The sequence below is a fragment of the Aulonocara stuartgranti genome (genome assembly GCF_965226115.1).
Source record: "Aulonocara stuartgranti genome assembly, chromosome: 8".
NCBI lineage: Eukaryota > Metazoa > Chordata > Actinopteri > Cichliformes > Cichlidae > Aulonocara > Aulonocara stuartgranti.
In genome coordinates, this window is record NC_138959.1 from 29,045,933 (window position 1) to 29,118,021 (window position 72,089).

The 72,089-nt window shown below is 44.2% G+C and overlaps 3 protein-coding genes across 3 annotated transcripts in view; 1 reads left to right on the forward strand and 2 right to left on the reverse strand.

The window, feature by feature from the left end:
- Positions 1 to 3,490: 3,490 nt before the first annotated feature.
- LOC309712886 (zinc finger protein 518A) lies at positions 3,491 to 24,065 on the reverse strand. Its single transcript, XM_082544052.1, has 3 exons — positions 23,710 to 24,065; positions 11,917 to 11,984; positions 3,491 to 8,040 (listed from the first exon to the last, which is right to left on the reverse strand). Exon 3 carries the CDS (start codon positions 8,018 to 8,020, stop codon positions 3,977 to 3,979), a length of 4,044 nt encoding a protein of 1,347 aa, XP_082400178.1. The 5' UTR covers positions 8,021 to 8,040; positions 11,917 to 11,984; positions 23,710 to 24,065; the 3' UTR covers positions 3,491 to 3,976.
- Positions 24,066 to 42,822: 18,757 nt separating this feature from the next.
- LOC309713201 (uncharacterized protein) lies at positions 42,823 to 47,542 on the forward strand (the record flags this gene model as incomplete). Its single annotated transcript, XM_082544607.1, has 4 exons — positions 42,823 to 42,920; positions 43,860 to 43,927; positions 46,652 to 47,296; positions 47,357 to 47,542. The coding sequence occupies 3 exons, from the start codon at positions 42,823 to 42,825 to the stop codon at positions 47,209 to 47,211; spliced, it is 726 nt and encodes a 241-aa protein (XP_082400733.1). The 3' UTR covers positions 47,212 to 47,296; positions 47,357 to 47,542.
- Positions 47,543 to 62,984: 15,442 nt separating this feature from the next.
- fmn2b (formin 2b) overlaps positions 62,985 to 72,089 on the reverse strand; it is a 62,533-nt gene continuing 53,428 nt past the window's right edge. The window contains exons 17-19 of the mRNA XM_082545343.1: positions 67,398 to 67,547; positions 67,205 to 67,286; positions 62,985 to 66,762 (exon numbers count right to left, since the gene is read on the reverse strand). Coding sequence (XP_082401469.1) covers positions 66,736 to 66,762; positions 67,205 to 67,286; positions 67,398 to 67,547 — 259 coding nt within the window. The 3' untranslated portion in view covers positions 62,985 to 66,735. The remainder of the gene's footprint in view (positions 66,763 to 67,204; positions 67,287 to 67,397; positions 67,548 to 72,089) is intronic.

A 72,089-nucleotide genomic window follows, 5' to 3' on the forward strand; every position in this document is an offset into this window, starting at 1 on the left:
CTGTTTGCCTGTCGGTGACCTAAAGTAACATAGTCAATTCTGATAGTTGAGAAGGAGACTGACCATCACTCAGCTCGCTGCAAAACATTCCCATCAGTAGCCAGCAAGCTGCAATATATGGATATCAAGAAATGTTGAAATTAAATGGTCCAGAAATGAGCCACCCCACATCCTAGATGCTATCTAGAATGCGGATACGCCCCTCCTCCTTTCTTCACTTCCCCTTAGTGCTGCCCAATTCTTGGCCTCTAGTCTCCTTTTTCATGGAGGGTACTGCTCCTTGTGGCTGCTCATCTTGTAGCCAAGCATCTCAGGGATCACTGCTGCCATGGTGTAAATCAGCTCCGGGGTTTTGGTGACGATCGCAGCAGTATCAACTCAATTTATTTTGAGTTGTTGCCCATCTTAAGGGCGATCATACCAAAGCCAGTTACTGCGGTCACAAACATGACCTTTGTTCAAAATCTCGTCAGAACAGTGCATGAGACCAGGGGATTTGCTAGGAAGCCCTGAAAACCCTTATAGATATACAAACAAAATGCATGGTATTTGATAGGTGCGGGCAGTATGACAGATGTTCTGATAGTTAAACATAATTCACATGCTAGAGAGAGTTCATTAAAAGTGAAGCATAATACTGAGTTCTGGTTATACCTTGGGGGTATTAATTTAGAGTCATTTAGATTAATGTAGTTAATCCACCACAGGTAGCATAAATAGAGCTAATTAGCCTGGAGGTTGTTATCATGTAATCTTTATTTTGTACTTATTTGATATTAATTCAAGGTATCTGTGTACTTTTGCATGGGCATATTTTAGGTCATCGCATATGTAGTTGAGGAATTTAGGATTAATAGTTGCAGAGTAAGGTGAAAGGACTAAGACAAAATAGTGAAAAACACAAACAAGGGGGAACTGTTGGGGTTATTGTTCTTTACCTTTTATTCTAGATAAACAAACACACACATACACACCTAAACACAAATATAACCTCATATAGGCACGAGCACACAGACAGAGATATGCACCCCCACCTATACACACTGCCACACATCACCTCATATCAGCATAGAACACACAGGATTGACACAGGCGTCAACATACTGTTAGACATATAAAGAACTTTCATCTTTGGGCATGTTTGAGGTTCAATGTAGAGTTTCTGTAATCATAAAGTTGTTATAAGAGGTGAGCATACATCATATTACATGTGGACTTGCAATGTCTCTGTAATGGCACCAGCAGGTCAGGTCAGGAAGCACCCACCAAAGAGTAGTGATGCCCTATCTTAGAGATAACTTGATGTGTTATCAGATGTATGGAGGTATAAATGTGCAGAGGCTTTTTTAATTAATAAATAAATTTTTTAATCAGTGGTGCCATAAGGGTTAGGATGCGTGTTTTAGGGTTAGCACCTTGTATCTTTTTTTATGTACCATGTGGACACTCCAGAATGTTATATTCAGATTGGACAATCTGCAAAGTGCCTGAAAATAGGTGGATGGATCTTTGTTGGGAAAAAAAATCAAAGTATTTGATATATGAAGCTAAAATTCCAAAGCAATCATGCATGTTCAAGAATCAAGCTAGTTTAGAAAACATTCTAAAAACATGATGATTTGAAATGGTGATCCAGATGTTGAAAATGAAAAATATGCACATTTTTTACAAAAAAAAATTTCTGAGTTATCAGTACTATCTCGAATCCTCTGATATTTGTTCCATTTGCCAAAAAAATTTAAGTGGGTTGAAAATCATTTCTTGAAAAGTTGATATTTGAAGCTTTAGAAAACTTTTTTTTTTTGCAAATCTGAGACCGTCAAACAGAAGGCCCATGCTGATTTGATATTGACCCTGCTGTCATTTTCTATTTTTATCTATTTTAGTCTGATGTTACTTACAGTAAAAGTAGGTTTTAGGCATACATTTGTACAACCTTTTCTTTCACGAAATGCTTTTCATGTGATATCAGCCCAGGGTGTTAACTTAAAGAAGCTTATCATGAATGAGGAAAAACCCCCAAATAAAATAAGGATAAGTAAGAAGGATCAGAGCTTTATTCCATTACTATTTGAAGCTTATTTTATTCCAATTTGCCACTTTAAAGTAATACGTAAACCATCCATATAAAACACTATTTTTAAATTCCTTGAAATTTTATGTGGAAAGATTACTGAACTAGATCTAAAACAACCGGGGGTATAATTGATAAAATGTTTTAAAAAAACCCTCCTGAAAAAACACAAACAGGGCGAACAACGACATGAATAAAACAGGTTTTGGTCTGCATCTTGGACCCATTACCTCCATCACTAATGAACTAACAGACTATATTAAAGAGGCCAGTCATTTTGGAATTTTTGGAAGTGAATGTCAAACTTGACTGTCAAACCACGCAACACTTGACTGACATTTTTAGCTTTTTTGGTAGCAACATAGTGCACCAAAAGCTTCATTGGCTACGTTCACACTGCAGGTCTTAATGCTCAATTCCGATTTTTTGATCAAATCCGATTTTGTCGTCTGCTTGTTCACACTACAAATAAAATGTGACAGCAAACGCGCTCTAGTGTGAACCCTCAAAGCGGCCACATGCGCAAAAGAAGACGTCACACACAATGCGCTCTGTTTAGACCCAGACCAATAAGTATTATTTGACTGATGGACCTTAATATAAAGACTTGTTTCGGACTTTACGTTTCCCAATTTTGCTTTACGTTATAAAGTTATTTTGTTATTTACATATGGCCTAATAATTACACTTATTGCTGTTTTAGAGAGGAGCGGTGGTTCTAGCTGCAGATTTCTGTCAGAATCTGCAGATTATACAGTACAAATAAAATGTTCACATTTCTCCAACGTTGTCTTCCCAACAATTTCACTAACATCTACACAGGATGGCCAGGAAGCGTTCACAATGTCTTCTCGGGTGCTTCTCCAGCGCTGATAATTGGCGTCTTGTCTTGTGTCAGTGACGTAAAAGACGGATTTAATGCGACGTGACCATCAAACAGCAGTCGCTTTCTAAAACATCAGATATGTATCGGATTCAGTACCATATACGAAAGTGACCCAGGTTGGATTTGAAAATATCGGATTTGCACTGTTCACACTGTCATACCATGATCGGATATGGGTCGCATAGGCTCAAAAAAGTCAGATTTGATGCGCTTTCGCCCGCAGTGTGAACGTAGCCTTTGAAAGACCGAAGAAATAAATGCATAGGCTGAAAGAAAAATCATCCTAATGATTTGTCATTAAATTTAGACTCAAACAATGACTCACAACAATTTATTCTCTTGGGTGTTTTAGACAGGTAACTATGAAAAGGTGCAGCTCATGTTATGGTACAGGGAAATCCTGATAAAACTGTAAACATTGTAGTATAGAATGATACACTTTTCAATTATAACTATATTTTTTGGGCGGGGGGGGAATCATTCAGACCAAGATCTTTTTCCCCTTCCTTCACAAACATAAAATAATGTAGGTCGTTTATAAGGTTTATTGTTAACTATACAAATAACAGCTTCATGTCCTTGAGTACAGAATAATAAAAAATACAAAAGTCCCTTAAACTAGAACTATGATTTACAAAAATGACACATGACAAGCCAAATGAATTCTAAAATTACCTGAGGAATTCAATCCAACTCGACATACAACCTTTGCTTATGTTTTTTTTGTTCAGCCAGTGCTCTTAACACAACCCTAATTACAGTGTACCATTTTCACAGTTCAATTAGACATCTGCATGTATGACAAATCATGCATGCAGTGCATCATTTACCAGAATATGCACCTATTAAAAGAAACTATGACTCAAGAATATATATTTAAATTTACAGAGAACATACAGAGAACAAACTAATAGTGGAAGGCTGTTAATGCACAAATATACAATATACAACCAGCAGCAGAACAACAGTTCCACTCAGGAGAACATGTCCACCCATCTTAATGTGGTAGAAAAATTTCAGAATAGTTTATTCCAGTCTCTAGTTGCCTCCATGAGATGCCTCTGACCGTGGCCAATCCAATCCTCTTGACTGCTGAAGAGCCGACCACAAAACCAGCAGTCAAACATTACTTGCTCTTCTCTACAACCTGATAACGTTTTTACAACCTCATACTTCTTTTTGCTTTTTTTTTTGAGTTTCAATTTAAGGAGGAATCGCTCCCGGACAGAACTTTGAACCGGTCGAGATTTTGGATTGTCGAAATGAGATGCGTCTTTGGTTGAGGAATTCTTCCCTTGGGTGCCAAGCTCTAAGAGTGCTTGGACTGTTTTTTGAGACAGAGAGACCTTCGTGACAGCACCTTTGTACCTATTTACTACCTTCATGATGTTGGCCACTTCAGGAATGTCAGCATCTGGATGATTGAGCACCACTACAGGCTGGTTTCTACTAGGGCATTTGATCTGCTGTAGAGAATTCAATGGGGCAAGTCTAAGTGTCCGTTCTACCTCTTTGGCTACAGGTTTCCATAACAGAGTCTCTTTCTCAGTTGGTGGTTTACTCAGGAATCTTCTTGCCTTGTGCACTGCTCCTGGAAGTTCGTCAAATAATGCTTTCCTGCGCCTTTTCCTTTGGCTTGGAGGCCGAATTGGCCTTGGGGCGAGGACAGGTTTCTCTGAGTCACACAGTTGTTGTGCCTTTATAGTTGTCTGAGAAGGTGCACTGCAGGAATCAATGACATCTTTTTGTTTGGTATTGTGAATGGTGATCAACTTTTTTATTCCAGTGGAAGCAGCTGCATTAGTTTTGTTTGTCGACACCAGGAAACACTGAGTCTGGGGTCTGGTGGCCAAAAACAAAGGTTGATTATTTGAGGTGGGAGTGCCATTTGTAAGAAGGCTACTAGTGGGTGTGACAATTTTAAATATAACTTTGTTTCCAGAGCCCTCATTCGTCTGGCTGCAATGAGTTCCATTGTTTGGCTCTTGGTTGTTCAAAAGTAGGCTTGATTTGGGTTGAGAAATGTACCGCAGCAAGAAGGCTTGCCGACCAGTCTGCAGTGCGCTGGGTTTGTCTGCACTACTCACTGGCATCGCTAGCACTGGCCGTGAGTTAAGTGGGAGCTGGGCACTTGCCAGTCTGAGGGCAGGAGTATTAGCGGCCTGGACAAAAGGAACAGACCTTTGTACTAAGTAGCACGTTGACTGAGACTTTGCAGTTTTGTCTGAAGTTGTATTTTGTGATGTGCTTGAAAAGAGTACAGGGCATTTTAAACCTGCACTGTTAATAAGGTAGTGATTTAAACCAGTACCAAAACCTGGTTGAACACCAGAAAGAAGAGCGGTCCCTTTTTCAGCAGTTCCAGGTTTTATTGCTTGTACACCTATCCTTTTGCTGTCTGGATTTAGACCTGTGGTTTTACTTGAACTTTCAACGTAAGACACATTGATTTGAGGCTTTGCAGAATTTGCTATTAGTTTAAAGCCTGGGGTAGCCTTGACCTGCACTGGCATTGCAAATTGGTTCTCACTAGCCCTAGTCAGGAGTACTGGCTGATTAGCCTCTGGTAGCTGAAGAATTCGCACAGTTCTTTTTGTTGGTTTTAAAGAATCATTGTTTGCACTTGAAGAACCCGTTCTTTCCTTGTTAAGCTGTTGAGTAATGATTGCATCAGAATGTTCTTCCACAAAATTGCCAAGGGATGTTAAACTACCCGTAGGCTGTCTTTTAGATATCGGAATGGTCTCTTCCTCAATTTTGACAATATTGAAGTCTTGGAGCACTACATCGGGATTTTCTTCTGTCAGAGGACCATCAACATTAGATATACACTCATCAACTTCAGTGTCACTATTTGCACTTTCTGTGCATTGTTCTGGTAATCCTGCTGATGTCAAGTTGAAGTGTGATGATTTAGAGGTATGTCTTTTATTTGCAGAGTTATCATCCGAATTATTCTCCAAGTTTGGGGTGATGTTTGATGAAATGTTGAAAGCATCCTTCGAATAATTGTGAAAAGTAAATACTTCTTGGTTTGGTGAGTCCTGAATACATTTCTCCGAGCCAATGGCATTTTCTCTGCAGCTAACTGAATTTGGTGGAGACAGCTGTGATGGGCAACACGATGTATGTTTTGCATTTTCCTGTCTGTTTTTATGTACAATCTCAGTTCTAAACCTATCATTTTTATCTGATGAAATGTGGAATGACTGATGTCCATTTTCCATAGTGTTAAAAGCAGAATTCCCTTTGTGCTCATCAGTTAGGCTGCAAATGCTGTCAGGTGTGGATAGCTCATTTACTGCTTTAGGCTCCTCGTCGATTTTTCTAAAGATGGGTTTGGGAAGCAGTGTATCTTGAGCAAACTTTGAAGGTGAAGATAAACCACTGACCTTAACAGAACACACTGTTGCAGGGTGGCTGGAAACACCATGGCAGTTACAAGGACTGGGAGTTTGGGTAACTGACTTACTTTTCAAGTTCATTTCTTCCATAGAGCTTGTTTCATTTGGATGATGTGCCTGATCCAACTCATTTCTTGTGGGACATGAGACATCTGCACAATTTAATGATGTATCTAATATAGCATTTGTTTGTTCTCCAACACTTTCAATATGTGGAGTTGAACTTAGGGCCCCAACTGATGTTTCCTCCTCCTCAATTTTTACTTTAACTGCCAAAATATCCTCTTGATCTATCTGTATGCAAGATCCACTTCTTGGTGAAACAGCTAAGCACTGTGATGTTAAGCTCCTGCTATCAGAGCAAAGCTCATTCTCAGAGTTTTTACTTTTATCAAACACAGAATTTAGTGTGGAGAACCCCCCTTCAGCAACGGAATGATTCTGATCTTGCTTTGTTGTTGGGATTACTTTGAGAACTAAATGTTTTTTTCCATCGACCATCTTGAATCCCATAACTTTAGTTGTACAGTTAGGGGGGAGGGAGATTTTGTTCTTAACCATTAGAACAGTCAGTCCGTTAGCATTGTTGTGACTTCCACTATCAGAGGCTGGACAATTGTCACATTCCTCCAACGTGATTGGTGTTGACTGTTCTGTATTATGGGAAACTTTGCTCAAAGTTTTGTCCTTTTTTGCTACAGTCCCATCAACAAAGTGCTGGGTGTCCTCTAAGGATTTGTCTGGCTTAATTAGTTTGCCACTTTGATATTGTTTCGATATCCTTTGAGTCTCCTGTGACTCACTATTCTTTTTAAGCATCAATTTCAAGTTCACAGATGAATTTGCTGGTGAGCCATTGTCTTCTATCGCCTTCCATGCATTTTTTCTTTCTGTCACCTCTTTGTGAACAGCTGCCATGTGTTTTTTAAGGTACTCACTTCTTGCTGCACCATATCCACAGACTTGACATGTGAAAGGAAATGTACCTGTGTGAGCTTTCATGTGCTTCTGGTGATCCTCTTCATTCAAGCTAATATGTTTGCATTTCAAACACTTCCAATGACTTTCATTATGATGATGGATATGCTGGACAAATGTCCCTGCATCCACAGTTGTAAACTCACACCAGTCACAGCTGAACTGTCCATTTACACTGTGGCACATGATGTAGTGTCTAGTAAGCAAAAGAAGAGAGTACTGCACATCATCATTACAAAGTTCACATGTAACCAAAGTATTTCTGTGCTCAATCCGATGGCGCTGAAGAGCAGGAAACTCATTTGTGACAAAATCACATAAATCACAAGGGTATGTAGGAAGGGTTCCTCTGTGAACTGCTCTAAAATGTTTGAGAAGGTCATTGGGGCTAAAAGTACAGTTATCTTTACAAACTGAGCATCCAAAACTCAAAATTTTGCCAGAGAATACAGCCCCTTGTTGAATTTTACAATGGGCTTTGTTAAGAGGGTTTTTATCTTTCCTAGTGGAAGTCCCATTATCCTTAATGGCAGATTCTTCTGAATTGCTGAAGAGCGACCCATCTGTTACATCTCTGAAATGTTTATACAGAAAGTCTTTTACTTTTTCCTTTTCATCCTCTATTACAGATCTGTTGCAGTTTTTTGGAGAGTCATATGGTAATCCATCTTCTTCCATTGTTGCAAGTATGAAGGTTTCTGTAAGACATCAAATATATTCTTGATTAATACAAGTGGAGAGATGCACCAACACACACACATACACACACGCTAATCTGGGACTGGGTAATGGCAGCTTTGCTAACTGCTGCAACCACATTTAAAAGAAACTTTGAACTTTATATTTATACCTGCTGTTATGGCAGAGGAAGCCAGAAGTCGTCAAAAACCATAAGCCAAGACTTGATTTTTTCCACAAACAGTTTTCAAAGTGTTCCAAAGTCTCCCCCTGTATATCTGTATGTCTTTGAGGTCCTGAGGTGGAATATCATTTAAATCCCAGTATGAAATCAACATCATCATACACATGTCTTCAATCCACATGCAGTAGATCTGGTGTGACATGCCAAGTTACAAAAATTGAGAGGTGCACGACTGGCTGACACACCACAAAGTGTTGTGTGTTCTATGCCCGCTGAGATATATGTAATCTCTCCACTGTGTCCTAGGCCAACCCCAGGGCCTCTAGAACACCTCACCCAGAGGAGTACCGGTTCTACTCTGAGGTCCTCACCCTTTCTCTAAGAGCGTGAGGAGCTCAGCCAACCGAAAGAGCCCAGCGAACCTTCAGAGAAAGCCAATTTCTGCTGCTTGTAACCAGTAAATTCACAGCTTCACTTTCACACTAAGCTCTCTTTTCACCACGACAGACTGGTGCCATGACCACATCACTGCAGCTGCAGCCCCAATTCGTAATCTCCTGTTACCCTCTTCCCTCACTTGTGAACAAGATCCCAAGATACTTCTCCTCCACTTGGGGGCAGGAACTTGTCCCTGACCAGGAGTGGGCACTCCACCCTAATCCAGCTGAGGACCATGGCCTCAGACTTGGAGGTCTTTCACATTTACCTGTAAACCACTCTAGTGTGATCTGGAGGCCAGTACCAAACTATATCATCCACAAAAAGTAAAGATGAGGTTCGGAGGTTACCAAGGCGGAAGCCTGCCACCACTTGGCTATGCTTAGATATTCTATCCAAACAATTTATAAACAAACTAATGACAAAGGGCAGCCCTGGAGGAGTTCAGCACCCACTGGAAATGAGTCAGACTTTTTGCAGTCAATGTGGACCGAGCTCTAGCTGTGGTTGTACAGAGATTGAATGGCTTGTAACAATCAGCCAGACACCTCATACTCCCATAAAACTCCCCACAGGATACCCTGAGGGATGCAGTTGAATCCAAATCTAAAAAACAAAACAAAAAAAACAAACACATGTAGACTGGCTGGACAGACTCCCAAGAAAAGCCCAGCCACTCGCCTAAATGACTAGACCAGTTGCACCCACTCCAATCATTACAAAGTGCTTCGAGAGAGTGGTGCTGGCCTACATCCAGAGCAACATCCCAGACACTCTCCCCTGCAGTATGCCCACTGGCCCAATAGGTCCACGTCAGACACCATTGCTGCTGCCCTTCACTATTCCCTCACCCACCTGGAAAACAAAGGCTCATACCATCAAGGTACTTTTTGTTGATTACAGCTCTGCCTTCAATACTGTCATTCCACACAAACTCACTCACAATCTGGCAACACTCGGCCTACACCCCACCCCTATGTGACTGGCTACAGGACTTTTTGACTGGCAGGCCCCAGTCCATCAGGATTGGCAACAGGACTTCAGCCAGCATTATTACTAACACTGGAGTTCCACAGGGTTGCGTCCTCAGTCCCATCCTCTACACCCTGTACACCCACGACTGTGTCGCCTCCAATAGGGATAACACCATACTGAAGTTGGCGGATGACACTGCAGTGATTGGTCGCATCACTGGAGGAGACGAAGTGCCTTATAGGAGAAAGGTGGCCGATATGGTGTCATGGTGTGAGGACAACAACCTCACCCTCAAAACTGATAAGAGTGAAGTGGAGAGGGTGAGCAGCTTTAGATACCTAGGCATCTACATCACTGAGGACCTCACCTGGACACTGAACACCACACAGCTGGTCAAGAAGGCTCAGCAGTGGCTGTATTTCCTGAGGAGGGTGAGGAAATTTGGTATGTCAGCCAAGATCCTCAGCAGGTTCTAAGGCTGCACTGTGGAGAGCACACTGACCAGCTGCATCACTGCATGGTACAGCAGCACTGCTGCCATGGACTGCAAATGCCTGCAGAGAGTGATATCAACTGCGGGGAGAAGATCATCAGGACCCCGCTGCCGTCTCTGCAGAGCATCTACCATCGCAGAGTCCAGAGGAGACCTACCTCCATCCTCAAAGACCCCACACACCCTCAGCACGGACTGTTCACACTTCTGCCCTCGGGACGAAGGTTTAGAAGTGTGAAATCTACAACATCCCGACTCAACAACTCCTTCTTCCCCACTGCTATCAGAGTCTTGAACAGCTGACCTATTTTAACAGTAATAATTATTTTTGCACATCAGGTCATCTCACATAACCAGCATATTAAGCTCTTTTGCACATAAATCTATTTGACACTTATTTTTTGTCTCCACTTATTTATTCCTGGTATTTGTATTTAATCTATGTGTACATATTAACCGGCATCTGCATATGGACAGCAGAGAAAGAATTTCACTGTACAGAGAAATGCTTTTTCTTTGCACACATGACAATAAACCCTTTCAATCTTGATCACTCGAATATCCTCAAGAGGATAAAGAGTGTTGTCATTAGTGTTGGGCAATATGAGGAAAATCCAATATTGCAATATTTTGGGATATATCGCGATACACAATTAATATTGTGATGTGTCTTGAGCCCCAGCACCCTCGGATCATGAATATTTGAATCTCTTAATTTTTAGTCTTCTCCCCACACAGTTATATCCTCGAATTTTATACTCTTAGTGTGGTTATATTTATTTCAGGATGGCATCAAATAGCAGTTTTTTTAAAGTACTGGTATACAAAGAGCAAATAAATCCAATACTGTGACATCACTGTGACATCACTGTGACCGGGGCAACCGTGGCTCAGGGAATTGGGAAGCTCATCTGTAACCGGAAGGTTGCCGGTTCGATCCCCCTGCTGTCCTGGTCGTTGTGTCCTTGGACAAGACACTTTACCCTACCGCCTACTGGTGTTGGCCAGAGGGGCCGATGGCGCGATACGGCAGCCTCGCTTCTGTCAGTCTGCCCCAGGGCAGCCGTGGCTACACCTGTAGCTGCCTCCACCAGTGTGTGAATGTGAGAGTGAATGAATAGTGGAATTGTAAAGCACTTTGGGTGCCTAGAAAAGTGCTAAATAAATGAAATCCATTATTATTATTATTATTATTATTATTATTATCATCATCATCACTATCACACAATGTGTCTCAAAGCTTATTAATGACATTAAACCTATATTTCTTTGGACATTTGCTGCGTTTTCACTTATTTTTCCACTTACCTATGAATAATCATCGGCATGATATACTGCCCTGAAATTCATGTTAAGAAATATTTTAGAGTTTACGTGGTGTAAGTAAAATACAGCTATATAACTAGCAAATTCCTTACATTTTTGATGCATCAATTCCAATTACAGATACCATTTGTTTTGTTTTTTGAGCAGAAAATGCATTCAAAAGCATTTCAAGAGCCTGGACATCATCAACATTTATGAAGCACTGTGGGATTGTCCAGGATGACTCAGATCTTAGACAGACAAACCATCTAAATTCACATTATGCTATTTGCATCTCCATTATATAGTCTGTGGATCGCAATAACGATTACTCCAAAAATATTCTTTTGCAAATGAGAAAATTATTTCAACAAAAACTGATAGTCAATTCATTAAGCACTGGGAGACAAACACAAACCAACAAATAAAACATGTCATGCCTGAAGTTAACAGCATTACTCAGGTAAGAATTAATGACATTATATAACCAGTTATTGTTACCTGTGCTCCTTTGGGAAAACCTTAACCAGTGTTCTGAAGAAAAGGAGTTTGTAGTGTGATCCCAATGTCTGGAAGACAGAGGCATACAATCACAAAAACAATTTCAACAACAATCCTTACTATTAACTGTAATAGTGTTATTAATAACCATGCATGCTCTGTATATCACAAGTATACATCAGTTGTTAAAGTTTTTTTTGGGACTTCTTCACATTAAAAAATATTTTATAAGAAAAAACAATTGTCCTACTGACCATGAACTGCTGTTTGTATTCTTCTACATGGCATACAGTACAGGCAAACATGACACCCCACAGGTAGTCAAAGTGAAACACAAATCTAATCTCTCTCTTTAGACCTACGTCTATGCTTGTGCATGCATTATTCTGCATTACCCCACCGCCAACTCTAATTCATCTTCACATCCTCCCTCTTGTCATTGTTCATACAGCCCCAGGGTGGTGGACATCAGGTGAAGACCCCCAAAAAACAACAAAAAACCCCAAAAACAAACAGCTGCTACAATCAGAAATCTACTGAACTGCTTTGTCCAGGAGTGTTGTCTATTGATTGAATCCTGGCTCCCGTCAAAAATCTCAGATAACTCAGTGGAGCTACTGGGCCGGACATTACAACCCCAGGACTGCAATAATGTCTCCAGTAAGGGAAGGGGCGGTGGACTCTGTGCTTATATGCTTCAGGGCTGGTACCATAACAGCAGAATTATAGACCGTCACTGCTCACCGGACTTAAAACACCCTGATAACGACTGTGTTTAGTCTGTTCCTTCCCATTCCATGCAAGGCCACCTGGGTTGGCTGGAAGACTGTTTACTTAGCCTAGCAGGGCGAAGGACACTGTCTCAGCTGAATTCTGGACACGCACACACATACATATACATTAATATGCACACATTCATCCCCCCTCCCTTTCCAAACGCCTTCGATGCTTGTGCCCTCCTGGGAACACGGCGGGTCTGAGCCCACGCTGGAATGGTAGCACTGGGCAGGATGGCTGCTGTGTTTGCTTCGGATTACTCCTCACCCCCCACCCGACCCTGTGGCTTGTCACGTGCTCCATAATGTTGTGCTGTGGACATTTATGTGCTTTTTTGTGCAGAGGAGTTTGTTTCCTGTTCTCATGCTGTCCTCCCAGGAACCCAGCATGAGTGGAGGTCTCTTTTTTCCTCTTGTACTTTCCCATTGTAGTGGGGGGGGGGGTGTCGGGGGGGGGGGGGGGGGGGGTCCTATTTCACTGCAGGGCAACCTGCACGTGCCGATTAAAGCCTTGATTGATTGATTGATGGATAGATTGATAGACATGAGGAAACAAACTTCTCCAAGCACCTGGGTCATTAAGACATGGCCAGATGATGCTCTTCTCCAGCAATAGAACTGTTTTGATCTGACAGACTGGTACATCTTCGAACAGCACGACCTGGAGACCTTCACTCAGTTCTCTATACAGCACTGCCAGAGCCAGGCTGAGGAGGGGCATAAAACAGGCCAAATAGGCCTACATGAGGAGTATTCCTAACTGACAACCCCCACCATGTGTGGAGAGGCATCCAAGCCCTCACCAACTGCAAAAGTCAGAGACTCCAACTGCCAACAGCATCCTCATGATCATAGAAGTGTTCAACACCCCCCTGGATTATGATGTCAGGAGGACACAGAGTGCTGAACCCTAGGAGAGCTTTCAGCCAGCCCAACACTGTGGGAAAAACCTGTGCGGACCAAATGACAAGGATCCTCATCAGGTTGTTTAACCTTCCTGACCCTATGCCACCTGTCTGAAGGCCTCCACTATCATTCCCATCACCAAAAAGACTGGTATAGACAGCGTCAATGCCTACAGATCTATAGCCCTCACGTCTGTAGTCATAAAGTGTTTAGAGCTGGTAGTTCTCAGCACATCAGAGGCAGTCTTGCCCGTCCATTTCTTCATGTGTTCAATAATTCTTTTCCTGTGTCATGTAATTGGGTGTATTATTATACATAATTTATGGACATTGCATGGGTGGATTGGATGGTAAGAAAAAAAAAAAAAATATATATATATATATATATATATATACACAAAATTGGTGACATATTCAATACTTAAGTTGTGGGCAAAATACAACCCGGGAGCCACATATGCCTAGGCCGATTATGTCACAGCAAGGAGACAAAGGCTGTCCAAATTCGTAGGCTGCTCCAAATGCAGCCCACAAATGCGTCCTCCTTTTCCCCAGATTTGAAGGACGGGTCTGTGTATACTTCATGGTCCACCCTATTCCAGGATTCATTGTGAATCAAGAGTTGAAGAAATTTTTGGGGAAAAATGGCGGATGGTCGAAGAAAAGCGGTCCAGAAATAAACTTTTAAAAGTAAATACTAGGTTTTATCTCACCAAAATATCCAGCCAACCAAATGTTAGCATAGCAAAGAATCTTAAACAGTTATATTCAACTAACCTTCGGCTAAGTTACGTGATGTTAGTGATATCACCACTTAATGCGGCTTGGGTCATATGAGCTTTGGTTGGTTAATCAGTTCAGTTTTCTACTGAAGCTGCGTCTGTTTGGCAGTGTGGAGACAAACGTACTTAAAAATTAATAAAACGAGCAGACGGTTCACTCTTTAAGCTAAGTGTATTTACAGGGATCAAACATCTAATCCGTGAACTGTATTAAGGAAACAGACTAAACCATGCTGTGCTGAAGTTTAGAGTTAAAAGAGGTCTCATCCTGTATAAACCACTAATAATAAGACAGTACATGGAGAGGTCCTCCTTCTGTTCCTGTGCCATTTTTGTCATGCTTATATCATACAACCTGAGCCTGTCACCTTTGTTATAAGCCCAATATTTCTGCAGGATTTTATGTCCTTTATCCAAAATATATTTAGTTAAAATATTTCTTTTTTAGTTGGATTGTACTTGTGGAGCTCTTTTAAATAAAAAGCTGAAAGAATTGTGAAAAGTTGTAAATTCAGAAAGGGTCTAAGTATTTTTTTAAGGATGTCATGTTTCTGTATCATCTCCTGTTAGACCCTCTTACCCAAAAATCAGCATATTTAATGCTCTGATACCTTCAACATCTTAAATTATATTGAACATTTTCTCTTCCAATAAATATTCACTGCAAAAGTTTGTCTTCCATTTTATCTGAAACATATAATGTTTAAATCTTTTTAGTTTATTTTCGGGATATGGGATATTGTCCTTAAATATAACTAAAGCCTTCAGACAATGGTCGCTGTATATTAATATTTGTCTGTTAGACAGTCACACAGGTATAAATGACAGAAGCTGGACGTCGTAGGCTAGCCCCTTCAATTTAATGGCCTTGCATTTCTGGTCTTCGCGGCCTACCTGGTCTACGTAGGCCGGGTTTTTCGAAGGATTTGGACACAGCGCATGTGTTCATCTTTTTTTGTTGCATAAAGAAACGGCGGGTGGAACCATCAGACCAAAGCACAGATTTCCACTGGTCTAATGCCATTCCTTGTTTTTCTTGGCCCAAAACAAATCTCTTCTGCTTGTTGCTTTTCCTTAATCTTGGTTTCTTAGCAGCTATTTGACCATAAAGGCCTGATTTGCACAATCTCCTCTGAACAGTTGATGTAGAGATGTGTCTGGTGACTGAAACTATCCTCAGCAGCAGAGGTAACTCTTGGTCTTCTTTTCCTGTGAGCTAGTTTTGCTGTAGCGCCTGTTTTTCGTCTGCACTTGGGGACACATTTAAAGTTTTATCAATTTTCTGCACCGACTAACCCTTCAGTTCTTAAAGTAATGATGGACTGGTGTTTTTCTTTACTTAGCTGACAGAATTCATATTATGGCAAGAACCAAAGAGTTGTCAGATACGGCTGTCATCTGTGTACCAACCCGCCTTCTGCACAACATAGTTGATGGTCTGAACCCTGATAGTTCCAACCTCATTAAGAAGGCAAGAAATTCCACAAATGAACACTGGCAAGGCACATCTGTGAAAACCATTTCAGGTGACGACATCATGAAGCACAGTACGTATTACTCCACGAGGCTCCAGACTACGGTAGCCGTAATGCTCCGACAATCCATCAAGCGCTGCAGCTCCGTAGCTTACCAAAGTCGTACTAAAACATTTTAAGGCACACTGTCAATTTTTGAGAAAATGAAAGGAATTTAGGCGCTGCATGTCGTTAGCGCGGTTAGCTCGTTAGCACGGTTAGCTCGCTAACACATTGACGCCGTCCAGCCCCACGCACGGGGCGATCCGCGGTAACTCGTTAACAGAGATTTGCCGTGTCCATCTTGTCGCTGCCTGCAGGTGAAGCTATGGGGGAGTTGTGTTCAGTGAACGAGAGGCGACAAAAGTGGACGAAAGTGAGGCAAACTTGGGGGTACACAAGTATAATTATAACGTAACATAGACTATATCGATATAAACGATATTGTCACATCTTATATCTCGTATAAAAATATATTGATATTTTTAAAAAAAACTCGATATATCGCCCAGCTCTAACAATGACACATCTGGATCACTAGTATGTACAGCCTGGGGGCACTCTGTGTGATGTGATGGTTAGTAATACTGGAGCAGCAGAGGAGACAGTCCTATCGCCATTCCTGATTACCTTGTACACCCTCAGATTTCAAATTTGAAACAGTGAAACATGCCACCTGCAGAAGTTCTCTGATGATACTGTAGTGCTTTGGTGTATTAAGGGTGGGCAGGAGTCGGAGTACAGGGAGTTGGTGAGAAACTTTGTGGAGTGGTCTGGAAGAAATCACCTCACTTGAGAATGTTAGCAAGACAAAAGGTTGACTTCCGGTGGGGGAAAAAAAAAAAAAAACAAAAAAACAAAATGCTGCGTCTAGGCCAATCAAGATCATGGGTGAAGAGGTGCAAACAATGACAGCTACAGGCACTTTGGCGTTCACCTGAATGACAGACTGGATTGGAGGACCGACAGTGATGCTGTGCACAAGAAGGTGATGAGCAGACTTTATTTTCTAAGATCGCTTAGATCCTTTAACGCAGGGGTCGGCAACCTTGGGCACGCGTGCCAGGGTTAACTGATGGCACGACCAAATGCCCAATGGTGATTTTTCGTTTTTATGGGCTGATGAATTCTATTTTTTTTTGGTAACGGTATAAACAATGAAAGGTGGTGGATTGGCCAGATGCTGGCAGATGTGTAAAAATAACTAAAATAGAAAAATAGAAACCACCACCAAAGTTGTTTGGTGGTGGTTTCTATGGCGGAGCTTCCACAGAGGCCAGCAGGTGGATCAGGGAGAGGGGAGGCAGGAGGAGCAGAGACCCGAGGCGGCCGCCGGTCCGAGTGTCAGGTGAACTGAACTTCAGGTAAGAAGTTCTGACCTGCAGTCTATCTGGGTCAGATATAAACCAAGTTTAGGTGGAGTTTATTTTCGTTGTGCTGACTTTTTACAGTCAGTTACAATAACTCGTACTGCGTGCTAGCTAGCATGACGGAGTTTATATACAGCTGCTATGATGTTACTGATAGTGAACTTCATTTTATTCATAAGGTCAGTTAGTAGAGTTGCCATCCGTCCTGTAAAAAATGGAAACGTCCCGTATTCAGAGAAAATATCACGCATTTCGTATTGAGCTGAAAATGAACATGATTGTCCTGTACTTCAGCTAGAATGGAAAAGCTGGATTTATTCTGTCTCTTTACACTGTCAGCTGCCTCTTCTCCTCTCATTCTCTCCCGTTGCTACTTCAATCATGAAACTGATCAATGATCAGCTGATCGACTTTTCTCTCTTGTTTGTTTATCGCCCACTTTGCGCCAGAAGGAGGAAACTAGCGGATGTCGCACTAAACAACAGCAGCACGTTTAAGCTTGATCAGCTGTTGTTAGAATTTATTTAATATTAATTTCTAGTATCAGCTGATGTTTGCTGGAGCCACAGCTGTAAAGCTGCTGGTCATGATGTCGGTTTGGATATGTGGTGAGAGGGAAACATGAAGATGAAACCAGGAGATGTCCTTACTGGATCATCAGAGCTGTGATGGAGAAACAGGTTTACCTTTTAGGTGACATGAATCAGTTGAAGGGAAGTTCTGAACTGTTTCTGAGAGACAAATAACACCAGGATCCTCTGTAGGTGATAGCTGGTAACTGTGCAGGGGCGGGTCTAGCAAAGTTTTGCCAGGGGGGCCAGGTAGGGCATTAACAGGGAAAGGGGGGCACAAAGAAATACTTTTCTTCCCTATTCTCATTTAAAATGTCTCACTTTTAATAAATAATTATCTGAATCTTCCAACCAAAGTTTTTATCTGATGTAAAATGTATAGAAATCATACATATACCAACAAGACGGCGTACATCACTGTCACAACAGCATCTGTTTTAATTCAAAGGCTTTATGGCTTTTCCCATACCTGGTGGGCCGGTCTCTAGTCAAAATGCCTGGGCCCGTTTTTTGTCCCAGTCCAGCCTTGGGCACGGCATGCAGTGAGTTAATCTGAGAAGGTGCATTAAAAAAAATAAATGGCCGGGCCAGCGGTGCACATTGCAAATTAGCTCGAATAGACACATTAGTTGTGCTGCTTCTTAATGACGGTATCTTAGCTAACAACCCCAACTACCAGATTCAATTTGTAATTGGCTAAAAATAACTTTGCCTACTGGTGAGAGGGACGTTGTTAGCTGTCAGTTTTTTCAAGCGATGTTGAAATTTCCACATTCAGACACTTCAAATGCTTCAGGAGCTGTCCGCTCAGCGCAGCATCAGCACCACGGAAATACACGGATACATTTGTACTCGAGACAGTATGAATGCTGGACACTCGGAGACCTGTGTCTCTGAGTGGGAGACCAAAGATCACATTAACATGTGTGTCTCTGTATTAACAAACATGCCATATTGGCCCAGTTTATTTTTCTTATCATTGTTGTGAGGAGACCATAAATAGCATTTGCACTCTCTGTTGTATTTGCTGTTATGGATAAAAAGTGTATTTTTTTGTTTCAAAATAGCTGATAACTATTCGCTGATAGCTGCCAACATCTGCAAACAAATATAATTCTATAAAGTTGTTCTATATTGTGTGTGTAACTGTTCAAATAGAGCGTTATTAAATTTATTGCTAATGCAATCATATGGCACATTGACTTATGAGGAAATTTTAGATGGCACTCATCAGAAAGGTTGCCTACCCCTGCTTTAATTGGGGGGGGGGGGGGGGGGTGTCAGCAATGCCATCAGAATAAAGAAGGCTGGAAGCATCACTGGTCAGAATTTGGAGATGTCCGAGTCAGTTTGGGACAGGGAGGTCATTCAACTAACTGCACTCCATCATGGACAACCCATTACACCCACTCCAACTTCATACTTCTGAAGTGGAGCAGCAGAACTCCTTCTCGCTCAAACTGACTGAAAATAACGGCCACGCTCTGCATGGACAAGCACCAACATACATCTGTGATCTTTTACATCCCCAGCAGGTCCCTGAGGTCATGTGATCAGGACTTGCTAGTTGTCCAAAAGGTGACAGAGCTTTTTGTAACTGTGGCCCCAGACTTTGGAACTCCCTCACATTGAGTTTTAGATTTGTGGACTCAGTCATGTCTTTCAAAAACACACCTAAAAACTCATCTTTTTAAACTTGCTTTTGGTTGATTTTTGTTTTTATGTTTTAGCTTCTGTGAAGCACTTTATGATTTTATCTTGAAAGGTGTTGTATAAATAAATTTTACTTACTTATAGAACACTTCGGGAAATTATTTGTACCATTCTCTAAAAAGCTTTATAACTTAATTTTGTGACAGGTGAGGACATCGGTTAGGCATGAGATCCCAAATATATTTTTGTTTTATACGTTCATGCAGCTGTTTTTCTTAGATTTATTGTTTACATGTTATTTATTAATGAAATTTGCACTTCCCTCTTGTAAAATGTCAGTCTTAGTTTTATTGTTTTTAAACCATTTCATTTTTACTTCCCTGTTTTCAATTACTAAAATTCCTGCACAATCTTAGTATAAGGCCCTTACCAGGTGCCTGTGAGACTTAAACTGTGTTGCTTCTTTGTTGTATGTAGTAGACTGTACAGAGATTAAAAACACATCATGTTTAAAAAAAAAAGTTAACTCAAAAGCTGACAGTCCAGGCAGAGATTGGAGCGTGTGTTATGCTAGTAGCAGCTAACGCAGCCTATAAAAGAGAAGTTGCATCCAACAATTTACTTTTTTGCACAGTGCAACTGTTAAAACGAATGCATTCTTCAACATTTGTAATGAACTCTTTTAAAATCCAACAGAATTCTTCTTCACTTATTCCTGATATACACTACCAATCAAAAATTTGGACACCTTCTCATTCAATGTTTTTTCTTTATTCTTACATTTCTTTATTATTTTTTTTCTTCTTATGTAGCAAAGAAGGAAAAAAAAGTATAAATAACTCTAAATACATCTTCTATTTTAGATTCCTCAAAGTAGCAACCCTTTGCATTGTTGACAGTACTGCAAAACCCTTGATGTTCTCTCGATGAGCTTCATGATGTCATCACCTGAAAATGGTTTCATTTCACAGGTGTGCCTGTCAGGGTTCATTTGTTGAATTTCTTGCCTTCTTAATGAGGCTGGAACTATCAGGTGTGTTGTGCAGAAGTCAGGTTGGTACACAGCTAGCAGCCCAATTTGGCAACTGTTAGAATTCACATTATGGGAAGAACCAATCAGCTACTGTAAGTAAAGAGAAACTTCAGCCCATCATTACTTTAAGAACTGAAGGGCAGCCAGTCTGGAAAACTGCTAAAACTTTAAATGTCTGTGAAGGTTCTCAGTCATCCAGGTCATCGTAGTCAAAGGAGCTTGCAAAGAAAAGCGTCTGGACTTCTTTAAGTTGCTTGAAGACGTTTCACCTCTCATCCGAGAAGCTTCTTCAGTTCTGAAGAACTTAATGATAACTTAATTTTGTGACAGGTGAGGACATCGGTTAGGCATGAGATCCCAAATATATTTTTGTTTTATACGATCATGCAGCTGTTTTTCTTAGATTTATTGTTTACATGTTATTTATTAATGCAATTTGCACTTCCCTCTTGTAAAATGTCAGTCTTAGTTTTATTGTTTTTAAACCAGAACTGAAGAAGCTTCTCGGATGAGAGGTGAAACGTCTTCAAGCAACTTAAAGAAGTCCAGACGCTTTTCTTTGCTAGCTCCTTTGACTAAAACTTTAAATCTGTCTCCAAATGCAGTCACAGAAACCATCAAGCGCTACGATGAAACTGACTCACATGAGGACCGCCCCAGGAAAGGAAGCCCACCTCTGCTGCTGAGGGTTAATTCATACAAGACACCAGCCTCAGAAATCACAAGTTAACAGCACCTCAGATTAGAGCCCAGATAGATGCCACACAGAGCTCCAGTAGCAGACACATTTCTACATCAACTGTTCAAAGGAGACTGTGTGAATCAGGCCTTTATGGTCAAATAGCTGCTAAGAAACCATAACTAAGGAAAAGCAACAAGCAGAAGAGATTTGTTTGGGCCAAATTTCTATGTTGTAGATACATATAAAAGATATAAAATATATGAAGCAAGATACATGGAATTATGTAGCAAAAAAAGTTGATAAACATGTCTTTATTATTTATTTTTTTGACACCACTGGAAACCCGTGGCCTTCTCTCAATGAACATCATGATGTAGTCACCTGAAATGGTTTTCACTTCACAGATGTGCCTCGTCAGGGTTCATTTGTGGAATTTCTTTACTTCTGAATCGGTTCGAATCATCAACTATGTTGTGCAGAAGTCTAATTGGTACACAGATGACAGCCGTATCTGACAACTCTTTGGTTCTTGCCATAATATGAATTCTGTCAACTAACTAAAGAACTTTGAATGTCCCCAAGTGCAGACAAAAAACAGGCGCTACAGCAAAACTAGCTCACAGGAAAAGAAGACGAAGAATCACCTCTGCTGCTGAGGATAGTTTCAGCACAGTCACCAGACTCAGAAATTGAAAGTGAATAGCACCTCAGATTAGAGCCCAGATAGATGCAACACATCTCTACATGAACTGTTCAGAGTAGACTGTGCAAATCAGGCCTTTATGGTCAATCAGCTGCTAAGAAACCACGACTAAGGAAAAGCAACAAGCAGAAGAGATTTGTTTGGGCCAAGAAACACAAGGAGTGGACATTAGACCAGTGGAAATCTGTGCTTTGGTCTGATGAGTCCAAATTTGAGATCTTTGGTTCCACCAACTGTCTTTGGCGACGCAGAAAAGGTGATTGGATGGTCTCTACATGCATGGTTCCCACTGTGAAGAATGGAGGAGGAGGTGTGATGGTGCTTTGGTGGTGACACCATTGTGGATTTAGTCAAAACTCAGGGCACACTTAACTAGGATGGCAACCACAGCATCCTGCAGCAACATGCCATTCCATCTGCTTTGCGTTTAGTTCGACCATCATTTATTTTTCAACAGGACAGTGACCCCAAACACACCTCCAGGCTATCTGACCAATAAGGAAAGTGATGCGCCAGATTGCCTGGCCTCCACAGTCACCTGACCTAAACCCAATTGACATGGATTGGGATGAGATGGATCAAAAAAGGAAGCCAAAAGAGCCAACAAGTGCTCAGCATCTCTGGGAACTGCTTCAAGACTGTTGTAAAACCATTTCTGGTGACTACCTCATGAAGGTTATTGAGAGAATGCCAAGAGTGCGCAAAGCAGTAATCAAAGCAAAGGGTCGCTATTTTGAAAAATCTAAAACCTAAAACATCTTTTGAGTTATTTCACACAGTTTGGTTTACTACATAATTCAATATGTATTCATTCATAGTTTTGATTGCTTCAGTTAGAATCTACAATGTAAATAGTCATAAAATAAAGAAAATCCATTGGATGAGAAGGTGTGTCTAAACTTTTGACTTTTACTGTATGGGCAGTGGTCTAGGGAAAATAATACAAATTAATGTAACCTTGTTACTGCCACTACAGCGTTACATCAGTGTGCAGCTGACCAGGTCTCACTCAACCTTGTGGATGAGGAAGCCATGTTGGGAGGAAAAATGGCTGCCGTGATTTTATGACTTAGTTACTTCAGTCAAAAAAAGGAGAAAAAAAGAAAACCTTTTTGTATTAACACTATACTGTCACATACTTTAAAAAACGTGTATATAGCCCTAGCATAGAGCATGGAAAAAATAGTATCAAAACATAATATGCTATACATATAAACCTAGTCAATTTTAATTAAGCATTATAAAGTGGACACATGAAAGTAATTCTAATGCCATTTAAAGTGACCAGGATTTCGTTCAACATCATGAATGCAGAGAGGTAGGCTGCTCTATGCTCACAACCCCTTGATGGGCAGATATAAAAGAAGCTTGGGCATGAGAAAAAAAGTTGCACCGTGTCAAAACTATATAACATAGGTAATATAACACGCCGATATGTACAAAATATGAAGCTGTACCACAGCTAGAAAGTTCGACATCTTAATATAATTTCCGCGTACTTTTCCGGGTAACTTGCTCTATAGTCGTTTAAGTTTAGGAAACGCGAGGGAGAGCTGCACCAGTGGGAGAATTAAAGGCTGCAAGACGAACAACAACAAAGGAGTCTGCGGTGTACGCGGTGACAGTTCAGCGTACTGTGCCCGATTTTTTTAAATTATTTTTTCCCATTTAGTCGGAAATATACGAGCCACTTCACGACAGGGTTAGTGTCGGTGGAGTTTAATAAGCAGTTATTTTACACCAAAATAAAGCCCCCACCCACGCAAAGACATTCAAAGTTACGGGAAACCAGTTATTTCTTACTATGAACTCGATGGAAGTTCAGGCGGCGTCCCGTCTACGTCCAGGATCATAAAGACAATGTTCAGCTTGAAAAAATACACAACAGAAACATTTTCCTTCTTCCTCTCCTCTCTGTGGATCCACAGCGACGGCGGCCATGACAGTCCATCCGGGTACTGCTGTGTTCTTGACACTCACGTAGAAGCGGATGAATATGTATTGCTTGTAAAGACAGAACTAGTGCCATAAGGGAGGATTTTTTTTATTCGTATAAAACCGTGTTCAATAAAATGGAAATTTATTCCACTATACGAGACGCCCGTAGAGGAACCTGCAGCATGAGCCTTACGTCATCTTTGGCCTCAGTGTGTGTGTGTGTGTGTGTGAACCAGATAGGGGGAAGAAGAAGCAACGAGCAGCAATGGCGGATACACGCCATTTCCTGTTCAGTGTGTTGCTTGTTGCTTGAATGCCTTTATTTTCTCCGACACGAGAATGTTTTATGTATAATTCTAAATCTGCAGATGAATCCGTCTCTTTATGATCTCAGTATGATGCACAGATTCCATGTAGGTTATTGACACAGCAGCCCATACAGACATGCAGTAATGGATGAAGCTGAGAAGCTTACAAATGGTTACTTCATTGCCCCCCTGGCACAGGAGCACGGAGCACTGTGTACCGAGCATGTTTCAGATATTACTGTACAGAAGCTCAGTGTGAGGGGTGTAAGTGTGTGGGACTAACTTGTGTCAGCAGAAATAGGTGGATTATTTATTTGTTGATAATTTATGTATGTATGATGCACACTAGCTACATGTATGAGAATATAAACAATTTATCAAATAAGACCAAATTATTATCAGCATTAATATACAGTATATAATATATATACATATAATATAGCTTTAAGGTGTTAAGGAGGATGACTGTTGTTTATAATTTTTAAAGGGTTTTCTTTAGTTAGAGGGCTCTGTGACATTTCAGATAGTCTTCTTAATCTCACACTTGATTCTGTCAGACTGTAAGCTTTTCTGTAAATTAGTTTCTTGGAAAACAAAAAGTTACAAATTAACCACAAGCTTAGTAGTTTTTGTTTGTTTTAAGCCATTTAACACTGACCTATTAATCATTTCAGCAAGAATCTTATTTTAAAACTTGTTTCTGTCTTGTTTCTTTAAATAACAAATAACTTTCATTTAGTTGAATATACAAAAAAGAAGCCAAGAATAACAATTTGAAAGACCAATATAATGATTCCCAAAGAGTTATTTCTAAAAATGTATTTATTAAATTTATTAAAATTTATTTTACTAGGAACTTTGGAAATATGTGTAGAGAGTTTTTGAAACACGAAAAAGGCCTGATCACCCATTCTTCAGGAATAATTCTTTATTCTTCCTGAAGGACATTCTGCCTCGTTGGTGTCTGACCTTCTCTGATGAAGGGTCAAGGGTAACCACGTTTTAAGGGCTGTGTTTTCCTTTTCCTTCCCTTTGCCTTGGAATGTGTTCTACCCAGTGTTGAAGAGTCCTGATTACCTTAAGTTTGTATTTTAGAGTGTGGTGGGAGTCAAAGAATAGGTACTGGTCTTTGTGTGGGCTTCAAATAAACTTTAATGTTGAGGCTTCCGTCCTCCTCGATGCCCACAGCACAGTCTAGAAATGGTAAACTATTAGCTTTTGCATTTTCACTGGTAAAATGTATTTTTCTGTCCACATAGAAACATGAACACTGAGAAGCAGAGAAAAACAGAATGACAAAAGGAAAAACATTGTCATCCTTTATGCATCAGGTTTATCCATAAGACCCACCACGACAGGACAAAATTCAGCTGTACATCTGCACCTGAAGTGTAAAGGCCATGCTTTTGAGGTTGCTGGTGTTTGCATTTAAGACAGATGTTTTGAAGGAGAAGTCCGCTATGAGTGGCCATCATTGAACAGAGTGGGTGGCCATCTACTGTCTGCCATCTACAATGCAGTCTTGATGTAATTAGGTCACATGACAGGGTGAGGCAAGGGCTCCCAGTGGTTTCACCCAAAACCCCTGGTGGTAATGTCCCATGACTCTTTTCACACCTTGGCTCGTGTGATGAGGCACATGACTAACAGTGAATCAACAACCCTCTTAAAGGACAACCCTCGCTAGGGTTGAAATAGCTGGGACTCTCCCCCAATTTGCTTTAAGTACTGAAGAATCATCTTAGATGAGAGGTGAAATGTCTTCAAAAAGAAGGCAAGTTGCTTTCTTTCCAAACTCCTTAGAATCTTCTTTGGATGTTGACCTCCTTTTGTTCTGATGAGCAGTTCATAAAGATAGCCTCATAGGTAACCTAAACATTTAAAACAAAATGTTATTTTATATTTAGGACAGTACTTTCATACAGGGTAGAAAATTGGGAAGTTGAGAGCAGGCTGGTCAGGTTAGTATGAGATTAGGGTAAACCTTATAAAATAAAATAAAAAATAATTCAATTCTAGTCTTTGTAATTAATTTATGGGATTTAAATAGAAGCCCTGCGACAAACTGGCGACCTGTCCAGGGTGTATCCTGCCTCTCGCCCTATGGCAGCTGGGATAGGCTCCAGCACCCCCCGCGACCCTGAAAAGGATAAGCGGAAGCAAATGGATGGATGGATTTAAATAGATATGTCTTTTTAGCTTTTATCAGCTGTCTCAGTTTACTCCATTTACTTTCATATTGTTAACAAAACTGAATGTGGAACAAGCGTTGAAACATATCATACAAGTATTGTACAAAATCAGCACAAACATTGCCTAAATAACTAAACCTCTAACTGGACCTGGAATTATTCTAAATATACACTAGGACGCCGGGCATTAAAAAAACAATTTATGGGGAATCCATGCAGAGCCCTCGAACACAAAGTTGTGTTTGCTTCAATGGAGTATTGTTTTTTTTTTTACATCAATGACAGATCACAGAACCCGGAAATAATTAGAAGATGTAGCTGGATGTTTTTGTCAGTGCCACCATCTAAAAACCATATGTCATAGGATAGTACTGAAGGCTCTGTAGAAAAGAGGAGTGAAAGTGAATAAAGGCAAGGCAGAATGCAATGAATGCGTGAATGACAACGATGAAATTGTAATGAACGATAGAAGGAATAAAGGTAATGAATGTGGATGAGTTTTAATATCTGAGGCCAACCATCCAAAGTTGTCACGGCTGCGCTGTGTGTGTGTTCCTCCTCCAAGGGTGTGGCCAGCCTCCCAACGGGACACACCCACCAAGCCTGGTGGCCCAGGAAAACCAGGACTCCACACACATGCACACTCACAGGAGAAAGGGAACCCAGAGATACAAGCACAACAGATAATCATATTACACACCAACAAGCCCAAAACTGCCCATGGGCCCTGGGTCATCAGGACCAGGTTCCTGACAGTACCCCCCTCTAAGGGCCGGCTCCTGAAGGCCCAAAACCAACAAAAAAATATATAGGACAACCAACCCAGGGTGGGTGGTGTGAGGTCCAGGACGGAGGTCCAGAAAAACAACTCCGCCAAAACAAAAGCAGTCTGAGCCCAATAGCCCCCCCCCCCCCAAAAAAGAAGAAACCAACCACAGTCCCAGTGGGCAGAAAATAGTTCTGGCAACCCGCCATGGGTCCAGTGGCAGCGAAACAGCAACATAGCGGCTCAGGTGGCCGACCACAGGTCCGGTGGCAGCATCGCAGCTCTGAAGACGTGCCACGGGTGCGATGGCGACGTTGAGACAGTTCTGGCAGCCTTCCAAGGGTCCAGGGGCGGCAACGAAACAGTTCAGGTACCCGCCCATGACGGGGAAGCTCCTTCGCTGATGGCTGGGGGGTGGTTGCTGGATGTGGACATGCTGGACGTGGATGTGCAAGGCAAGGCAAGGCAAGGCAAATTTATTTGTATAGCACAATTCAACAACAAGGTGATTCAAAGTGCTTTACAGAGACATTAGAAACAAAAACAAATAAAAAGCATGATTTAAAATTGATTAAAACAAGCAAACAAACAAACTAACTAAACACACACATTTCACACCTGTTCGCGCGATCTGAACCCTTATCGTAAGGGGAGCTACCAGTCCTTCTGTGGACGAGCTACTTTCTATTTTAAATTCCCTGAATTTAAAATACTCTCTAGACCCAGTCTAGACCCAGCTGGGGAGCTACCCAGAGCTCTAAACCCACTTAACAAACAAACAAACAAACAAACAAACAAACAAACAAACAAACAAACAAACAAACAAACAAACAAACAAAACAGTATATAAAATCAAAACAGATAAAATCAGAACAGTAGATAAAATCAGTAAATGTAAGTTTTGAAATTTAAGCTTAAAAGTGTGGATTTGGTGCTTTATTCAAATGCAGCTGAGAATAGGTGAGTCTTCAACCTGGATTTAAATAAACTGAGTGTTTCAGCTGATCTGAGGCTTTCTGGGAGTTTGTTCCAGATATAAGGAGCATAAAAGCTGAATGCAGCTTCTCCGTGTCTGGTTCTGACTCTGGGAACTGATAAAAGACCGGATCCAGATGACCTGAGGGATCTGGAAGGTTCATACTGGGTCAGGAGGTCACTGATGTATTTTGGTCCTAAACCATTCAGAGCTTTATAGGCCAGCATCAGAACTTTAAAGTCTATCCTCTGACGGACAGGCAGCCAGTGTAAAGACCTCAGAGCTGGACTGATGTGGTCCACTTTTTTGGTCTTAGTGAGGACTCGAGCAGCAGAGTTCTGAATGAGCTGTAGTTGTCTGACTGATTTTTTAGGTAGACCTGTAAAGATGCTGTTACAGTAATCAAGCCTACTAAAGATGAATGCATGGACTAGTTTTTCCAGGTCCTGTTGAGACATCAGATCTTTTATCCTTGATATATTCTTGAGGTGATAGTAAGCTGACTTTGTTATTGTCTTAATGTGTTTTTCTAAGTTTAGGTCTGCATCCCTCACTACACCCAAATTTCTCGCCTGGTTTGTGGTTTTTAGATGTATAGATTGAAGTTCTCTGGTGACCTGTAATCGTTTTTCTTTGGCGCCAAAGACTATTACCTCAGTTTTGTTTTTGTTTAGTTGGAGAAAATTGTGGCACAACCAGTCATTAATTTCCTCAATGCATTTACCAAGAGCCTGTACAGGGCCTCGGTCTCCTGGTGACATTGTGATATATATTTGTGTGTCATCTGCATAGCTGTGGTAGTTTATTTTGTTGTTCTTTATAATCTGTGCCAGTGGGAGCATGTAACTGTTAAACAGAGGGGGTCCCAAGATGGAACCTTGGGGAACTCCACATGTGATACTTGTCTGCTCGGATGTGAAGTTACCTATTGATACAAAGTATTTCCTGTTTTCTAAGTATGTTTTGAACCAGTTTAGTACAGTTCCTGAAAAACTGCAGGCCGTGGATGTGCAGGCCCCTCTGGTGCGCTGAACTCCAGCTCGGACTGAGTGGGTCCCTTCGGTGCTGACCTCCCGCTCAAACTGAACGGGTCCCACCGGCATGCCCACCTCCGACTCGGGCTGAGCGGGTTCCAGGCGGCATAGCGACTGCTGGCGGCGGAGATGACGATGATGAAGCAGGCAGGTTAGGTGATGGTGACGTAGGAGCTGCAGACGGACGAGCAGAAGATGGCAGCGTTGCTGCCACAGGCATTTTTGATGGTGGTCGAGAGGCAGCTTCAGGCGTTTGAACAGATAATGGGGGAGCAGCAGTTGCAGATGGTAAAGCAGAGAGCGGTGTGGCAGCTGCAGACAGTGGAGCAGACGGTGGAGTTGATAGCTGGACGAGCTCCTCAGACCCTCCAGCGTGAGCAGACACAGGACCAGAAGGTGCGGAGTCCTCTGGCTGAAGCGACGCTAACTGCAACTGCACAGGGCACACAGCTCGCTCAGGGATGCTGTGGCTGGGGCTGTGCAGTGCAGACCGTCTGTTCAAGTAATGGCAGTGATATGCAGTCCTCAATTGGCTGAATGAGCTCTTCAGAGCATCCAGCAGAGGATGAAAGTGGCTGAACCGGTGACTGAGCTACTGACTGAGCTACAGGCTGGGCTACAGCAGGCTGAGCTACAGCAGACTTTACTACCTCCAGGGGTCCTGAGTGCTTTGGCTCTGAGTCAACATTTTCACAGTCCACCAACTCTGGAGTATCCTTCAAAAATAGTCCACTCACACTTCAGTTATTAACTGTTTCTGACACTCCCCACTGGAAGGAGGCTGTGGTCCATCAGAACCAGCATGCATAAGAATACTTTCTTTCCCCAAGATGTCAGACTACTTAGTTAATGTGTTACAATACCACTTTACTTAAGCTATAAAAACTTTGCACACAGAACTCAGTAAAAGCCCTTTCCACATCATGTCCTATCTATATTTTCTACTACCCCCGCTCATAATTGTACATATTTTTTATTTTCTAATTGTATTCCATATCTGTAGTTAGTTATATTCCTTGTGTGTGTGTGTATTTTTTAATTATTTTAATATGTATACACACACGACATACTCTGTTACTGTACCACAGTTTTTTTTGGCTTTGTTTCTTTTTTGTACCATGAGAGTGCAACAAATTCATTGTTTCTGTTCAAAATTGGCAATAAAAGTGAATCGGATTCTGATTCAACAGCCAACATACACGTGCACACATCTAGAAGGAAGGAAAAAGAGCTCCACACACCTATACACTCGAGTGTGAGAAGCCAAAAATATAAGCAAATATGGATAATTTCTACCCAATCAAAAATAAAAAAAGTTGGTCCCCTAAAAGAATGACAGAGGCACAGTCACGATGTTTTCTAATCCTTCCTTATAGCAAACTTTAGAGTTGAAATCGTAGAGTAACAAAGACCAACGCATGCTCAAAAGATGGCGCCTGTGTGTTTGGCACGCCGTCTACCGCTCTTTTTTATCTGTCTGTTTTTATTGTTTTGTAATAATAATTATTGTGCAACATGTCAGTTCAATACTGTCTTATGATCGTCAGACATTATTGAAAATAGGCTCATCCACCAAAGTTTCAGTTCGGTTTGGTAAAGTTAGCCAAGGTTCTCTGCGTCCCTACCTGGAAGCAATGCCATTGTGCTGGCATCCCCCACCACCGCCATCAGATATGCAGAAGCGACGCAGGAGACGGGGTACCCGTGGAAGTCGCCTCGTTAAGCTGTGAATCCCGATTTCTTAACTTCTTCACAATCTCCGCTCCGTTTGTCAATCTTTTCCACGACTCTTGGTACCATCGCATGCTCTGGCTCCTGTGGATTCCTGGTCGGTTCCCGTTGTCGGCTCTATCGGGAGTAGCCCTGTGAAATCCTTCCTTCTTCGGCATCTGCTTTGGAGGGGAATAGACCGATCAAACCTTCGACCGGTGGATCTGGTTGTCACTGCTGCGGAGGTCTCCGAACCAGCTCTCCTCAGGTTGGGTTTAATAAATGCCAGATCGGTGGCAAATAAGACCTTCATTTTGAAGGATTTCTTTTCTTCCTATGCATTGGATTTCCTGTTTGACTGAAACCTGGACTTCACCCGGTGAGTTAAGTGCCTTTTCTGAACTACTGCCCGCTGGCTGTGCTTATTTTAGCGCTCCGAGAGCTTCTGGTCATGGCGGGGGGATAGCAGTTGTTTTTAAAGCACACTTTGAGTTTAAGCAACTATCCTCATTGACACACCATACCAGCTTTGAACTTTGTTTGTGTGACAGCAATGAAGACCACTCGCTTTCGTTGCTGTGTGCAATAGTTTATCGGCCTCCTAAATATAACAAGGAGTTTTTATCGGAGTTTTACTCACTAGTTCGCTTAGGAGATTAAATGGCGAACATGTCCAGGCTTCAAGGGGATTCTCTGTCTCTTTTAGATATGCGTGGATCCATTCATGTATAACATACACGACATGACCAGTTATACAGCAAAATGTTAGGAAAGGCAAGACCCCCTTTATCTTTGGGCAGCTGTAACGTTTTCATACTTAATCTGGGTTTCTTACCCCTCCAAATAAACCTTGACAGATCTTTTTCAATTTCTTTTACAATTTTTTTTGGTAAGAGTTATTGGGAGCATTTGTAAGGGATATAAAAGCTGTGTCAACACATTCATTTTAATTAAGTTTATTCTTCCCATCCAAGAAACCGGGCGATCCATCCATCTAGAAAGATCTTTTTTGACTCTTTGATGAACTATGTCTATGTTCTGTTTCAATATACTTCTTATATTAGGTGAAATGTGTATCCCCAAGTCCTTAAATCCCAAACCCGACCAGATAAATGGAATATTGCATGTCATAGGCAGATTTCCCAGTGGCATAGCAATAGTTTTGTTCATATTAACCTTATACCCGGACAAATATCCAAAAGTTTCTATAATAGATAATACAGAGGGTATAGAATCCTGGGGATTGGTGACAAACAGCAGATCATCGTCTGCGTATAGTAAAATTTTAAATTCAAATCCTTGAATTTGGTATCCAGATATACTTTGATTATTTCTAACGGCCTTTGCCAGTGGTTCAATTACTAAAGCGAAAATTAATGGGGAAATCGGGTCCCCCTGTCTTGTTGATCTCTGTAAACAGAATTCTGATGATCTAATACCATTTACTAAAACACATGCTCTTGGGGTGACATATAACAGTCTGATCATGTCTATAAACCCCCTGCCCAAGCCAAATTTCTCCATCACAGCAAACATATAAGTCCACTCAACGTGGTCAAAAGCTTTTTCTGCATAAAGTGACAGAAGTCCTTGTGTTTTGGTTACATTGGAGTGCTCTATAATATTCAGTAATTTTCTCATGTTTGTAATTGATTCTCTATTCTTGATAAAGCCCGTCTGATCTGCCTTAATAAGCTTGGGTATATAATTTTCTAGTCTGCTAGACAAGATTTTGGACAAGATTTTGCTGTCAACATTTATTAAACTAATTGGGCGATAGGAAGCACATTGATCAGCTGGTTTGTCCTTCTTATGGAAGAGCGATATGTTCGCAGAGTACAATGTATCTGCACTTCCCAATACATAGAGTGCAGATACATATTTAAGAGGGGTATAGCTACTTGATCCTGGAAAACTTTATAGAAGTCTGGACCAAAACCATCTGGGCCAGGGGCTTTCCCTCCTTGAAGAGATTTAATTGCTGTCAGCACCTCTTCTTGTATTATTTGTTCACCAAGACGAGCTCGATCGCCTTCAGACAAAGTTGGTAAATTGAGTTTATGTAAAAAATTTTGGCTATCACTTAATGTGGCTGTATTTTCAGATATATATAATTGTTTATAGTAATTTTCCATTAATTTAACCAGTTTATTATTTTCATATTGATTCTCTTTCATCTTTTAGTGATGTTATAGCATGAGATTCTAGTTTCCCAGCAGCCAAACATGCCAATAACCGTCCAGGTTTATCTGCCAACTCAAACAGCCTATGCTTAGCATAGAATATACTGGCCTCTGCTTTTTCAGTCAGAAATTGATTCAGAGCTGATCTAGTGGCTTCTATTTTTTTCAGTACGTCAGGTGAAAAATGTATTTTGAGGGAGTGTTCTAGATCTGCTTATTTTTTTTCCAGGTCCATTTGATGTTTTAAAGATTCTTTCTTTTTCGCTATACTGTATGAAATTACAGTGCCACGTAAGTATGCCTTCATTGTCTCCCAAAGGACAGAAGGATTTGTGTTTTCATTATCATTTGTCCATAAAAAAAGATCCACTTGTTCTTTTATATAACTCCGAAGCATAGAATTATTTAAAAGTGATGGATTTAATCGCCAACTATGTAGAGTTGGGTGAGCTTCAGGAGGTGAAATATTTAAATGAACATCTGCATGATCAGAGAGTATACACGTGCCAATATCACAAATGCTAATTCTGTTGAGGACCTCCCTCGAGACAAGGAAATAATCAATACGGGAATAACTCTTATGTGGATTAGAATAAAAAGTATAATCTTTTTCACCTGGATGAAGAGTTCTCCAAACGTCTATCAGCTGCAAGTCAGAACACAGTCCCTTGATAGCTTCTTGCTTTTTGGATACTGAATTGTTTGGTGGTGGATTTTGATCCATTTCTGGGTCTATGCAACAATTAAAATCTCCTGCCAGAACAGTAAATGTTGTCAAATTGACAGATATTTCTTTTATAAGTTCTGAGTATAAGTTTTCCAGATATACATTCGGAGCATAAATACGGCCTATCAGAACAGATTCCCCATATAAACGTCCTATTACAATAACAAATCTACCCTGATCATCTTTAATACACTTTGTAAGAACAAATAGGGTATTTTTATGAATTGAAATTGCAACCCCTCTCTTACTTGATGAAAAAGAAGAAAAGTACACCTGCCCCACCCATTCTCTCTTTAGTTTTAGGTGTTCCACATCTGAGAGGTGAGTTTCTTGCAGGAGAGCAATGTTAGTTTTCTCCTTCTTAAACCAGGTCAAAATTTTCTTATGTTTAATAACATTGTTTATCCCTTTAACATTCAGGGAAACATACTTTAGATCACTCATTGCAGGATCAGTTTACTTAGATTATGTATTGTGCTAGCGACAACAGAAGTATCAGCCTTGTAGTTTAACTTATAAAACAGATTATGCTCAGATCTGCTCAAACACCAACAAAATATAGACAAAAACAAAAATCTGGGTACTGAAAAATAATATTCCTACAATAAACATTTATATCGTCCCAAAAACAGGGTTAGACCAGTCCCAGAAAATGTTCCTTGCTCCCGAAGATTGGGAGGAAACTTCACCCGTTGCGGGCACACCTTGTGGAGAGATGATACACCTCGCATCCACGTATGCGCCTAGCAAAACCCCAACAAGACTTCCAATGTACCAATAGGTGTTGCCACATTTCTTCTACTTCTTTTCTTCCCAGAATATCATAATACAACATAGTCACTGAGTGTAATAGTCAACTGTTCGTCAGACCACTTGAAACAAGGGACAGTTATTATTTTCTGGGTAAACCTCATGATTACTCACGTAATGCTCCTATTGCTGATGCCACTTTCAATGCCTCTTCTGCAGAGTCAAAGGAAAATCTTCTGTTTTCGTATGTGAAACGCAGGGTTGCAGGAAACAGCATCCTAAATCGTATTCCTTTGGTAATCAGCATCTGGCAGACGTCGTTGAAGCTTCTCCTCTGCTGTCGCACATTTTGTGGAACATCCTGACGAATGGTTATCAGTGCTCCTTCAAAGAAAATCTGTTTGTTCTTGCCACTTAAGGCTAACACTTCCCTTTTATCGGTCAGGTAATGGAGTTTCATTATAACAGCTCTTGGGGAACCTGATGTTGGTTCCCCTAAGCTTCTGTGGCAGCGGTCCAGTCGGATCTTTGTCTTCATATTAAGAAGAGAGGGAAGCCACTTTTCAAAATATGTAATAGCATTCGTCCCTTCCACACCTTCCTTGACACCAAATATGCGGAGATTATCTCTTCTGCTCCGAGCTTCTTGATCATCTAACCGGTTCGTGAACGTGCACATCTTACTTTTGTGAGTGTGGACCTTTTGTGAGTGTGGACGCTTCATCTCTTTGCTTTTTAAATGCTTTGCTTCTTTTATTGATTTTTATGCTGATTTTTTCCCTTTTTTCCGTATGAGCTTACCTGCGATAGCTTCTGGACACTTATAGATCATTAGGACTAAAGTGTTCTTAACAGAAACAGCAACATTTTTATAGTTACCTTATCCTCAGCACTCCGTGTGTCTGTGGCCTAGACACAGCTGAAGCCTGATTACAGCGTCTGGGCACCGAACAGCCTCAATAGCCTGGAAAGGTGCTAACCACTAGGCTAACTAGCAACAAGATGCCTTCCCTCTCAACAGATGACTACCACAGCCTCCTACAGAAGATTGCAGTACTGGAGACAAAAATTCATCGCTTAGAAGTAAACGTGGAGCTAAATGGACTGTGTGGAAATGAAACAACCTTGCCTTTGATTCAAAACAATGGTGATGAGCAAGCTAGTACACAGCTAAGGAGCACAGATAACATGACCAAGAAAGTAGACTCTGTGCATTATTATAAATCCTCAAGCGATAATCCCCCCTTGGACTGTCTTGGTGCAAAACCAAGACATAAATCATGTCTCCTGGAAGGGGGAGGACGTATCACAGGCAGGGCACAGCGAGCTGAAATCTCTGAAACCGACTGGCCTTCACTTCCTACGAGACAGAGAAGCTCTTCTACCCCTGTATACGAGAGGAAACAGGACTGGACAACCGTGAACAGGAAGGTTAACAACAAACCTTCAAAACAACTGAATGTGAAACTGCAGAACAGATTTGCTCCACTATCAAAGGACCCTGGATCTATATCGGACAACCATCCATCTAAAAGTAGCGAAGTAAGGTCTGAAAATCTGTTGAAAAGTAAAAGGCCACAGGGAAAGCTAAAGGCTAGGCCTGAAACTCTGATTGTGGGTGACTCTGCCGTAAAGGATGTACAAAGGATGTGCGGTAAGAACACTAAAGTCCTCTGCTTTCCTAAGGATATGGTCAACAACCTGAAGGAGAGAATTCTTCAAATTGCAGATGAATATCCAACTGTGACAAACATTGTTCTGCATATAGGGTCAAACGATGTGTGGATTATGCTTCTGCAACCATGGGAAACCGAGGATTACTGGCGCGTCAAGGGAAGAAGTGGTAAAGAGGGTTATATTTTCCTGATGATTGCCTGACGTGATTAGTTTGACAGGAGCGGTCTGGTGAGTGATCATAGCGAATACCTCATTATTTAAAGGAGAGGCTGGAATTGGAGGCTCGAGATGAGTGAGAGGCAGATTCAATGATTTAGCCACCTCAGTGTCTATTAAATTTTGCTCTGACACAGAGTCCATGATAGCACAAAAAGAATGAGCCTTAGCACTAGTTATTAAAGAAACTGACAGCAAAAGACAGGGTTTATCTCCTCTGAAAACACTGCCCACCCTTAACCCCGAACTTACCGGCGGGTCCCGCCTTTTGGCCGGACTGGGCAGACAGCGATGTGATGGCCGCTTCCTCCACAGTAAAAACACTCTCCGGCTCGGGAACGCCGTTCCCACTCCTCAGGAGTGACCTGAGCGGCCGATCTGCATATGCTCAGGGGAAGGAGAGCGAGGACGGGCGGATGCTGTTACCAGAAGCGGCAGCGTTAACACGGAAGTGGTCGCGGGCCAAAACAGAGACAGACAGGGCTTGGAACGTCTCTCTGCGTCTCTTTCCCTCAGTCGATTATCGATCTGAGTGCAAGAGAGGCGAGCACTTCGAACGTGGCCGGCTCGTCATGTACAGCTAGCTGATCTTTCATCTGTTTGTTAAGCGATGCTAGAAAAATACCCCGCAGTGCAGCATCTGGCCAACCCGCTTCCGCAGCGGCGGTGCGGAACTCAATCGAATATTCCACAACACTGGGTCTCCCCTGACGGAGTCCCAACAGCCTCTTAGCTGCAGTGCCCTCAGAGATCGGGTGAGCAAATGTCGTCTTAAATTCCTTAAAGAACTCATCATAAGGGCACGAGGCAATCAGGTGAGAAGACAAAAACGCCTCAGCCCACACAAGCGCCTTACCCCTTAGCAGCCCTACAAAATGAGAAATCTTGGCAGCATCACTGGGGAAAGCAAGCGGCATGCGGCTGAAGAACAACGAAAACTGAAAAAGGAACCCCCCACACTACCCCAACTCTCCGTGGAAGGGTTCCGGTGGAGGAGAGGAAATGCCCCTATATACAGCAGCGGGTGCAGGCAACGGTTCCAGGTGACTGGGGGGAACAGGTGGATTCGGCTCACTGATTTCTGAAAGCCTGGTGAGTATTTCCTCTTGCTTTTCACTAATAGCATTACACTGAGACAAAGGAGACAAAGGAGTTGATAGTGGACTTCCGGAGGTGCAGAGAAGTACACACCCCCATCACCATCAACGGCGCTGCTGTGGAGAGAGTGAGCAGCTTCCGGTTCCTTGGAATACATCTGGCTGAGGATCTTACGTGGTCAGTACACACAAACAAAACAGTGAAGAAGGCGGAGCAGCGCCTCTTCTTTCTCAGGAGACTGAAAAGATTCGGCATGAGCCCCCTCATCCTCAGGACCTTCTATCACTGTGCCATTGAGAGCATCCTCACTGGATGCATCACCACCTGGTATGGCAACAGCACCGCCTACAACTGCAAAGCTCTCCAGAGAGTAGTGCGGTGCTCTGAACGGATAATTGGAGGTGAGCTTCCCTCCCTCCAAGACATCTACAGGAAGCGCTGCCTGAGGAAAGCGGGGAGGATCATCAAGGACTCCAGTCACCCCAGCCATAAACTGTTCAGACTGCTTCCATCAGGAAGGAGGTTCTGCAGCATCCGGTCCCGTACCAGCAGACTGAGAGACAGCTTTTTCCACCAGGCCATCAGACTGCTGAACACGTCATAGACACCTCAGCTTCACTACTGGAACTTTAACATTATGCACTCCACACTGTATATAAATGCCACTTGTTTTGCACATATTCAACTCTGTATATTTTATATATTTTATTATTATTATTATTATTATTATTATTATTTTATTTTTATTTTTTTTACTATTTAATTTGTAAAAAGTGTATACACACACACACACACACACACGTAGGAAAATATTTAGTATACACATCCAGAAATGCATACACTATTATATATTGTACATATATTTATTAGTTTCAGGTTGGCCATTCTTGTATTTTGCTCGTTTGTGTTGTTGTGTTTGCACATCTCTGTTGCTTGTGGGGCTCGCACACAAGAATTTCACTCGCATGTGCTGTGCCAGTGTGCCTGCACATGTGATGTGACAATAAAAGTGATTTGATTTGATTTGATTTGTGTCAGGGTTCCTGGGTCGTTGACCCAGTGATTTCAGTTTGTTCATGTTCAGTTTGGTTCACCACATTAATGTTCTCACTTCCTGTTTTTTCCCGTGTCAGCTTGTCTCCCGTGTCATTAGTCAGATTATGTTCAGCCCTGTACTCACCTGTTTCCAATCATTGTCATCATCCACCTGTGTATTTAAGTTCCTCGGTTTCACCAGTTCTCTGTCGTGTCATTGATGTTAATGATGTATGTCTGATGTCGTCTGTATGTCCAGTCAGTCAGTCAGTCCTTAGTTCATTCATTCATTCAGTCAGCCAGCCATTTCCTCCCTCTGTACTGTTTGCTCACTCCTTCGGCAATAAACATCCACCTTCACCTACCTGCCTGTGAGTCCAGCGTTTGGGTCCTCCTCCTCTCATCCACGACACTACCCTTGACAGAATGACACGACCCCGCGTTGTGGACCCAGCGGACCCTGAACTTTTCGAGCGGCAGGAGGCAGCGCTCCTTCGCTGGACGGAGGGGCTTCGGGGAAAACAGCGGCTCTTCGCGGAGAGAGAGCACGTCTTCGAGGGGACTCGCCTGGCTCTGGGCGGGCCTCGGAGACGCCACGTTCCCCCACCTGCTGCCTCAGCTGCACCGGAGCATTCGCCACGGAGAGTGGGCGTCACAGCCCAAGCTTCGGCCGCTCGCTCTCCCGCCGCTTCGCTCCTCGCTCGCCCGCCAGCCTTTTCACTCTCCAGCCTTTCCGCCTCGCCACGGCACGGCGGCTACACCTCCCATCTCTGCTCAGCGGAGGCTACCGCGCCAGAGGCTCAGCCATTTACCCGGCCCGCTTCCTCTTCCCGGGGAAAGCGGCGCACACGCCGCCATAAAACGGACTCTGTTCAGCAACTCCCGGTGGTGAGTTCCAGTGACTGTTTTCCACACCCCTCATCTGATTATCCACTTAAAACACACAACAGACTCTTTTCTGATTCATGGGGAGTTTCCCTCCTTGAGGATGATGTGGACTGGGAAGATTTTTTCTGCTCTGGCTCCCCAAAGACTGTTCAGTCAAAAACTGTAAATAGTGGTGGCAGAAAGACCAGGATACAACCCGATAGACCTGTCAGTGTCACTCACCCAGTCGTTATTTCCACTCCTATCAGTCAGCCTACACCCACTCCAGTGCCAGCTCCCAGGAGGAGGGCAGCTGCGACCCAGTCTACCTCCACACCCGCTCCTGTTTCTCGGGTGGGGGTGACTGGTGTCCAGCCACCTTCTGTGCCTGTCCCAGCGCCCAGGCTGAGGGCAGCCAGAACCCAGCCTGACCTCCCTGGAGGCTTGGAAGAGCTAACTGGTCCACCTACTACTTCACCCTTTCATCCACCTCCTGATCCAGCTTTTCACGCCCTCGCAGTATCACTGGTTAGACTAGCTGAACTGTCCCCTGCCCAGGCACCAGCCTTACGAGCCCAAGCCGTAATTTTATCTCCGTCACTAGCTCACTCTTTAGCTCAGCCATTAGCCTCACCGGCCTCTGTTTACCCGTCAGTCTCCTTAGTCCAATCGGTTCCCTCACCTGCTGTCCAGTCTCCTGCTGCCCTCCAGTCAGTTCAGCCACCTGTAGCTCAGTCTCCACCTGTCCTCCAGTCACCTGTAGCTCAGTCTCCACCTGCCCTCCAGTCACCTGTAGTCCAGTCTCCATCTGCCGCCCAGTGCCCTGTAGTCCAGTCGCCTCCTGTTTCCCAGTCACCTGTCCACCATCCCGTCCAGTTCCCGGACCTGCAGCCACAGCACCCAGAGCCAGCTGTGAGCCTTCCTGCTCCTCAGCCAGGGGTTTCCGCACCCGCTGGCCCGGCCGCTCCTCAGCCAGGGGTTTCCGCACCCGCTGGCCCGGCCGCTCCTCAGCCAGGGGCCTCCGCGCCTACTGGCCCTGCCTGTCTCCGGCCAGAGGCCTCCACGCCTGCATCGCCCGGCCCGGCCTCTGCCTCAGCTGCACCCACGCCCGGCCCGGCCTCTGCCTCAGCTGCACCCACGCCCGGCCCGGCCTCTGCCTCAGCCGCACCCACGCCCGGCCCGGCCTCAGCTGCACCCACGCCCGGCCCGGCCTCAGCCTCAGAGCCTTCGTCTGCTGCAGCCTCAGAGCCTTCGTCTGCGGCAGCCTCAGAGCCTTCGTCTGCGGCAGCCTCAGAGCCTTCGTCTGCTGCAGCCTCAGAGCCTTCGTCTGCTGCAGCCTCAGAGCCTTCAGCCTCAGAGCCTTCAGCCTCGCCTGGCCCAGCCTCGTTTGGGTCTGGAGCTAAACGGCCATTTTCTAGACCGCTGGCTGAGCCACTGGCCGGGCGCCATCGCCGTCGTGGGCGGCCCACGGACCCTCTTCGCCTGAGTGGCCGCCGTCGCCTTCCGCGCGGCCGGCCCCCGGACCGCCTTCGCCTGAGTGGCCGCCGTCGCCTTCCGCGCGGCCGACCCCCGGACCGCCTTCGCCTGAGTGGCCGCCGTCGCCTTCCGCGCGGCCGGCCCCCGGACCGCCTTCGCCTGAGTGGCCACCGTCGCCTTCCGCGCGGCCGGCCCCCGGACCGCCTTCGCCTGAGTGGCCGCCGTCGCCTTCCGTGCGGCCGGCCCTCGGACCGCCTTCGCCTGAGTGGCCGCCGTCGCCTTCCGCGCGGCCGGCCCCCCGAACTGTGTCCACGTCGCCGCCGTTGCCTTCCGCGCGGTCGGCCCCCGGACCAGTGCTGTCGCCGTTGCCGTCCGCACGGTCGGCCCCCTGAACTGTCTCGTCTCGGCCACGGGCCGCGTGGACGCCCACCTGAACTGTCTCGTCTCGGCCACGGGGGCGCCCACCTGAACTGTCTTGGTGTGGACTCCGTCCCTCCGTCCTGGGCCCCCTCCGCCCACCCTGTTCTGGTTTTTTTTCTTTCTCTTTTGGCCGTCGGGTGCCGGCCTTTGGAGGGGGGGGTACTGTCAGGGTTCCTGGGTCGTTGACCCAGTGATTTCAGTTTGTTCATGTTCAGTTTGGTTCACCACATTAATGTTCTCACTTCCTGTTTTTTCCCGTGTCAGCTTGTCTCCCGTGTCATTAGTCAGATTATGTTCAGCCCTGTACTCACCTGTTTCCAATCATTGTCATCATCCACCTGTGTATTTAAGTTCCTCGGTTTCACCAGTTCTCTGTCGTGTCATTGATGTTAATGATGTATGTCTGATGTCGTCTGTATGTCCAGTCAGTCAGTCAGTCCTTAGTTCATTCATTCAGTCAGCCAGCCATTTCCTCCCTCTGTACTGTTTGCTCACTCCTTCGGCAATAAACATCCACCTTCACCTACCTGCCTGTGAGTCCAGCGTTTGGGTCCTCCTCCTCTCATCCACGACACTACCCTTGACAGATTTGATTTGGTCCACTAGGGACGTCAATGTCTGTTCATGCCGTCCTAACACCGCGCCCTGTTTATTTATGGCGGCGCGAATTGGGTCCGCTGAGTCCATTATTGGCCAGTTCGTTCTGTCACAAACAAGAATGCTGTGGACTCAAGAGCAGGCTCAATTGCTCGAACTATGTACAATTTATTTGAAGGGAAAAAGTACTTAAACAAGGCTGGGTCTAACAGAAACTATACACAGGAACTGAGGGAGACCAGAGGACGGAGAAACGGACATGGAACACACGGAGAACACGGGCGGGTACTACTGCAAACACAGGAGAGAGGTTTTACTGATCTGGAAAACAATTAACCCTTTAGAGCCGATCGGAGCGGGAACGCTCTGTTATGGGATGCTTAGGACTCATATTGCACTGCTGGAAATAGTTTATTTTGATGCATATGCTGCTTTTTTGCAAATTTGCAGTATAATATTTATTTTCGTTTTTCCTGCAGTGTATAAAAATTGGTGTATTTCAAAAATAAAACTATGAAGACACTCAAAATAAATTTCCTGTGGTGGGAAACTATTTTGTGCAACTTTTTTGTATTTACAGTTTTGAGGGATAAGCCTCTTAAATTTCTCTAACTACAAATATATGTTAAAAAATCAAAAACGATTTTCAATTTTTTTGTAGTTTATTGCACTTTTTTGCAATTTATGTAATTACTATGCACTTAATGAATACATATTATTAAAATCTGGGCTATAATGGTTGTATTGATGTATAGCAACTTGAAATGCTCCCAAAAATGGCTCCACAGCATGTAAAAATATAATATAAGCTCTGGCGGACTTGGTTCTATGGTAGGTCTTAAAGGGTTAAAGGGCTGAGGCGAGTGGTACTAGTGGAGAGTCTTGTGCTTACTTGGAAACACCGGCTATTAGGCAGAGGAGGGGTTGCCGTGGGAGCGTCCCAGGGATGGCTGAGAATGCGGGGAAGCTGGTCCAGGTTCCAGGGTGTCCAGGGGAGAGAGATCCACTGTTAAAGCACGGGCAGGAGGGCAGGCCGAGGAGATGGTGAGTATGTAGTCCTAGGGTTCTAGGCAGACTGGAGAACGGAGTGAAAACAGAACCAGCGCTGCTGATGAGCACGACGGGTGATGTATCTGGAGAACACTGGAGACAGAGAACACATTAATCCAAGATCCAGGCAGATGGATGCCAAACACAGTGGAGGCCAAGTTTACCACTAGTGGTAGCAGGACGAACTGGCGAGGAGTGGCAGGCAGTGCTGGCTTAAAAACCCTCCAGATGGAGGCCCGGAAATTGGAACCAGGTGATGAGCTGGCCAACTCCACCCCAGGGGATGGGCAACTGGAACCTGGACCACATCCAGTTTGAGACCCTTCACTTAATCTTCTGTTTACCTGGCTGTGCATGTTCCCTGTTCAAATTTGCTTATTGCTTTCCAGCCAATTGTTATTTAGAAGCTTGTGTTAACTGCTAAACTGTGTGGTTCTCTGAATTATGTCGCTCATCCCTGTTTTCTAAAAAAGGTGTTTCCTACTGTTGGACCACATATTCTGAACATAATTAATACCAGGTCAAGTACCAAGCGAGTTTAAGCATGCAGTTATTCATCCCTTACTCAAGAAGCCAGGCTCACATATTTCAGTTATGTCAAACTCTAGACCTATCTTTAAACTTCCTTTTCTGTGTAAGATCTTGGAAAAGATTATTTACACTCCGCTGATGGATTATCTAAATAACTCTCAAATGTTTGAAGTTTTTCAGTCCGACTTTAAGCCGTTTCACAGCACAGAGACAGCTTTCATAAAGGTTATGAACGATATTCTGGTAGCAATGGACTGTGGTAAACATGCAGTGCTTATACTACTGGATATGACTCCCGCTATTCGACACAGTGGATCAGGACCTGCTGATCTCTCGATTACAGCATTGTGTGGGCAATTCTGGCTTGGCACCCCTGTGGATAAAATCATATCTCTCAAACAGGAGCTTCTGTGTTAAGTTGGGTTTGTCATCATCCTCTGCCTCTGCTGCGGCACGGTTTGGCACAACTGGTAGAAGGAATTTTGAGCACATTACTCCGGTTCTGGCCTCCCTGCACTGGCTTCCAATTGAATTTAGAATTCATTTTAAACTCCTTTTATTGGTTGAGCTGAGCAGCTGTTGCTCTCAGTGCCCAAATCACGGCTGAAACTGAGAGGAGACCAAGCGAATTATGCCTGTGTGTTTCTGTTTTCAGTGTTCACGTCATGTTTTGTTTTCGTACCAGCAATAAAGCTAAGGTTCTCAGTTTCAATTCAGTCTCAGAGTCTCGCATTTGGATCCTCCTCTCCATCCGCCTGCACACAGAGCCCTGACACAATATGTGTCTGGATCATTCATAGACTCAAGAAAAAATACAATAGATCATCATATATTGTTAAAAATGGAGTGTTATGGCATCGGGGGGTAGTTTTAAATAGAGTTGGGAGCTTTTTAAGAGAAAGGCAACAGTTTGTGAAATGAAATGACTGTAATCCACTGTAAATGCTCAACGTATTTAATAAGCTAGGTAATGTAAACTTATACAAAGCTTAAGTTCATCTAACATTTTCTTCCATTTGAGTTAGTTCAACTTATTATTTTTGATCAACTTCAGCTATTTTGCATATTAAGTACCTGCTACTTACAAAAATGTAACGAAATGTTACCATTTTATTTAAATTATATGGCGGATGAGTTCCTTCCCCAAGTGGAGGAGTTCAAGTATCTCGGGGTCTTGTTCGCGAGTGATGGGAGAAGGGAGCCGGAGATCGACAGACGGATTGGGGCTGCAGCTGCAGTAATGCGGACGCTGCACCGGTCTGTCGTGGTGAAGAGGGAGCTGAGTGTAAAAGCGAAGCTCTCAATTTACCGGTCGATCTACGTCCCTACCCTCACCTATGGCCACGAGCTGTGGGTAGTGACCGAAAGAACGAGATCGCGGATACAAGCGGCAGAAATGAGCTTCCTCCGAAGGGTGGCTGGCCTCTCCCTTAGAGATAGGGTGAGAAGTTCGGCCATCCGGGAGGGGCTCAGAGTAGAGCCGCTGCTGCTCCACATCGAAAGGAGCCAGCTGAGGTGGTTCAGGCATCTGACAAGGATGCCTCCTGGGCGCCTCCTGGGTGAGGTGTTCCAGGCATGTCCCACCGGGAGGAGGCCCCGGGGCAGACCCAGGAAACGCTGGAGAGATTATATCTCTCAGCTGGCCTGGGAACGCCTTGGTGTTCCCCCGGATAAGCTGGAGGAGGTGGCTGGGGAGAGGGAGGTCTGGGCCTCTTTGCTTAGGCTGCTGCCCCCGCGACCCGGCCTCGGATAAAGCGGATGAAGATGGACATCTTTGGAAGGTTTTGATTCCTGAGAATCCCAAATTAGTCTTTAGATTAATATAACAGCTGGATTTATTTAGATTCTGAGACTAGACAATGGAGTAAAAGTAAAATGTACTCGTCTTTTAACGGTTACTCACTGGTTCTGAGTCTAACAAATTGTTTTTGTTGCTTATATTTCTTATTTTTTGCAATACATTTATTGGGGCGTCGACTGCAAGCCTTAAAAACAGTCAACATGTCACGGTCCGGGGCAGCGGCCGTGTGGAGAGTGGAAGGAGGACTCAAAGCGCAGCACTTATTCAAGTGTGAGGGTGATTTATTGATAATAACAAACATAAAGAGGAGATGGCAAAACAGAACTACGGATGAACTAAACTGGGTGAAACTACACAAAGGAGTGGCAAACCTGAACACGAAGGGAGAACAGCAGGGAGAGCACGCAGAGGATTTCACAGGGTAGATGCAGAGTACGCAGGGTAACACAGAGGATGAACACAGGTAGGAACACAGACGACGCGACGAGGAGCAGAGGAAATCACACGCTATAAATACACAAAGAGACACTGGGAAATCACACACAGATGGGGGAAACAGCTGGACCTGATTAACCTGACCAGACAGGGGAACACTAACACCAGGGACCAACAGAGGGAGCACAAACCCAGAACCCAGTGTCTAAAATCCCAAACACAAACCATCCCAAAACAGCCATGAATAATAATGAAAGTAATAACAATAAGTACATAAACATAAAGTCACTGAGTCATGGTCGCAGGACCATGACAGTACCCCCCCCTCAAGGGCTGGCCCCCGACAGCCACAGAAACACACCACCAGATCCGGGCGGGCGGCAGGGGGCCCAGGACGGAGGGACCGGACCACGACCATGGACGGAGGCCCCAGAGTCCCAAAACAAAGATGAACACAAAACCCACAGGGGAGCAGAGTCCAAAGCACAGTTCAGGAGGCCGTCCACGAAGAAGGCAGCGGCGGCGCGTAAAGAGTTCAGGAGGCCGGCCGTGCGGAAGGCAACGGCGGCGCGTAAAGAGTTCAGGAGGCCGGACGTGCGGAAGGCAACGGCGGCGCGTAAAGAGTTCAGGAGGCCGGCCGTGCGGAAGGCAGCGGCGCCACACAGGCGATGGCGGTCCGGGGGCCGGCCGTGCGGAAGGCAACGGCGGCCAGTCAGGCGACGGCGCTCAGCCAGTAGCCTAGCCAGCGGTCCAGAAAACGGCCGTTTAGCTCCAGACCCAAACGAGGCTGGGCCAGGCGAGGCTGAGGGCACGGAAGCCGGGACCGCAGCAGGCGGAGATGATGATGCAGACACAAAGGCTGGACCAGACGAGGATGCAGACACGAAGGCTGGACCAGACGAGGGTGCAGACACGAAGGCTGGACCAGACGAGGGTGCAGACACGGAGGCTGGACCAGACGAGGATGCAGACACGAAGGCTGGACCAGACGAGGATGCAGACACGGAGGCTGGACCAGGCAAGGATGCAGACACGGAGGCTGGACCAGACGAGGATGGAGACACGGAGGCTGGACCAGACGATGCTGATGATGCTGATGATGGACCAGACGAAGATGAAGATGAAGCCGGACCAGACGAAGATGAAGCCGGACCAGACGAAGATGAAGATGAAACCGGGCCAGGCGAGGATGAAACCGGGCCAGGCGAGGATGAAACCGGGCCAGGCATGGATGAAACCGGGCCAGGCGAGGATGAAACCGGGCCAGGCGATGAAGAAGCTGCAGCTGAAGCTGGGCCAGGCGAAGCTGACGCTGTAGCTGAAGCTGGGCCAGGTGAGGATGAAGCTGGACCAGAATCAGGCGAGGATGAAGCCGGGCCAGGCGTGGATGAAGCCGGGCCAGGCGTGGATGAAGCTGTAGCTGAAGCTGGGCTAGGCGAAGCAGACGCTGAAGCTGAAGCTGGGCCAGGTGAGGATGAAGCTGGACCAGAACCAGGCGAGGCTGAAGCTTCAGTCTGAGGCGTGGCAGTAGCAGGTGGTAGCGCTGCAGGTGATGATACTGCAGGAGGCGGCGCTGCAGCCACAGGTGGAGAAGCAGCCACAGGTGGAGAAGCAGCCACAGGTGGCCGGACGGGATCCTCGGGCCCCCCAGCAGGCGAAGCAGGAGGCTGGACGGGCTCCTCGGGCCCCCCAGCAGGCGAAACAGGAGGCTGGACGGGCTCCTCGGGCCCCCCAGCAGGCGAAGCAGGAGGCTGGACGGGCTCCTCGGGCCCCCCAGCAGGCGAAGCGGGAGACTGGACGGGCTCCTCGGGCCCCCCAGCGAAAACAGCCGCAGAACCAGTGGGCACCGGGGCCCCCGGCACACATGAAACAAAGCCAGTAGGCACGTGGGCCTCTGGCACACATGAAACAAAACCAACAGGCACGTGGGCCTCTGGCACATGTGAAACAAAACCAGTAGGCACGTGGGCCTCTGGCACACATACGGAGGGCTGCAGCTGCGCAGAGCACTGACCCTGCTCAGGCAGTGACAGCCCGGTGCAGTTCACAGCTGGCATCTTGGCCACCAGGGGTCCAGAGTAAGCTGAGGGCAGCAACCCCGCCTCTGGGGAAGCCCCGGAGTGAGTAACAGTCACTAATGTTGCCAGCTGTTGAGGAACAGGTCCGTAATGTAACAGTTTGTCTCCCTGCTCAGAAACGGCGGTGGAAAAACAGTGTGAAAATTGTGGCTTAAGGGAGGCTAATGGTTGAGCTACAGACTGGGAAGCTTGTGGCTGGACACAGAACTGAGCCGGAGAATGGTGATAGAGTCCTGGCTCAGAAGGAGCGGCAGAGAAACAGTCTCTCGGTTTCACAGAGGGTCTGTACACGCCCACTTGCGAAGGGTCCGTTACCACGAAGGTGGGTAAGCGATCCGAACAGTCTCCCATCCCGCTCTGGATAGCCCCAGAAAACAGAGTCTCGGAATCTGGGGAAGCCAGAACATGTCGCTCGCTCACCGCCTCGGACTGCTCGGAAGAAAAAGCAGACGGGGGGTGAAGACCGAGGTCCAGAAGGAGGAACTCCCGCTCCCACGAACAAAGCGAGCCCAGAAGCCATGGGAGACCGGTCACCAGACGCTGTAGCCGCCTCTCTACAGCGCGCTGGGACGTGCCACCCGGGCTTTCCAGCCACAGGTCGATCAGCTCCTATGTGGCATCGATGAGATTTTCCCGTAGTTCCCTGGATGGATTAAGCGCTGCTGGGTCCATGTTGTGGTCGCGTCGTACTGTCACGGTCCGGGGCAGCGGCCGTGTGGAGAGTGGAAGGAGGACTCAAAGCGCAGCACTTATTCAGGTGTGAGGGTGATTTATTGATAATAACAAACATAAAGAGGAGATGGCAAAACAGAACTACGGATGAACTAAACTGGGTGAAACTACACAAAGGAGTGGCAAACCTGAACATGAAGGGAGAACAGCAGGGAGAGCACGCAGAGGATTTCACAGGGTAGATGCAGAGTACACAGGGTAACACAGAGGATGAACACAGGTAGGAACACAGACGACGCGACGAGGAGCAGAGGAAATCACACGCTATAAATACACAAAGAGACACTGGGAAATCACACACAGATGGGGGAAACAGCTGGACCTGATTAACCTGACGAGACAGGGGAACACTAACACCAGGGACCAACAGAGGGAGCACAAACCCAGAACCCAGTGTCTAAAATCCCAAACACAAACCATCCCAAAACAGCCATGAATAATAATGAAAGTAATAACAATAAGTACATAAACATAAAGTCACTGAGTCATGGTCGCAGGACCATGACACAACGGATGATTTTGTTTTTATACTATAGACAGTGTGTTATTCTGAGGTATTTGACAACCCCAAGGAAAAGAGAAGTTAACCTTTAGTGATATGACAATGTAGAGAAATGCACGTCTGCCTTTTGAAAGACAAAATTCTAGTTTCAGAATTCTTGTTTCTGTTACAGTGATATTCGTTTCCATACAAATATCAATGTATGGAGAAGCGCCATATCTATTACTTCATCATAGTTCAATTAATTTTGAGTTTTGCAGTATCATTTTTTTCTCCTCTAGTGTAGGTGTACTCAGAGCCGGGTCCTGTGGGGCTTGGCAGTGCTGCTACCGTAGGCCCCGGTCTGGATGGACCTAGGCTCCCTTGCCTTGGTGGGTACCAGAGGACGGGGGTGCCTACTGGGGTCAGCGGGGGAGCTGGCCCTAGGGAAGGGCATCCTCCCCCCTTTTCCTCCCCATCCCCGGCTACCTCCCTCTTCCCGCTCCACCACACTCACCCACACAGGCAGGGCCTTGGGGTGCGGGTGTGTCACCAGGGTGCAGGGGAGACATTCCCACCCCCTCTGTCCCCTTCTGGCCACCTGTGCCTCAATTTTATCTCACAACTTAGACATCCACATTACTTACACTCTCATAACACACACATATATATAGGGCCTTGAGGGTGGGCACGTTAACGGCGTCCAGTGGACGGTCTGTGTACTCAAACCTACCTCTGGCGCCGGTGCCCACCTCTCAATTTTAAATCCATGTAGACATTGAGGGTTCTCGGGAGGGGCCGTGCTAACACCTGCTGCTCTCTGGCAGCAGCACCATGCTCTCCCTTGTTTTAAATGCACTTTAGAACAACACGCAGCAACACTACACATGAGCGGGAGAAGGGAGGTATGGGGTCTTCATACACCCCCGTTCTCTGCTAGCCATCGGGGCGGGGGGGCTGGGAGGAGATGTTGGCTGTCCGATTGGCCTCCCTGCTGCTGCGGAGCCTGGGACGGTCTGCTTGCCTCCACCCCGGGGGGAAGGGTAACATCTCTTGGGTCTGGGTTCTGTTTCCCCCTCTGGGGGCGAGGGTACCTGGACCTGGGGTATAGAGTATGTGTGGGGAGTGTGATTGTGTGTACATGTTCACTGCTCGTAGACTTAAATTACACCTTTCTTGGCTGCTACTTGAAAGCACATTGTGCGCTGTCTGTCCTGCATGCTGCACAACAACATTGAATATTTAGTATTTACTGCTGTTTACACTTAGCTAGATTAATGTGATGATGTTGTGTTTAGCATGTTGCTTTGGGTTTTTTTTTGCTTGTTTTCTATTCTTTCTCTCTCAACAGGTGATCCAGGAGATTTTTTTTCCCCCCTTTCTCACTGTCCCTCTCCCCTTCCTCTTTCTCTCTCCCTTTCCTATCCCTCACTCATGTCTGTCCCGTCTGTAACATCTGAAAATAAAATATAATAAACAATAAAAACAAAGGTCGATCAAATGGACATTATTACACATACATATAGGATCTTGGGGGTGGGCACGATACACGGAATCCAAAAGACTATCAGGGTGTACACCCCACCCCTGGCGTCGTTGCCCACCTCTCAATTTTAAATACACGTAGACATTGAGGGCTATCAGGAGGGGCTATGCGCTTACCTGCTGCTCTCTGGCAGGTAGCTCCATGTCCTCCTGGGTTTTAAATGCACCTTAGAACACACATGCATCAACACTACATATGAGCGGGCGGAGGGAGGTTTGGAGTCTTCTCTCACCCCCGTTCTCTGCAGCCTGTTGGAGTGGGGGTCTTAGGAGGAGGAGTTGGCTGTCAGATTGGGGTCTGGAGTGTGGGGCCTCCCTGCTGCTGCGGAGTCGGGGCGGTCTGCTTCTCCCCACCGCAGGGAAAAGGGTAACACCACCTGGGTCTGGGTGCAGTTTCCCCCTCCAGGGGCAAGGGTACCTAGACCCGGGGCTTAGAGTACGCTTGGGGAGTGTGATCGTGTGTACAGTGTCTCTTTATGTCTGTCTCCACGTTGGGTGAGTGTGGAGTAAGTGCATATGAGAGCATGAGGGTGGGAATGGATGTTTGCATATGTGTGTGCCTGTATGTCTGTGTCTATATGTCAGGTTGGGTATCAGACGCCACCTCTCTGGGGACATCTCAGGCCCTCCAAGGTTTGGAGGCCTATCTCCCCCCACCACTTCCCCTACCAGTGGCAGACGCCCTCAGACATCGGTGCGTTGGTGGTTCTTTGTGTCCGGGGATGGGCGTCCGGGTACCCACCGGCTCACTCCTTGGTGGCTGCTTGATGGGGCCTGGAGCCTGGGGCTCGCTCGGGCCACTTCGGAGGTGGGGTGCCCCCGGCCTCTCGGCCTGGGGCTCGGTCACTCAGGCACAGCTGGCTGCCGGCGGAGCTCACGGGCGCGTCACTGCAACTCCCCCTGGCTTCTGCTCCGCGGCTGCTGAGTGAGCCCTCATCTGGGACTCTCCTCAGCTCTTTCTGGGACAGTGGCGCGGCTGCCCCTCTGTTGGTCTTCCTTGGTCTCTTGTGTTCTGGGGGCCTCTGGATGTCTGGAGTTTTGATCTCCTCCATACCTGCTTCATGCCCTGGAGGACGGGGCTGTGGCCCCCCCACACCCTCTAGCAGATCATTACATGAAGGAACCTTTTAAAAAAACAAGCGCGTCCATGCTCACAGGTGTACACACGGGTGCTCACACCCACAAACTACACCATTTTTGGCTTCTACCTCAAAGCACACTGTGTTCTGTTGATCTTATGTGCTGCACAATAATGTTTAATATTTAGTATTTACTGTCATATTCCCATAGATCATCGTGATGTTGTTTATTGTATTGCTCTCGTTTTCTTCTGCTTGTTTTCTTTTTTCATTCTCAACAGGTGATCCAGGTGATTGATAGATGTATTTTTGTCTGCTTATTTTGTTGGTTTTTGTTTTTTGCCCTTTATCCCCGTCCCTCTTCTCCGCTGTTTTTCTTTCCCTCTTTCTTTCTCCCTTCTCTTTTCCTCATTCAAGTCTGTCCCGTATCTAGCAAGTGAAAATAAAAAATAAAATAAACAATAAAAGGTGAATCAAATAGACCATTATGGCAAGGCTGGGATGGTCCATTCGGTAAAGTAAATCCGTTGGGCATCTTTCTTCGCCTTTAGACAATAATTCTGATGGCAAAAGAGCCAAACGGGACAGGCGGGGGGGAGAAAAAAGAAAAAGAAAAGAGAGTTAATATGAACCATTTTGAATTCTAGCATTAGCCCACTTTGTTTTCATTTTTTGCTTTCCTCTTTCTTTTCTCCTGCCTTTCAGCTTAATGTTCAATATCCTTTGTCCTCTATATCCACTATCCCTCCACTGCACATATCCAAACCATCTCAGCCACGCCCCCTCCATTTGTCACTTTGGTTTGGTGGTCCCAGAACCGTTTACTGTCTAGAACACAGATCATCTGTTTTTACCACCAATATGTAGTTTTTTCTCAAAACCTCTACAGAAATACAGAGTTGTACCTGAAATAATACATAGCTTTCAAACACAGACACACCAAAAGTTGCTATGTGACCCTTAAAGACATAAAAGTATTATGACGATTTGTAGAAACTTCTGGTCAGAACTAATATAAACCACCTTTCAGAGAGATGATTTGTCATAAAATTATCCTGTGAGTTAGTAGATTAGTTTGTGATCACTCTTTCTCATTCATTCAGGACAAGTCTGTTGAGCCAGATCTGAGATGGTGGAGCAGCCCTAGCTAATAGTAATCTATGACAATGACCCAGGTCATTAAAGTGACTTTGTGGAGATCTCCCAAGAAAAGCTGATGAACCTCTTGGTAATGTTTGGAGTGATCTATGCACAGCTAGTGCTACTACAATTATTACCAAGGGACTGAATAACACTTTGTTGATTCAGAGTACAGTAGTCTGGAAGCTGGTAAACTATTCCCAAACTTAGAGACTCAAGAGACTGAATCATTGTATCAGAGCACAGTGTCTTGGTTTGTTTGTTTGTTTTTTAAATTTTATTTATTTATTTACTTAATTCATTTATTTCATTATATTTGCAGTAACTGGACTACAAGAAATTTCTTATAGTCATTGTCTTGAATATGAATTTTAACCAATCAGGTATTGAAAAATAACTGAACCAGCAAGTGGTATATGTGTGGTATGTGAGTTTTAACAAGTGTAATTAATCAGATCTGCTATTCAGATGTTCAAAAGTGCATATCATGTCTTTAGCATTTGTGATTCTTTTTAAAATGACTGTTTTTAATATTTTGTGAATGTTAACAGTGCAGTGTGTTTTTGGCGGTGGCCATGAAAATACTTTTTTAATTTAAATTTAGCAGTACTCAGTACAATTCAGGCAGTTGGTTGCCTTAATTATTTTACTTTTTTGTGACATGTTTTTGAGTTTTAATGTCCAGATATATAACTTTTGTTTAATTGACAAGTATTACAAATGTGAACAATAAATATTGAGTTTTGCTAAACTGAAAAAGTGACTCTGTTGTACTCATCCCTTATAAGTTATCTTAACTTATTCCCATGAGAGAACCTATTCCCATCTAGAACCTAAGGTTTTCACCTTAGGTTCTAGATTTTTATATTGAATTATTAAACATTTTACTTTTATTTTATCAAAATGCATGTCAGGTGTAATCAAATACCGGAGTTCTGGTAAGCCTCAACTTTCAAGTTCATCAAATTCAAAGACTTAAGGCAGGGGTTGCCAAATGTTTTCTTCTTCTGGTTTACACTGTGGTCCTGTTTGCTGACGATACAAACCTTTAATTATATATATATATATATATATACACTAACAAGCTGATCTACAATACGGCAGCAGTGATCAGTGAGATGCTTGGCTACAAGTTGAACAGCCACAAGGGGCAGTACCCTCCATGGAGAAGGAGGCTAGAGGGCAAGATCAAAGTAGCACGGAGGGAGGTTAGCCAACTAACGGAGTTGCAGAAAGGTGCGACAAAGAAGGTGCATAAGAAATACAGCAAGCTGTCCATACCTGAGGCCTTGGAAACTGCCAAGCAAAGACTCACAGCCTTGGCCAGCCGCTTGAGGAGGTACACCAGAGAGATAGAAGGCAGGAGAATAAACCAGCTGTTCTCCACAGAACCAGCAAAGGTGTACTCTCAGTGCCAAGGGAACAATAATAAGAGAACAGCACCACCAAGGCTGGAGACGGAGCAATACTGGAAGAGCATATAGGAGAAGGACGCAACCCATAACGGCAATGCTCAGTGGCTAGTGGATCTGAGGGCAGACCACAGCGACCTCCCTGAACAGGGTCCAGTAACCATCACAGTGGCAGATATCCAAGAAAGGGTCTCCAGTATGAAGAGTTGGACAGCACCAGGGCCCGACATGGTTCACGCCTACTGGCTAAAGAAGCTGACTGCACTCCACGAGCGTCTGGCAGCACAAATGAACCAGCTGCTAGTTAACGAGAGACACCCGGAATGGCTAACCGAAGGTCGGACGGTCCTGATCCCCAAGGACCCCAAGAAGGGACCGGCCCCCTCCAACTACCGACCAATAACCTGCCTCAGTACTACATGGAAGCTCCTGTCAGGCATCATATCGGCTAAGATGAACAGGCACATGGGTCAATACATGAGTGGGACACAGAAAGGAATTGGCAAGAATACCAGAGGCGCAAAACACCAGCTACTGGTAGACAGAACAGTCAGCCGAGACTGCAAGACCAGACTGACCAACCTGTGCACGGCCTGGATTGATTACAAGAAGGCCTATGACTCAATGCCCCACAGCTGGATACTGGAATGCCTAGAATTGTACAAGATCAATGGGACCCTAAGAGCCTTCATCAGGAACTCAATGGGGATGTGGCGTACAACACTAGAGGCCAACTCCAAGCCCATAGCACAAGTCACCATCAAGTGCGGGATCTACCAAGGAGATGCTCTGTCCCCACTGCTGTTCTGCATAGGCCTGAACCCCCTCAGTGAGATCATTAACAAGACTGGCTACGGATACCGACTACGGAACGGAGCAGTTGTCAGCCACCTCCTGTACATGGATAACATCAAGCTGTATGCCAAGAGTGAACGAGACATCGATTCACTGATCCACACTACCAGGCTATACAGCAATGACATTGGAATGTCGTTCGGACTGGAGAAGTGTAGTCGGATGGTAACAAAGAGAGGGAAGGTAGTCAGAACTGAGGGGATTGAACTACCAGAAGGCAACATTGCAGACATAGAGGACAGTTACAAGTACCTGGGGATCCCGCAGGCAAATGGGAACCATGAAGAGGCCGCTAGAAAGGCTGCAACCACCAAGTACCTGCAGAGGGTCAGGCAAGTCCTGAGGAGTCAGCTGAACGGTAAGAACAAGATCCGGGCCATGAACACCTATGCCCTGCCCGTGATCAGGTACCCTGCTGGGGTAATAGGCTGGCCAAAGGAGGAGATAGAAGCCACTGACATAAAGACAAGAAAGCTCCTTACCATGCATGAAGGGTTTCACCCCAAGTCCAGCACCCTGAGGCTGTACGCTAAGCGGAAGGAAGGGGGCCGGGGACTGGTGAGTGTCAGCACCACAGTCCAGGATGAGACAACAAACATCCAAGAATACATTGGGAAGATGGCCCCAACTGACCGAGTGCTCAGTGAATACCTCAGGCAGTAGAAACCCAAGAAAGAGGAGGGAGACGAGGAACCATCGTGGAAGGACAGGCCCCTGCACGGTATGTACCACCGGCAGATAGAGGAGGTGGCTGATATCCAGAAATCCTACCAGTGGCTGGACAAAGCTGGACTGAAAGACAGCACAGAGGCACTAATCATGGCAGCACAAGAACAAGGTCTGAGCACAAGATCCATAGAGGCTGGGGTCTATCACACCAGGCAAGACCCCAGGTGCAGGCTGTGTAAAGATGCCTGCCCCAGAGACAATCCAGCACATAACAGCAGGGTGCAAGATGCTAGCAGGCAAGGCATACATGGAACGCCATAACCAAGTGGCCGGCATAGTGTACAGGAACATTTGTGCCGAGTATAACCTGGAAGTCCCGAGGTCAAAATGGGAGATGCCCCCAAGGGTGGTGGAGAATGACCGAGCTAAGATCCCGTGGGACTTCCAGATACAGACGGACAAAATGGTGGTGGCTAACCAACCGGACATAGTGGTGGTAGACAAACAGAAGCAGACGGCCGTAGTGATCGATGTAGTGGTTCCGAATGACAGCAATATCAGGAAGAAGGAACACGAGAAGCTGGAGAAATACCAAGGGCTCAGAGAAGAGCTCGAGAGGATGTGGAGGGTGAAGGTAACGGTGGTCCCCGTGGTAATCGGAGCACTAGGTGCGGTCATTCCCAAGCTAGGCGAGTGGCTCCAGCAGATCCCGGGAATAACATCGGAGATCTCTGTCCAGAAGAGCGCCGTCCTGGGAACAGCTAAGATACTGCGCAGGACCCTGAAGCTCCCAGGCCTCTGGTAGAGGACCCGAGCTTGAAGGATAAACCGCCCGCAGGGGCGTGCTGGGTGTTTTTTTTTATTATTTTTTTTTTTTTATATAATGATTTTGTTATTTTTGTTTTATTTATATATTTATTGTATCTTGTAGGGGTATGAACGAATTTCTAAACACAAAGCAGTTCAAAGACGTATAAACAGATGATCTTCATAAGATAAGATAAGATAAGATAAGATAGAACTTTATTAATCCCTCGGGTGGGTTCCTCTGGGAAATTCGATTTCCAAAAAAGCACAGCACCGACAGAAGTTACAGAGTTACAGAATATTATATATATATATATACACACACACACACACACACATATATATAATACAGAGACAATATAAATAAAATATACGAAGGGGATAAATAGAATAAATAGGAATAAAAAATAAAAATACAAGTGAATTGCACATTTCAAGTATTGAGGTCTATTGCACTGTTGACTATTTACAAAAGTATTGCACAAAAGGTATTGCACAGTGAGGTGAAGAGGCACTACAGCTTAGTTGTTCCCCCCTTCTTTGTCCTCCTGTTTCCCCTCCCTCTCCCCTCCAGAGAGGAGTTAAACAGTTTGATGGCGTGTGGGACAAAGGAGTTTTTAAGTCTGACACAAGAAAGACACAAGAAAAAGAAAATTATGAATTTCAGTGATTGTCTCAGTTTAGAAAGTTGCTAAATCATGCTTATTCAGATTGTACAATTAACTTTCCAAAAATGGAGTTACTGGCTTTGTTGTTTTTTGGAACGTTATGGAATTGCAAAAACATGATGACATGATAATAACTGTATTTTACATAGTGTGTATATTATATTAGAAATATGTTGGGGGAGGGGGTTGTCAATATTGAGGTTTTCGATTCTAGCCAATCATTTTATGTTTCCGAGGATAGTAGGCGGGTCCAGGTACGTACGTTCTTTTAGAGCAGAGCTACAGATTAAAAATGCCCAAGGCGAATCGATCAAAAGTCTGGCTGTACTTCACAGCAAAATATGCAAACTCAGCAGCCTGCAACAAGTGCTTTTAAGGTGATAATTTTTTCGGCTTCCATCGAACCCGATCGAACCACAGAAGTGAAGGTAAGCTATTTACATCGTATCATACCCACGATTACAACCACCAAAGGCCAGCACTGTCAGTGTCCCAGAAGACTCCAGTGGCAGTCGATGTTCTAAAAGACAGCATTAAGGAGTCCCTTGCAAGGAAGTTCCCCAGGGAAGACTTTGTGAACATGACAATTAAAGCAACCATTTTAGGCACAGACTATAATATTGGCATGATGCTGCCGTTTGGCTCAACAGGAGGCCTACCTGACTTTGCAGAAATCCATCAAATAATCATTGTGCACAGAACTCCTGTGTTTGTTCTGAAGTTGCTTAGAGGCTGTGAACACCTGAGGAGTTTCAAAGTAGAGCCCACAGGAGAGACAGAAATCCTTAAACATTCTGAACTGAAAGAAACATGGCTGCATACAATACAGCAGATGGCCGTATGGTGTCCCTTAAACACTTCATTTGCACATCAGAGTAAGTGTAATGGGTTGATTATTTCTGTTATATCAAATGTTTGTGCACTTATTGAAATTATTGAAAAAATATATTATTTTACCAACAACTATATGGGCGGGCGTCCTGTCTTATTTGTTTATTGTAATGTTTATTTAACAGGAACAACACATATAACATTGAAAAAGAAAATGGAAACGTGATGCATACTTAACCCTCCTCTATTCTATTGCCCTTATCTCCCTCTTCTTAAAATGACAATCAAAAATTATTTATTCCAAATTCTACTGAACTAAATCTCTGCTTTTATTTCTCTGGCAGAAGATAATGAAGAAAATATATGCATGTAAGCTTATCAACTATTAATAACCTGTCTCAATTTCTTTTCTTTCTCTGTCTCTACAGCTGAGGAAACACAAACCAAACAACAATGGCAGTCCAGTTAAGAGTCGTTATAGAAGAACACAGCATTCAAAAGTTGACACTTCCAACAGGAATTCCTAATACAGTGGATGGGGATACATGGGGAATTTGGACTGCTATACCAAGACAAAGACTTTGACAATCAGTTTTTCAGTGTCATCTCGACTGCTGACTTGTATGACAAGGCCACTGTTAAAGTGATCCTTAAAGAGCCAGTAATCACCCTTGACTTACAACCAGCATGTGAATCAGGATCATCGTCTGCATTGAACTCTTCGACTTCAGTGAGCACCCATCCTGCAAGTACTACTGAAACGGACATCTGCCCTGCCAGTCATGATGCACCCTCACAGGTGTCCGACTGCGCATCGTCAAGGTCCAGTGACACCATCATTCTCCCTGATTCATGTCGCCCTGCTGCGTGGCCAGTGCCATTTCAAGTACCGGAGTTTTCCCGAGACATACAACTAATCCTCGCTGAGGCAAACAACTCATATCGCAACACTGGAAGACCTTTCATGGATGCCAGTGTTAAATCAGCAACAATGCAAGACCTTGCAAAAGTAATTTTTTCGTACACTGCTTACCCAACCAATCAGCAGATCCTCTCAGTGCCTGAAGCCTTGGTTTCAAAGTTTGTGTGTCTTAAGGAGCCAGGATCATTTGCCGGCTTATATGGCTGGCAGCAGCGCATAAAAAACAAGATGCACAATTACCGTGCCAAGCTAAGATCTCGAAAATTTTCTTACCTGGAAATTGAAATTAATGCCTTAAAAAGGAAGCATCCAGCTGATGCAGTGCCATCAAAGAATGTAAAAAAGCCAAAAAAAAGCAGAGGTTAATTATCTCCCTCCGCATCCTACTGGAGAAACCCAAGAGACACTGGAGAAAGAGAGGCTGGAATTAATTTATGAAATAACAAAGAAAAACAACGCAAAGATAATTGCAGAAAAAATGAATAAAACGTTCTCTAGCCGAAGACTTGGAGTGGTCAGCCTCTGCCCCTCTGTGGGTGAGTTAAAAGAAAGGTGGCCAGCATTATTCACTGAGGCTCAGGTGAGTATGTGTGATAACTATTCCTATCCACCAAAAAACAAATGTCAAACAAATGTCAACAAATTGAAATGTCATTTTTTTGTCCCCTTACTTCTTAGCTCATCGAAGAGTTCAGACGCATCACCACAGTTTCTTTGGTGGAGACATTCATGCTGAAACTTGATGAGTACACACCAGGTCTTTTGCAGCTTATGCCTGCCAAAGGAGGAGCTGCTGGTTCCAAGATGACACCTCTGCTGGACACTTTGAATGACCTATGTTATTTGACTTTTTTCACAAATATGTAATTATGGAGGGCTGCAGTGGGTAGCAAGAAGGTCCTGGGTTCAAATCCCGGCCCAGGGTCTTTATGCATGGAGTTTGCATGTTCTCCCTGTGCATGTGTGGGTTCCCCCCGGGTACTCCAGCTTCCTCCCAGTCAGAGAGCATGGCTGTCAGGTTAATTGGTCTCTCCAAATTGTCCTTAGGTTTGAGTGTGTGCGTGGTTGTTTATCCTGTCTGTCTCTATGTTTCCTTGTGATTGGCTGTCCAGGGTGTACCCAGCCTCTCACCTGTTGAAAGCTGGAGAGAGGCATCAGCCATGTTTTTGTTTTTAAGTAATTCAGTCTTAATGTAAGTAAATCACTCGACTTAGTCTTTTCACTAAATTGTATCTCCCTACAGACACAGAGCATTGAGAAGAAAAGGGATCTCCTTATCTGCTGCCTCATTAGCTACCTCAGGGAAAGACAAGAAGATCTTTTTCATGACTGCCAGGTTTGTCATATTGATAACAGTTAACTTATTAACTCAAGGGATCCTAATGTTCTTCTCTCCTGTCCTCTCCTATCCCCTGTTCTCCCCTTCTCTATCCATCGTGTCCACTCCCCTTTTCAGATCAACTGAAATATATTGAAAAAGCATCTTAAATAAAATAAAATATGTGTATGCTTTTTGTTTCTTTCTTTTTAACACGTAGGAATGTGAGGATTACACAGACAATATGATGAAGGTGATCGTGATCCACAACATCATGGCTGAGGAGGATCCATCAGATGTGTCCATTGTGATTGAGGGAAACCAAGTGATGGAGGGATGTGGAAGCCGAGCAAAGGCATGTGTACTGCTGATGGGACTGATATATGCCCTCAACCTCGAATATCCGAAGGAGCTGAAGAACACATCTGACACTTTTCAAAAACTGTTTTTGGAACTTGACGGGGCGAAACTACTGAAAAGGGTCCACGGCCTCAAAAATAAGCTTATGCAATGCACACACCTTTCCCCTCTTGTTCCCAGAGGACATAGCTTGGTGGAGCTGTAATTTTTCTTCTGACAGCAAGCACAGAAACTATTGCATGTTGGTGTTAGTGTTCTGTTCTATCTGTTTGATAACGTACATGCACAGAAACAACTTGTAGAGTTTCTGTGCTTTTGGCTTTTAAAATGGACTGAGTGGCCTTTGAAAGTGTTGTCTGCATTAGCTGTTGTGTTGCACTTTATTCTGTATTTTTATGGAATAAAAACTTTGAGATGAGGAACCATTTTTTTGGGGGGGGGGGGGGGGGTGCATTTTACCTTATATGAATAGGTAATGTTTATCAACTGATAATAATTAAATTTTATTAGTAATTATCAGGTATTACCAACTAGCAAACATGAGATAATTTTACCTCATTTCAATGAGTAAGCAGCTGTTGAATGTATACATAAATATGGGGTAAATTTTACCCAATTTAATTAAGTATTTCATAGCTTTTTATTGAAGTTATTTTATACACAATATATTGAACTAAAGCTACCCCAAAAAAGTCAATGCAAATTGTTACCTCAGATTTATTGGGTAGATTCTATAGATGACTTCTTACAGTGTACTGTCAAAGGAGGTAACACCTCAAATCTGATGAAACACCTGGCGACGCATAGCGTTTTTTTAAAAGCCGAGAAATGCGCCGTATTTGATAGCTTGCTGCGAGACCTCACACCGAGCACATCTACTGCGGGTGTGGTGCCTGTTATCGGACCCAGAGTTAGCAACATCCCCCAAGAACCCGAAGAGGAGAGTCCTGGCCCCTAGCCCTGCCAGTGTAGCAGAAATGATGAGGATGATGATGCAGCAGCAGCCGTTCTTCTCTGCGTGAGTAACTTCATGTTGTTCGTGTGTAATTTACGTTGAGTAGGCTAACCACGTTACTACATTAATGCATGTAAGGTGAACTAGCAAACATCATCATAGCTACATGCGGCTGTCTTCTTGTTTGATGGCAGATACTCCCTTCACCCTGGCCAAAAAGGCTAAAATGACCAAAGAAAAAGTGGAAAACAGTTAAACATGAGAGATTTTTGGACAAAGTTTGTGTTTTTCCATTGTTTAAGCACTGCTTCCAGCCAGGAGTGATACCATATATGCCCTATAGCTGCAGAGAAGACTAACATTGTTATCTTTTTACAAAAAAAAAAACAGCTGAACATGAGAGGTTTTTGGACAAAGTTTGTGTTCTTCATTCTTTAAGCACCAGTTCGAGCACCGTTTAAGCACCGGCACCGTTTCAAAAGTACCGTTTTGGTACTGGTATCGGATAAAACCTAAACGATACCCATCCCAGGCGTGAGTTAGGATTTGCAAGATGGTAGTGAAACCTACTTTAATTTATGGTTTGAAATGATAGCACTGTGCTTGTGGCAGCATAGCTGAAGATGTTAAGATTTATATTGGGAGTGACTAGAATGAAAAAAAAATAGAATCAGCATATCAGACAGACAGTTCACGTGGAGTAGTTTTGGGACAAAGTAGGAGAGTCAAGGCTACGATAGTTTGGACTTGTGCAGAGGAGAGATAGTGGATATAATGGACAACGGGTGTTGAATTTGGAGTTGCCAGGGAGGAGCCAAAGATGAAGAACAGATACATGGATGTTGTGAAAGAGGACATGCAGAGGGTTGGTGTGACAGAGGAGGATGCTAGGGAAAGCGGATGATGTAGGCAGATGATATAGAGACCGCTGGAAGAAGAAGGTGTCATATACTGGGTTATGTTAGTGCCTGTGTTGAACTGTGGGGGGCATTGCGGCTTTACGCCATCTGATATGCTTTTGCGTTAGGGCTGCCTAGTGGGAGTTTTATTCTTAGCTGTCGTACCTGTTGTTGTGTTGTTAGAACTGATGCTGAGCACATGTTCAATAAAGCAGCATTATAAGGAAAGAATCACAAAGGAAACTGCTGGAAAGTGTCATGGCACTGGGTCACAGACCCAGTGTGTGTACTTTCTGGTGAAAGTTAGGTGAGCAACGCAAGTCAGGCTCTAACTGACAGCACAAGGTATCTGGCTTGACAATGAACAACAGGAAAGGGCAAAATTCAAACTGGGTGAACAGCAGTGTCCACCTGGATGGGATGGAAGTTGAGCCTTGGATTGATCTCAGATATTCCAAGTTCTTTTATTTTTCCACATCAAAAACAGTTGCTTGACCCCCCTGCACGCAGTGTTTCCACTCCTCCAATGTTTGCAAGCCACTCACAGTTCCCACATCATACTTTGTGCTAGATCAGCCTGATGCTGGAACAGCACTGCCCCAAACTAGATTGCAATTGTAAACATCATGCTGATGCTCATATTATTTCTTTAACATTTTATTACTTTACATTAATTCTGCAACACCTGCAAAATGCTGCCTGTCAGATTTGGCATACCAGCTGTACAAATGTATGCTGACTTGGATTTTCTGCTAAAAGACAGTCTGAATGGTGTTGAGGATGCAGAATCACAAAGTGAGAGGTTTATTGAGGCGAGATGATTTAATTTACAAGGATGTGTCTATGGCTGTATTTCTGTTGATTTTAAAAGATGGCAAGTTACAGTCAGAATCTACACATTAAAGCCCAGTATAGCCATGAGTATCTTCTAATGCAATTATCAGTGCCAGTCTTCAGCACAGGCAAGCTGGTTGGCTCTGTGTAATCTCTGGAAATGGTTTACACTCTCACTCACAGTTACAAGAAAACCAAACCTACAGTAAACAGCAATCATAGTGATATCATCTGATAGTTACAAAGAGTTCTGTCCCAGTAAATACATAAGAGAAGAAATGAAATATCCAGATGCATATGGGTGTTTTACAAAGACCGATCATGAGTTTTTCTTTGCAGGCTTACATTTTCCTGAAATGTTTTTTGTGAACCAAACATAATGCCATACAGTGTTTGCAGATCAGTATTCTCTCTTTCTTTTTCCTAAACCACAAAAAAAGAATGTTCACAAAAATAAAATTGAAGTTGTCAGATGAGAGAACTCTGAATGCTGGACTGTTTAAGGTCTTGATTTTGATATTATTTTTGACTCCAGTGTTTAATACTTTCAATAGCAGAGTCCATGACTTGAGTCAATACATTTAAAATACCAAAATTGGAGTTCATTAGAATGGGATGCAGAAGTTGGACTGATAAGGGTCACAAGTCATTGTCAAAAGGTCCTTAGTCAATGAGACTCCTGTAGACACAGGATTTTGTCTTATTCAGGTAACCTGGGGGGTTAACCCTATGTGTTCTGTGTTACAAAGGTGGTTGATTTCTTACTGGGGTACCTCACTATGGTAACCTAACCTTATCCGGAGCAGGTTAGGTTCCAGATTGGATAGCAACAAGTATGAAACTACTATTGACCAATCAAGTGTCCAAAAGACAGCAGCACCATTCATAGAGCATGTACCTGTGGAACTCTGTGCACAGAGAACAGAAGGGTTTAAAATTTTAAACTAGTGTCTAAAAATAATATCTAAAATAGTGTCTGTTATTGGGCTGGGTTTTTTTGTATTTATTCTTTAATCGCTCTCAGACCATTAATCGTGACTGGGACTAGAGCCGAAAGAATAAAAACTAAAACTGCCCCATGCCAATTTGGAAATAAATGTTATTGGAATACTTGACTATAACCCATCAGATTCTCCTGTGTCTTAATGATAAAGTTGTGATATTGATAAGTGTAACTCACACAACTGGCATTGTTGCCAGTTTTCTTCCTGCCTTCAAACAGGCTAAACTTTATAAATAAAGTAACTCTTTTCAAGGCTTTCTGATCGAAACGTTTAAAGCACGCACACACATTCACACAGTGCTTTTAATACTAAATTGCCACCTACAAAGTTTCCAATTTCCTCACCACCATCCTGGCTCCCCTCCTGTGGAACACCCCCCTTTCATATTGAAAACTACTGACTTCATCCACTAGATTCAAAAACTTACACTGGATCATAGTGTTCTTTGGTGTGGTCTCATTTTCATCACTTACATACCTATAACCCAGGCAGTGGAGACTGTCTGAAGAAGACTACAGCAAGACAGCTCGTTACAAAACAGAACCAGCTTCACTGAAGGCCTGTTTGGATGAACTCTCCTTTCCAGTACCCTAGCATAGACCTTACCAGGAAGACTAAGGAGTGTGATCCCCCTGCAGTTGGAGCACACCTTCTGGTACCCCTTCTTAAAGATGGGAAGCACCTCTTCAGTTTGCCAATCCACAAGCACCGACCCAGCTCTCCATCTGATGTTGCAGAGGCATATCAACCAAGACAGCCCTACAACATCCAGAGCCTTTAATAACTCAGGGCACACCTTATGCTGCGTTATCTAACTTACCACACGGTGGTGATCAGTCCAGCTCAGTTCTGCTTTTCACCCGAGTGTCCAGAACATACGGCACATGATCAACCCTAGTTATCTCTTGAGAGATAACTACCACTAGGGTTTAAATACCTGGGACTCGGGAGTAAGGGTACTCCCATCGCTGCACGCCATTTGGGTCCCTGTAAAAGCATTTCATGAGCTCATTGCCAGCAATGAGTCAGATTCATTTCCGGTGGGTGTTAAACTCCACAGGGACTGCCCCTGTAGCCAGTTGGTGGAAGGCTTCCACTTTGGTGGCCTAAGAATTTTATTTCTGCTTTTTGCAGACATTGTTGTTCTTTTGGTTTCATCAGGTAGTGGCCTCGTTCGTACTGGAGTGTTTCACAGCTGTGTGATGCGATGGGAACTAGAATCGGCATCTCCAAAATCTGAGGCGATGGTTGTCAGTGAGAAAAGGGTGAACTTGTCACTGACCCTCTGCGGGTGAGTGACAAGTTGCTGCTCCAAGTGAAGGAGTTTAGGTAGTGAGGAGAGCAGACTGGTGCTGCAGCTGCAGTGATGCAGATGCTGTACTAGTCCATCGTGGTGAAAAGAGAGCTGAGCATAAACATGATGCTATGATTTAGCAATCAGTCTACTTCCCTATCCTTACCTATGGTCACAGATACGAGCGACAGAAATGAGCTTTCTCTGAAGGGTGGCTGGCCTCTCTCTTAGAGATAAGAGGGTAAGGACATGAAGAGGGGCTCAGAGTAGAGCTGCTGCTACTCCACATTGAAATGAGCCGGTTGAGTGGATTCGGACATCTGATGAGCATGTCTCCTAGAGCTCTACTAAGTAAGGTTTTCCAGTCAGGATGTCCTCAGGCAGACCTAGGAGTTTACATCTCTCTGCTGGCCTAGGATTGCCTCAGTGTTATCCCGGATAAGATGGAGGAAGTGGCTGGCAAGAGGAACGTCTAGGCGTCTCCATTCAGGCTGCTGCCTCCGCGACCCAGCCCCAGAGAAGCAGAATGGATGGATATTTGAACAAAAAATTGTTCTATTGGTTCACAGTCATTATGGATTACTGCTTGGAGTATAAAAACAAGAACCCAATTTTTTAACTGAAAATTAGATAAAGTCTGCAACAACAGTACTTTCCATAGTAAATCCAATACCATCATGTCACTAGTGCTTAATTTCCATCACATCTTACTGGCCTCATTTGCTCTTAATAAAGGTCAGTGTCGTTAGGAATAATTGCTTATTGTTTTTAATTATTTTTCAAATACTTATTTAGGAAACTTGATGGTGTTAATGATTATGAGTGTATTACATTATCAGTTAAACCTGGGCTCCATAGACAAGGGATGCTGATGATTACTGTAAATATTTTGCACCTGATGGCCCTGAAGGAGCATCTTTTCATGATTCTGTTGAATCCAATAGTCATCTAAAGCAACAGGCAGACAGAGCAGGCAAATGTGACCAAACATAAAAATAACGATGAGAAAAAAAGTCCAGAGATCGCTTGTCTGCACATATTGTAGGTCATTCTCATTTATTCTGTCGCTTAATTCTCTTGTCGGTCATCTTCATACTTTTGTGGTTGATTCACTGCTGGTGTCCAAAGTCATGAAAACAAGCGTGCCAAGCCCACTATGTCAAATTTTCATGCCAAGCTTGGCTTTCTGTAGAAAGACAGAGAGAGAGATTAACTGAGTATTATTCATCCATCCAGTTCCATAGGAAACACTTTGCAGGGTTCCTGTGTTACTGCATTGACAAAAAATAAATAAATACAGAAATACAAATAAATAAAAAAATTTATAATATACAACTTTACAGCAAAAAGCTTAATATAAGCCAAAATCATTTGGGTCTTAAAACTAAATTTGAAAAGGAGTCCCTCAGACAGACTTATGCAGATTCAATGATGTGGAGTAAAGATAGGAAGAGCTGCCAGTTTTTCCCAGTGGATACTCCCAGCACAAAGACAAAAATCCTTATGAGATGTATTTAGTGTATTAATGAAGAAAAAAAAATGTTATACATTTTAAAACTTTAGTTTGTTAGCTAAAGAGAACAAACTTTTGATTAAAGAGAATAAAGAAGAGCTTAACGTCAACGTACAATTCCCGATGATTGTTTAGGTTTGACACTGTAGGATGCCTTCTCTTTGGCCTGTCGGAAACTCTCTTCTGCTGCTTTTAACCTGCAAAACATACAATGTTAATGCAGTTACACAGTGCATATTCAACAGCTAAGTTTAATGACACGATGCAAGACAGAAAGCTGAAGAGAATGGATAAAGAAACAACTGTACCTCTCTTTGAGAATGGTTTTGTTCTCCTTCTTCCACTGGTCCTTGAAGTCAGAGGAGAACTCATGCCAAATGGAGAAGAACGTGTTAGGTGAAACCTCTTTCTCTCCTGCTTTGGCCTTCACTGAGAAAAACACTGTAAGTTCCAGGAACCTGAAAATACACCAGTTGTCACCTTAATATATATCTGACACAAAATTTGTTCTGTGTGAGTGGTTTCAGGACTGTTTTACTAATAAACTTTGTTCATGTTTCTATGAGTTTATCAGAATTGCTTTATAATGTAGCTAGTAATTCCATTTTTGTTATCAATGCCAGTAATAAGAAAGAAGAACAATAACAAAAGCAATCCAGTGCGGAGATGCATTAATTGAAATGTAACAGCATTTTATGTTCAAAATGTAATGGATATTAATCTGATGTTTAAATTTTTCACAGAGTTGAAACCACTAACGTCAGTGACTATGAGAGAGGCTGAAAAAAAGAAATGCAGTGTTCATGCTCTGATACTTTTTTCTTTATATACTATACTGACGTCTACTATACGTCATCATGCTAAGCATTGAAAAGCATTCATTACAAGTGAGATATTTCAGTTGACGGTTATAGCCTGTAACTCATGAAAATAAAGAATACAGCATTTCAAATATAAAAAAAGAAATGTCCAACTTCTTGCTACTGGTAGCATGAGGCACCCGTAGCAAGAATACCTGGACCCTACAGACGCTGCACAGGTAGTTTAATTCATCCACGATGGCATATTATTAAGTGCCATTCCGGAAGATTTGCCATGCATTACTTACTCAAAATTTAACTCTACTGGTTTATTATCATAGTCTCCTGCATTTTTGAGTTTCTGCCAGAGTGAAGTGTCTTCATGGTGGCCAAAAGACTTTTCCCGTTTTTGACAGTTATCACTAACTCTCCTGCACTCTGATTACAATGCTTCCTGGAGGAAGCATCACTGTTGGTGCAGGCGACACAGCGTTACGCTGGTGAGGCTGAAGGCCTGTCTGGTGCACCTTTCTATGGCATCTTAAAAACAAAAAGTAAGGCGCTATCTCCATCAGTGTCTCCATTCTCCAGCTCTGAACTGAGCTTATTTGAGCTGGGTCACTCTCACCTTGTGTTATGTGCTGAGATCTGTTGACCACATAAATGTAATAAGGACTTTTTAAATGACTTTTCTAAATTATTGGTTGAAGTCATGCCTAAATATAATCAAGTCTTTAATATTGGTGATTTTAATGTACATATTTGCTGTCCTGACAAACCAATGGTTAAAGGACTTGTTAAGCCTAATTGGCCCTTAATTTTATACAGTTGGTGTCTGGACTAACACATGGTTTAGTGCGCATGCGCCAACCAGCGTGCAGCCTGTTACAGTCGCTCCTGCTTTTCTCTTAGTTTAGCTTTTTTTTTCTACGTATTCTTTTTTTTTTCTGACTTGTATTTTCCTCCGTTTTCTATCTCTTACTCAATCATGTGGATTGAGAGAGTTTTTGTTCTTCTGGTGGCCGTGGAACTGTTACTTTTATCATGGAACGGGACCGCGGCACATCTCCTACACGCACGGACTGTTTACTCCAGAGATCAGCTGATCGCCCTGATGCCGGCCGGCTCGCTGGCCAGGCCCGCAGAAGTGCCCGCAGAAGTACCAGCTGAAATTTGGAGGAAAACACATCGGGGATGCAGAGGTCAAGGACAGAAGAGAAGAAAAAAGGTGACGGTGAGACAGCGGAGGCTCGAAGCGAGGAGGAGGTTTAAACCGTGTCTGCCGTCTATCGTGATGGGAAATGTGCGATCGTTGGCAAGTAAAATCGACGAGCTCTCAGCACTGGTACGGAGTCAGAGGGAATACCGAGAGTGTAGCCTGATGTGTTTCACCGAATCATGGCTGCACCAGGTCATTCCCGATGAGAATGCTTCCGTGGAAGGCTTCCACACTGTTCGGGCGGACAGGGACAGCATCGCTAGCGGTAAGCGTAAAGGAGGTGGGCTTGCTGTTTTAGTTAACAACCGGTGGTGTAACCCTGCCAACATAACAATCAAAGAAAGGATTTGTTGCCCGGACACTGAACTGTGTGCTGTTGGACTCAGGCCGTATTATTTACCCAGGGAATTCTCTCACGTCATCTTGGTGGCTGTTTATGTTCCCCCCTCTGCTAACCCCACAGCTGCATGTGACACTATCCACTCTGCCATAGCTCGGCTACAGACTCAGCACCCGAGTGCCTTTATTGTGATCTCGGGTGACTTCAACCATGTATCACTGGACAATACACTACCAACATTCAAACAATATGTGGACTGTCCCACCAGGGGAGAGAAAACTTTAGACTTACTGTATGCTAACGTCAAGGATGCATACAGCTCCTCCTCCCTCCCCCCACTTGGTAGGTCAGATCATAACCTGATTCACCTCACCCCCCGCTATGTGCCAATTGTGAGGAGGGAACCTGTGACCACCAGGACTGTTAGGAGGTGGTCAGAGGAGGCAATAGCGGAACTACAGGGCTGTTTCGAGGTGACCGACTGGGAAACACTCTGTGAGCCTCACGCCGAGGACATCAATGGGCTTACTGAGTGTATCACAGACTACATAACTTTCTGCACCGACTCCATTGTTCCAGCTCAGACTGTTCATTGTTACCCAAATAACAAGCCGTGGGTGACTAAGGACATCAAAGCCCTCCTCAACAACAAGAAGAGGGCTTTCAGAGGGGGCAACAAAGAGGAGGTGAGGAAGATCCAGGTGTTACTAAAGGACAAGATCAGAGAGGCTAAGGACAATTACAGGAGGAAGCTGGAGTGGAAACTCCAGCAGAACAGCATGAGAGAGGTGTGGAGGGGCATGAAGACCATCACTGGATTCAGGCCAACCAACAGCAGGGGAACTGAGGGAGGTGAGAATAGAGCCGACAAGTTGAATCTGTTTTTCAATAGATTCGACACCACAGTGTCTGCTCCCACCCCCACAACCTCACCTGCAGTCAGCCTGGAATCCAGAACCACACCACTGTGCCAGCCTCTCTCTTCACATGTTGCCTCCTGTGAGATTCCTGACACCCCTCCCCCACCCATCACCTTCACTCAATACCAGGTTGAGATGCAAATGAGGAGACTTCACTCAGGCAAGTCTGCTGGACCAGACGGAGTGAGTCCCCTTGTCCTCAAGACCTGTGCCCCCCAGCTGTGTGGAGTCTTTCATAAACTGTTTATGCTGAGTCTGAGTCTGCAGAGGGTCCCGGTGATGTGGAAGACATCATGCCTCGTCCCTGTACCAAAGACGCCACGTCCCAGTGGCCCCCAGGATTACAGGCCCGTGGCACTGACCTCCCACATCATGAAGACCCTGGAAAGGCTCATCCTGGACCAGCTGCGACCCATAGTAAGACCACATCTGGATCCCCTTCAGTTCGCTTATCAGCCTCGTCTCGGAACAGAGGACGCCATCATCTACCTGCTCAATCGTGTCTACACCCATCTGGACCAGCCGGCGAGCACTGTGAGGGTCATGTTTTTTGACTTTTCCAGTGCTTTCAACACCATCAGGCCGACCCTCCTGGGTGATAAGTTAGCAGCGATGCAGGTGGATGCTTCTCTGGTGTCCTGGATTGTTGATTACCTGACAGGAAGACCACAATATGTACGTCTCCCACAGTGTGTGTCTGACAAGGTGATTAGCAACACAGGGGCACCACAGGGGACTGTCCTCTCCCCCTTCCTCTTCACCCTCTACACCACAGACTTCAGCCACTGCACAGAGACATGCCATCTTCAGAAGTTTTCTGATGACTCTGCGGTGGTTGGATGCATCAGCAGGGATGATGAGACAGAGTACCGGGCTGTGGTCGACTCCTTTGTCACGTGGTGTGAGCAGAATCATCTGCAGCTCAACGTGGCAAAGACCAAGGAACTGATCGTGGACTTCAGGAAGACCAGGAAACACTTGACCCCTGTTTCAATCCAGGGGGTCAGTGTTGACATTGTGGAGGACTATAAATACCTTGGAGTACACATTGACAATAAACTGGACTGGGCTAAAAACACCACAGCACTTTACAGGAAGGGCCAGAGTCGTCTCTATTTTTTGAGGCGACTGAGGTCCTTCAACATCTGCCAGAAAATGCTGAGGATTTTCTATGAGTCTGTGGTGGCCAGTGCGATCCTCTATGCTGTTGCATGCTGGGGGAGCAGGCTGAGGGTCGCAGATGCCAACAGACTTAATAAACTGATCCGTAAGGCCAGCAATGTTGTGGGGATGGAGCTGGACTCCCTCAAGGTGGTGTCGGAGAGGCGGATGCTGTCCAAGATAAAGACAATGTTGGATAACACCTCCCACCCACTCCATGACATGTTGGTCAGTCACAGGAGCTCGTTCAGTGAGAGACTGAGATTACCGAAAAGCACCACTGAACGACACAGGAAATCATTCCTGCCTGTGGCCATCTCTCTGTACAACGCATCCACTTAACACACTGTTTGCTGCTACAGCTACACATGTTTCTTTTCCAAATATTTATTTATAAGTGACTTATGTATGTATGTATGTATATATATGTATATATTGTACTATTCTTAGTTAGCGTATTGTCTGTCTTGTCTTAATGTTGGTTTAAAATGGAGCACTGTAACAAAAAATAATTTCCCCCAGGGATCAATAAAGTATTCTGATTCTGATTCTGATTTGTC

Bases quoted from the DNA above. Each gene is read 5' to 3' on its own strand.
- LOC309712886 (XM_082544052.1), bottom strand. From the start codon at position 8,020: ATGGAAGAAGATGGATTACCATATGACTCTCCAAAAAACTGCAACAGA.